General features: G+C 37.0%; 2 protein-coding genes across 7 annotated transcripts; one reads left to right on the top strand and one right to left on the bottom strand.

Annotated features, from left to right (window-relative positions):
- The first annotated feature begins 15,478 nt into the window (after positions 1 to 15,478).
- On the top strand, positions 15,479 to 57,130 carry LOC100259417 (uncharacterized). 6 transcript variants are annotated; one of them, XM_019219061.2, is made up of 9 exons: positions 15,480 to 15,805; positions 18,760 to 18,861; positions 18,991 to 19,150; positions 19,236 to 19,415; positions 22,181 to 22,321; positions 22,584 to 22,666; positions 34,495 to 34,588; positions 34,700 to 34,796; positions 56,802 to 57,130. In XM_019219061.2, exons 1-8 carry the CDS (start codon positions 15,552 to 15,554, stop codon positions 34,787 to 34,789), a joined length of 1,104 nt encoding a protein of 367 aa, XP_019074606.1. In that variant the 5' UTR covers positions 15,480 to 15,551; the 3' UTR covers positions 34,790 to 34,796; positions 56,802 to 57,130. The 6 variants fall into 6 exon arrangements, 5 of the variants coding, with proteins under 5 accessions (XP_019074608.1, XP_019074606.1, XP_019074605.1 ...); XM_019219060.2 differs by lacking the exon at positions 56,802 to 57,130 and adding an exon at positions 41,765 to 41,884; XR_009465403.1 differs by lacking the exons at positions 34,495 to 34,588; positions 34,700 to 34,796 and adding an exon at positions 41,765 to 41,889 and having other exon boundaries at positions 53,986 to 57,130.
- On the bottom strand, positions 54,980 to 63,927 carry LOC100250922 (oligopeptide transporter 4). The gene is made up of 6 exons (XM_002263494.5): positions 63,205 to 63,927; positions 62,502 to 62,599; positions 58,011 to 58,574; positions 56,785 to 57,037; positions 56,199 to 56,381; positions 54,980 to 55,760 (listed from the first exon to the last, which is right to left on the bottom strand). The coding sequence occupies exons 1-6, from the start codon at positions 63,724 to 63,726 to the stop codon at positions 55,146 to 55,148; spliced, it is 2,235 nt and encodes a 744-aa protein (XP_002263530.1). The 5' UTR covers positions 63,727 to 63,927; the 3' UTR covers positions 54,980 to 55,145.
- Positions 63,928 to 72,089: the final 8,162 nt, after the last annotated feature.

Raw genomic sequence — 72,089 nt, 5'->3', positions numbered from 1 at the left:
TAATGAATTCTTCATAATTCTAAAACACAGGATTTGTGAGACTAGTTCATGAACAATAAAATTGGGCTTTGGTGGGGGCTCTATGTTTGATCCCTTGTGATTGTCATCTGTCGTGCTTAATGTATTTTGCTTAAGCTTCGTTTTGCACTCCGATGTGCATGGGCTATATTTTGTATTCATTAATTGTGTACCAATCTCGTTTCTTGATAGCGCATTGTGGCTCGTGGCCCAGGTACGCATACACTTTCATTCTAATAATTCCTTATACATATTCTGATTCCCATACATGCATGATTGATGTGAATATCCGTCGATTTCCTTGTTGATTGCCGCGTCAGCTCCATTTTATTAGTAGAGACCCGACTTTAGGGACTTAGAGGGGTGCTACGGTCCATACCGTACCTTCCTGATAAGTAACCTGACCCCCAAGCCCGATCCGGTTTTTCACAGACCATCTTTTCCAAAACAAGGAGTCACACTTAGGATTTTCTTTCTTATTTTGTTTACCCTTTTAAAATAAAACAAAAATAAGTGGTGGCTCCAAGTCAATTTTTAATGAATAAAAATCAATTTTTCAAAATAAAAATCGAGCTCGGAAACGCATTGAGCCGGAATGTGGGGTCCACAATACATAACAAGGAAACATGGTAGTCTTTATAATCTTGTATGTTGATGACATTCTACTCACTGGCAAAGATGCAAGGTTATCGTCATTAGTCAAAATTTGGTTGTCTACTTAGTTCCAAATGAAAGATTTGTGAGAAGCGTAATATATTCCTAGGATTAAGGTCTTATAAGACTGCAAGAATAGGAAAAAGACATTGTCTAAAGTGACCTATATTGTTGGGATACCCTAGATCATAGGTGCTTGCTCTCTAACAACCTGGAGATATTAGATTTAATCACAACACAAGAAAAATGTGATAAAATAGATCTAGGGCTAAAAAAATTTTAAAAAAAAATTTACCTTTGATCTAGATGTTCCTAAATCAAGTTTCACTTGTTGAAGAAGTTCGCCATCACTTGACAATCTTCCACCTAATCATTCATTCTTTGAACCTTGACATGTGTAAAGTGACTACATAACTTTCTTAAGAAAGAGATAAATGGAGGCTCTCTAGAAGACAATAGTCAAGTGTGTTTAACATTAAACTCTTAAAAGGGTTTATATTAATCAACTTGTGTGCTTAAATTACTTTGACCCAACTTGAGCTTAAGTCACTTAATCTAGCTCATTGAGTTCTAATTAATTAATTAACCTTACTAGGTCTTAATTAATTAAGTAGTCAAATCCAAAAAACAAAAAATAATTGATCATAAAATCATGTGTAACTTTGTGTTTTTAACAAAACACCCTTATGCACATAAATGATTAATTTATCATAAACTTTAAGACTTTGTACCAATAAAGAATATAAGTTCAAGCAAGAACCATGAGGACCCATAAGAACATACTACTCCCTCAAAATCCTTTTTCGAAGTTGACTTATCACTCCACCAAAATGACTCAATTGCACTCCAATATCATATGAAATTACATTAAGATGATTAATTAAATTTATTTTAATCAATTTCTCTATTTTATGACCTACTATCTACTGCATCTAGACTCTCCATGAACTAGTATTCATAATCTAATAAGAAATATGATATCAAACTCTCAAAGTTACTTCTACAATCCTTGAGTCTTATATTATCCTATTTTATAATCAATTGACATGCTCTAGTCCATAAGGACATACATCAAATTCCACTTAAAGAATTATTGTTATAACAAATTACATGATTACAAGTCCTTAGGATCACCCAAGGAGGCACAATGTCTTAATTTGATAAGGTATCATGGTGCTTATCTTGAAAACACCTATTTCTACCCACTTTAATAAATAATCATCAAATCCATAAGGAATATATGATTACCTTAAGGTATCACCCATAGGTCAAAACCATTAAAAACTTTAGCATTAACTCAATGTTCTCTCAAGTTTGAGAGCCCATGCAACATAGTAGCTTAATGAGCCATAACTACCTAATCACTAATGTCATGATTTATCGTAAGTCCTATCCAATGTGTAATAATACACACTAGTACACTCACTATGAAAAACTCATCTTGATGACCAATATAAGCCATTCTCTTAATTCAGAGATGGTGCATTACAATTTGAGATGAATTTTCTAATTTCATGAACTAAATATAAATAATTTATTCTCTTGTAAAAACCCATTACTTAATCTTTTGTGTAATTCCTAAGGCATCTAAGTCATGCACAATACAAGTGATAAATATGTTAATGCTAACAAAATAAATAATGCAATCAAGGGTAAAAAAAAGATAAAAAAAATCATGACATATAAATATATAAATGAAATCTCATTCTATTACATCATGTCATGTTGATTCATGCCCAATTGGTGTATTAGCTGATTTATGTCCAGCTGGTGCTTCTTGATTGAGGGAGTAATCAACAAAATTTATAACTTATTACACCTTGAACTAGGGTAGCAAAGACAAAGCTACTATAGCATAGTGGCTCTAAGGTCGTTCACTGGGAAGGGTTTTCAATTCATAAATGATACTAATTCAAAGATGAATTGGTGCCTTTTCATTTCAAGGTTAGCTTAAGAAATAAAACACAAACTTTGATTGAAAAAGGTTTAGGTTTAAGCTAACGGTAAAGGAAGTAATGGAAATTACTTATGAAGAAAAACATTCCTTGGAGGTTTAGGTTCACAGGGGAGGTTTCTCATGCAAAAACAGAGCTCCGGTCATTTGGTTCATTTCCTCGCATTAGAGAATTAACATATAGTCAATTCTCTAATCGGTGTTGTACAGATGCTTCCCTTTAATGGGTTCAAACACTAAATCCCTCTCACTGATGCATCTTGCAATGGCTCATACCTCTCACCTAGCACTCGCCATTCAAGGTGATCTTTAACCTTGGATTACCCGTCAAAAGCTCGCAAGAGATAACTAATGGATGTCTCCTTAGAGTCCAAAAGCTTATCAAGTGTTGGCTATTCTAGAAAATCCTACCTTCAAACCACCTCTCAAAGGCTCGCAAGAGATAAACTAGTGCATCTCAATGGATGGAGATCACTTGCCTTATCAAGTGTTGGCCCAGGTGATTTAAAGGCGTTTTAAGTTAACTAAAAACATAGAAATCATTAAAGGATCACACTTTCTCTTCATTAATGGCTAAAACCACAAAGCTACTAATTCTTGCACTTGGAACCTTTCTCGGAAACCTTAACTCCAAGGAACTAAAAGTCTAGCCACTCATTCTCTAAGGAAACATCCTCAGAGCTTGTTTGGCTAGTAAGAAAATACAATCAAAATGAGAAGGTAAAAGCAGAGCAAAGCTCTGTATTTTTCTTCCTTTGAAAAACTATACAAAAGTTGCGTCTTCTTGAGAACAGGCTCCCAAGAGATATTTATATGAAAATTACAATAATAATATAAACAAGGTTATTCATCCTTTTTCCAAACTTAATAACTAAGGAATCCTATAATTGGAGGGTTACAAGGAGAGTTTGGGGATTTAGACATCAAATATCTAAAGCAAAATATCCCAAAATATCTCAAAATGTCGGTCGCACACATCTGGAAGCTTTAGGAGAACATAGCGGCACTATGCAAAATGGTTGCGAAACTCTCCGGGTAAGCGCTATTAGAGGATCCGGATATGGTTGACCGAGGAAGTTGAAACGCCCTCCTCTCCCATCCGGTGTCAGGCGCCGGATGCGAATATCCGGATGGAATGGCGGCGGTGAAGATTCCGGATGTGAGACATCCGGGTGGAATGCGCGCGCTCCCCTATCCGGACTCCCTTAGGGAGAAGCACACGGCACTCGCGCCTATCACACTCCGGACGATAGCATATCCTATCCGGATATGTTGTCCGGATGAAAAAGACCCACGTTTCGCCGCCCTCCGATGGTGTGTCTGGACGCCTTGTCCAGACATCTTTTGCAGGGAAGACTGAAGCAGAACTCAATCTCGGATTCCAAAGAACTCTCCTCAATCTCGGATTGCTTTGGTGATCAAAAAGCTATCAAAACACCAAAACTTAACACAATTTGATTAGAATTGATTGCAAGGGTCCTTAATATGTTAATTGGGTTAAAAAGTGATAACTACTACTCAAAAGTATTTAAAAGAGTTAATTACAAGCTATGAAATAACACTTTTTGAGTAGTAATCACATGTCTTTAAGGGCTTTATCCTAACAATATTGTCATTTATTTTTTTTATTTTTTTTTTAAAAAAACATATGAGAGAATGGGAAATGGTGACTATGTTTAAAATTTCTCTAAATATTCTTCAATCTAATTTTATACTAGTTTCAGGTTTTTGGCTTAATTTTACAACATCTATACCTTTTAGGCCCATTATCAAGATTTTCACATCTTAAAACACAATTCTCTCATAATATAATTAATTTTTACATGAGTGTTTTAGAGGGAGCAACTGAAGCCTCAAGGGCGGTGTTGGTTTGTAGTGGAGTCCAATTCCTTTGACATCTCTGTTGAGGAGCTTAAAGGAAGATTGAAAGGGGTCATTGTGGAGTGTGGAAGAGGTTATTCTAGGTGGGTCAAGTTCGGGGAGCTTAGTCTAGGTTGCCTTCTGGCATGAGCAAAAGCTTGTTGTAGAGATATTGGGTTGTCGAGGTAGAGTAAAGGGTGGAAGGAGGGATGAAGGATTTTCAGGCTGGAATGTCGAGAGAATTGGGCCAGAAGGTTCTTATTCTACAAGATGGTCACGACAGAATCAAAAAAAATTTCTCTGGTTTTCCAGAAAGGAAAAGGAAACCATAGGGGTTGGTTCATTTTGGCTGAGAAATTACGGTCGCTTGGGGTTGCTCTTTTTTCTAAGGAAAATGTGGATCATTCGGTTGAGTTTGGGGGCAGTTGGAAAGCTAGAAATGGGAATGTCTTATGTGAGTGTAGTAAGAAAGAATGATGGATTGACGGAAGAGATTATTTGGCTCCAGATTGGAGAAGGAGTTGTGCAAGGTAGAGAGAAGAAGCTTAGGAGGTGCCTGGTTGGGAAGTTTGGTGAAGGACCTTTTTCGGTCTCAAAGATTTAGGCATTGGAAAGGTGGGCTAGGGATACATGGAAACTAAGATTTGGATTGCAAGTGTATGTTTTTGGGAAGTCTTTAATTTTGTTTGAGTTTAAGGATTGTTTGAAGGCAGAAAGGGTGTTGGCTAGAGGACCTAGGAGGTTTAGAGAGAGATTTCTCAGTTTAGAAAGATGGTGACATGAGACTAGGTGTATGGTAAATGAGGGGTCTTACAAGGAGGTGTGGGTGAGAGTGTTGGGTCTTCATTTGCACTTGTGGAGCCGTGAAGTCTTCATTAAAGTTAGGGACTATTGTGGAGGCTTCATCGTAGTGGAATAAGGCTCGATGAACTTGGTTCAATTACAGTGGGCTAGGATCCTAATGAGGTTGAATTGGAGAAGTCTACCCGTTTCATTGCAACTAGTGGTCGGGTCAACGTGTTATTTCATCCAGTTGTGGTGGGAAGTCCCCCTGAAATTTTCCATGGTTGTTCTGAAAAGTTGCAGTAATGGGCCACCAGAGTCGAAGGTTAGGGGTGATGATGATGGTGGTTCACGCGCAAGTACAAGTGTAGAGAAAAACTTTTTTCTGTTACAAGTTGGTAGGGAAGACATGTCAAACTTTGAAGAGAATAGTGTTCATTTTGGCGAAAGATTGAACTATTGTGTTCAAAAAGTAGTTGCAGATGGGGAAGAGTTTGAAAGCTGTGGCAGGAGAAGTCCAATCGCCAAGAAGACCTATTTGGAAGATATAATGGACTCAGAGGGAGTAAGTGGGCCAATGGGAGAAGGCCCAGCTATGTTGCAAAAGGCGCAGGGGGTGAATGGGCTGGTTGTTGGAGAAAGAGATGGGTTGGGCCTAGCCCAATTGCGTGTCCCTTCTCTTTTAAGGGAGAAGGGTAGTGTGGGGTTGGTTAGCCCTTTAGGGCTTCTCGTTGTGGGCGATAGGGCAACTATGATTGTCCCAATGGAGTGGATCAAGTCGCTTTCAGCTTGGATTTCAGGCACCGATAAGGCTCTCCAAGCTAAAGCGACAAAGTACTTCTCTCATATTTTTCCTTTAGTGTTTCGGGGGGTACGGGGTGTCTCTTCCTCTTCTCCTTTTTGTTAGAAAAGAGCGGCGAAAGGGGTCCAATGTCGCGATTGTGGCTTGAGGACAGAGGTGGTTAAAGTGGAAGTGAGCATTCATCCCCTAAATATGGTTTTGGCTGACATGAGTGTTGTGGCGACCTATTTCGAGGAGGAAAGGGCCTTAGTTGTGGTTGGAGAGACAAGCCCCGATGAAAAAAAATCCTTGAGGCAACTTGAGTTTGGAGCAGAGTCAAACAGGAAGTGGAATTCTTCTTGTCTTGCTTAGTTTAGTGACTGTCTGGGCATGCCAACCACGATATTTGAAGAGGAAATTCTAGTTTTGCTCAATAAATGGATTATGAGGAAATACTAGAAGAACCGGAGGTCTGGGGCTAAAAGGGTTAAGGTTGAATCCTCAAGGTCTGAAAGGGAACTTAAAGGTTAGAGTGTTCCGTTAATTTTAAAAGTGTAGGAAATGGAAGAGCTCTCTTCCGAGAAAGTGGGGGTTCAGTCTCTAAGGGTAAATGAAGTTAAGAATTCTCTCACTGAATGTGAGAAGGGCAAATAATAGAGATAAAATAAGGCTCATTAAATCATTAATCAATGCTCAAAAAGCGAATTTGGTCTGTCTACAGGTAACCAATCCAAAGTATGTCGTGTAGTTTGGTTCGGTCATTGGGGGTGGGCAGGTTCTTGGAGTGGGGCACTCTTGATTCTCGAGGTATGGTAAGGGGTGTTAGTTTTTTGGGATAGTAGGGTTTTAGAGCTGATTGAAATGGAAATTGGTGATTTTTCAGTTTCCTGTCGGTTTAAGAATGTGGAAGATGGTTTTTGTTGGGTTTTTATAGGGGTGTATGGCCCTGCTGTTGGAAGGTTTAAGGAAGATTTTTGGGAAGAGTTGGAGACTATCAAGGGTTTGTGGCAAAATCCTTGGTGCATAGGGGGTAATTTTAATGTTATTAGATTTTTTGGTGAGATGAACAGTGTTTCAAGACTGTCTTCAGCAATGAGAAGATTCTCAAACGTCATTGAGGATTTGGAATTAAGGGATCTCCCTTTGCAAGAGAAGTCTTTCATGTGGAGGTGTGGGTTGAATAATCAGGTTTAATCAAGGTTGGATAGATTTATAGTTTTAGAGGATTGGGAGTGTTATTTCAGTGGAGCAGTTTAGAGACCTCTTCCCAAACTTGTTTCTGACCACTGCCCAATTTTGTTGGACTGTGGAGGAACGAGGAAAGGTCCTTCCCCTTTTAGCTTTGAGAATATGTGGCTGAAGGAAGACGACTTTAAGGATTTGTTAAGGAATTGATGGATGGATTTCCAATTCAGAGGGTCTTTCAGTTTCACTCTGTATGAAAAACTGAAAGCGCTTAAGGCATGCTTGAAGATTTGGAACAGAGAAGTGTTTGGAGATGTCACTACTAGAAAAAATTCATCTTTAAAGCATATGGTGTTTTGGGATTCAATAGAAGGAGACAAGGTCTTTTCTGTTGAAGAGCAAAGTCTCAGAAAGCAGGCTTTGGAGGAGTATATGAAGTGGGTGATAATGGAAGAGACATCTTGGAGGCAAAAGTCTAGAGAGTTATGGCTGAGAAAGGGTGACAGAAATACTAGTTATTTCCATAAAATGGCTAATACACATAAAAAGGTCAATTCTCTAGTGAAGATTAAGATAAATGGGTCGTGGATAACAAAAAAATGTGACATTAAAGATGGTGTGGTTCAGGTTTTCCATTCTCTATTGTAAAAAACATATGAGTGGAGGCCCATATGCAATGGGTTGTAGGTTAGGGTCCTGGAAGGGAAAATTGCAACAATGTTAGAGGTTCCTTTTTATGAGGAATAGGTGTTTAGTGCTCTCTCAGACCTCAATGGAGATAAAGCTCCTAGTCCTAATGGTTTCAGAATGACATTTTGGCAATTCAGTTGGAGTTTTCTAAAGGAGGAAGTTATGGGGTTTTTTAAGGACTTTCATGATTAGGGCAAGTTCATCAAGAGCATTAATGCTTCTTTTCTGGTTTTAATTCCTAAGAAAATAGGAGCTGAATATCTCAAGGACTTTAGGCTTATATGCTTGGTGGGAAGTCTTTACAAGTTGTTAACAAAGGTTCTAGCTAATAGGCTTAAAAAGGTGATGGGTAAGATAGTGTCTAAGTCCCAAAATGCATTTGTGGACGGAAGACAAATCTTGGATGCCTCGCTAATTGCGAATGAGGCAATTGATTCGATGCAAAAAAGTGGGGGTGGTGGCATTCTTTGTAAACTGGATATTGAGAAGGCATACGACCATGTAAATTAAAGTTTTCTTATTTGGTTGCTAGAAATGATGGGTTTTGGAGATAAATGGATTAGCTAGATTCAGTGGTGTATTGGTACTGTCAGTTTCTCCGTCCTTATTAATGGAACTCCCTTGGGTTTCTTTCAAAGTTCTAGGGGATTGAGACAGCGGGATCCTTTATCCCCCTACATGTTCATGATTGTCATGGAGGCTCTTAGTTGTTTGTTGAAAAGAGCGAAGGAGATAGGGTTTTTACCAGGATGGCAACTCAGTGGTAGAGGAGGTGCGAGAGTGGAGGTCACTCATTTGTTGTTCGCGGATGACACTTTAGTATTCTGTGAGCCTTCCATTGATCAGGTGTCCTACTTGAGTTGGTTCCTTATGTGGTTCGAAGCCATGTCAAGGTTGAAGGTGAATTTGGACAAAAGTGAGATCATCGCGGTGGGAAAAGCGGAAAATGTAGAGGAGTTGGCCCTTGAGTTTGGTTGCAAGGTTAGCAAGCTCTCATCTTCTTATTTGGGTCTTCCTTTGGGTGCTCATTTCAAGGAAGTGGTAGTTTAAGACGAGGCTGAGGAAAGACTAAGAAAAAGGCGATATATCTCCAAGGGGGGGTAGACTAACTTTGATCCGGAGCACTCCATCCAGTATGTCTATCTATTGTGTGTCCCTATTTCATATACCAAGGAGTGTGAGTTTGAGATTGGAGCAGATCCAAAGGGACTTTCTTTGGGGTAGTGGGGCCTTGGAGAGAAAGCCCCATTTAGTGGATTGGTCTATTGTTTGCTCAAATAAACAAAATTGGATTAGGTGTGAGGAATATGGCATTCCTGAATAAGACCCTCCTATGTAAGTGGAGTTGGCGTTTTGCGGTGGAAAAAGAAGCTTTGTGGAGGCAATTTATTTGTGCAAAGTATGGGAAAGAAAAGGGCGGTTAGAGATCCCACGTTGCGAGACGTAGTTTTGGGGTTGGTTTATGGAAAGCGATTAGGAGAGGTTGGGATGTGATAGGCAACAACTTGGTTTATTCTGTAAAGAATGGTAGAAGGGTTAGATTTTGGAAGGACAAATGTGGAGATGATACTTTGTGTACTTCTTTTCCCTCTTTATTTGCTATATCCTTGGCTAAGGAGGCTTGAGTGGAGGATGTGTGGAGCCATGCTGAAGGGGGAGTGTGGGTTCCTAGGTTCTCTAGGCAACTTAATGATTGGAAAGTGTTCAATGTGGAGCGTTTTCTCTTAAGGTTGCAAGGGAGAAGGGTTTATAGTGATATGGAAGATCAAGTAGTTTGGACAAAGGCAAGGACTAAAGATTTTCTGTTGAGTCTCTTTACAAGGCATTGGAACCGGAAAGACTAAGAGATTTTCCTGCAAGAGTTATTTGGAATTCTTTGATTCCTCTAAGGGTGTGTTTTTTTTTTTTTTTTTGCTCGGGAGGCTACATGGAAAAAGGCCTTAACCTTGGATCGTATTCAGAGGAAAGGGTTCTCCTTGGCTAACAGATGTTATTTGTGTTTGTCAGAGGAAGAGTCTATTGATCACATCCTTTTGCATTGTGTACTGGCCAGAAGTTTATGGAGCTTACTTTTTTCCCTCTTTGGGGTTTCGTGGGTGCTCCCCTCTTCAGTTAGAGAGACGTTATTGGGTTGGCTTCAGCCTTGTGTGGGAAAGGAAAGGAAGAAAGTGTGGTTTTCAGCTCCTTTATGCCTTTTTGGGATTGTCTGGAAGGAAAGAAATAGTACATTTGAAAACGAGGAGCATTCGATTCATGGGTGCAAATTGTTTTTCCTTTGTAATATGTGGGCGTAGACTAAGGGGTTTTTTAGCTTTGGTCCCCCTTCCGTTGTAGATTTTGTAGATTGGTTAGGCCCTAGTTAATTAGTATCCAAAAAATAACATAGTCGTTGTACATCCTTCATTCATTATGGTTGACGTTTAAATTTCAATTTCCATTTTTTTAAGTTGTGGAAATGGAACTTATGAAGAGGATTTTTTTTTTTTTTTTTTTTGCCTTTTGTATGATTTATCTTATTGACAAAAATAATTAATATTTTTACAAGTTTATCTTAAATTATTGTAAAAATTATTTCAATCTCCCTAATTAGTATTATTTTGTAAATATGTCAAAACCTAGTGTAAATTGGAATGATCCTATGATCATGGTTTAAAATATCGATAAACACGGATATATCGGAAATATCAGAGAAATATTGATAAATAATTTGACAAAAATATCAGTAAGGTGAAAATTATTCAAAATTTATAGAAATATTTAGAAAAATTCCAAAAATGATAAAATAAATAACATATACATGTTAAAATTATTTTCTAAGTGTAATTGACATATATATGGTCAAAGAAAAAAATATCGATAAGTAAGGATAAATCAATCTTAATAATTTATTATTTATCTAATCAAATTAATTTTAATTTATAAAATATTAAAACTTCATTATTATTATTTTTTATTTTAGTTTTTTAATAAATTTATATTTTTAATATTTTAAAATAAAAACATTCAAAATTAAATAAATTTAAAATGATAAATAAAAAAAATTAAAAGTGAAGTGATAGTAATTTTTTAGAATAGGATTAATGAGATAAATAATGATACATTTAATATTAAAACTATAATTTATTTAATTCAAATGCATTCAATAATGTAAAATAAATTATGATGCATATATGATTTTTTTAATATTATATTTATTATATTTAATTATCATATAAATGATATTAAAAAATATTTGTTGAAAAAATTATAATGATGGTTTTTATACATTTATTAATTAATGAAATAAAATTTAAATTAAAACAATTTAAATTAATTAATCAATTTTTTAATAATGAACTTTAACAAATTTATTATCAACATATATTATTAAGTGTAAACTTATCCCTGCGGTAATTAGTCATTAACCCAAGCTTTCTGGCATGGGTTTGAATCCCCTGAGCAACATAAACATAAACATTTCAAAACGTGCAGCTGCAACAACACATTTCAAAGTAGCACCGGCAACATCACATTTCAAAAAAGGGAGGGGGCACGGGCATACTAGACAAAACCATAGTGAATCATGATGCAAGGTAATCAATTGTCATAATTTATCAAGTTATTATATTGCATGGATTCTCAACCTTGAGATGATATTAAGTATGTGTTGAAATCAATATGAGGTTTTGACCTATGGGTGAAACCTTAAAGTGGTTATATATCCCTATGGATTGGATCACTATTGATGGAGGTTGGTGGCAACATGTATTCTCAATAGGGGTACCATAATATCTTATGGGATTGAGACAATGTGTCCACTTAGATGATCCAAAAGACATCATCATAAAATCTATGGTCACAGTAATTCCTTTAGAATAGAGAAGAGGTGTGATACCTTAGAACCATTTAGGAAGCACCCTAGAAACAACAAATTAGATGAAGCTACCAAAAAGCTTGATGAAATTATAAGTGCAATGTGTTTTATGGATGAAAAAAGACCTAAGTTGAGAAATGCATGGAGTCTTTGCATTCACTGGTTGAAGAAGATGACCCATTAGCCATTGTTGGTGCATTCGCCTTTGTTGGGAAGGAGAATAGAGAAGTATGGATGTGTATGGAATGTAAAAACACAACACACAGAAATTGGTTTCATTGTCAAAGAAGTATGACTCATAGAAATATTAAGTTTTATCCACCTTGAGGCAATTTTGTGATGTTAGATGGAATGTGTGAGATTTTAATATGACTTTTATTTAAGATATTATATATGATTTAGGTCTCTTGTGAAGTAATATTTTTCAAATGAATTTGGGTAACTACTATCTCTCTTGAAAATTAACTTTGGGTTATTGTGATTAAATGATTTTCAATTGAATGAGTGTTGATGTCAATTGAATGGGTTATATTTTACATTCATGCATGTGTGTAAATAAATTTTCTAGTAATTTGATATGAAAAGCAAACAAAAAAATACATATAAATTCATGATTTGTAAATTTGTATAAGTCTTATATAGTTGTTATTTAATTAAATTTCAAAAATAAAAAATTTCAATTTTTCAAAATAAAAATATTAATAGAGAATAACAATAGTTGCAACTTAATTGAAAAATAAAAATAAAAACAAATAATAATAATAATAATAATAATTAAGATAATAGTTGCAACTTAAAAAAAAATAAAAATAAAAATATATTTACTATTAAATAAATTTTTGAGAATTTTTTATTTATCATTATTTTTAAAATTTTATTTGAAATCTTAATGTATTAATTATCATGAGGACTTAATTGTAAAAATAGAAAAAATAAAAAAAATAAAATAATAAATAATAAATAAATAAATAAAAACCAAAAAACCCTTTTGAGGGTATTTGGCCATTTTCAACTAACAAAATGAGTTTATATCCTTCTACCTCTTTGCATTAGTTATGCAAACTTTATATACTTTAGAGTCATTATCAGTACATCTCCCCATAAAGGATAATTGTCCCTATAAGTTATACATTTGTTCCATGAATTCCTTAATTAGCTCTCTCATTTACATGTACACAAGTTGGTTCATTTTGAAAGCAAATGATTTTTTTTTTTTCGTAAATACATTAATTTGATGTGTCATATTAAACAATCCACTACCACATCCATCCTTTCTAGTGCAAGTTTTATGCAATTATTATTATTTAGCTCGTCTATAACTTGTTTTGAGTTCATGCGTATGGAAAAGAACACATTCATTCTCTTATGCCAATGATTTCGAGAGAATGGTTGGTTATCCGATTGTAGATATTTGGTAGTGGAAGAAAATATGACAATGTTTCTCATAACATTAAGACATAATCTTCGAAATCGATTAATCAAAAATTGGTTTCAACACTCAGGTCATGTAATGCATACATATTTTCATGAAGTTTTAACAACTATGATGAAATTTGCAAAAGACATGATCACACCTTCCATATCCAATAAAAGTCAAAATGAGATTCATTCAAATAATAGATCAAAGAGATAATTTTTTAAGATAAATTATCAACATATATTAATGTTAATTGGTGTTTTTCTTATAAAATGTAAATTATCTTTTTTATTTTATTTTTAATATGTAGGGTGATATTGGTGCAATTGATGAGACTCTCCTTCATGCTCATATCCCAACAAACAAACAAACAAACACCTTATAGGGGTTGTGGATGAGGATAATGTTTTCAAAATGCTTTGGTCATATGTGATTTTAATTTAATTTTTACTTATATGGTGGATGGGAATGAACAACACACAATTCAAGAATTCTAATAGAAACTATTAATGATCCTATCATGGGATTTGATACCTCCTCTTGGTAAACACATGTAAACTTATTTATTTTTAGTCTTTTTATCAATTTCTTTAAAAAAAAAAAATCTGACTTATGATTTTATGTTTTCTTCATATAAATATTATTTAGTTGATGTTGCTTATTCACATACTAAGGATTTAGGTACCATACATACATTATTTTCTAAATGGTGGTTGTGTCAAGGGAAAAGAAGAAAAAATCAATCATGCTTATATGAGGCTTTGACATGTTATTTAGCGAACATTCGACATCTTAAAAATTACATTTTCCAATATTAAAGAGGATGGATGATACGTAATCGATTTCGTACTCAAACTCACATTGTGCTTACTTGTATCGCAATACATAATTTTCTTTGATTAATTGCAATTGGTGATGAATTATTTGTTTGATTTGATAATGAAAATGTTAAGTTAGAAGACATGGGTAGTGATCAATGCCCCTTGCAGTAAAAGAATGATTTATTTGGGTCATCTAATCAATTGTTTATGTTAAGTTTAAGATACCAAATTGCAAATAAAATCAATCAAGGGTATTAACTTTTAGTTTTAATTTTGTTTTGTATGAATAATATATTTTTACATTTTATTAATTGTGAGTAAATTACAAATTTTAGATTATTTTTGTAAGTTGCAAATTAAATATTATTTGATTTTTTAACAGTAATTTTGATTAAATGTGTATTTATTTAGTAGTAAATATATTATTTCATCTTTTATAATAAATATTTTGTAACTATTTTATAAAATTTTAAGTATTTATAATGCTTTAATATGTATGTTTAAAAAAATAAATTTATCTCTTTATATTGGTAAATGCTAGTTATTGACTTATTGTAAATATATTAATTTAATAATTTACAATAAATTTTAAATTAACTTTATTAAATAATCTTAATACCTAAAGTAAGTATTAAGTAATAAGTTTTAAATTGAGAACTTAAAGTATTATTTGTATTTTTAATTTTTTTGCTAAAAGCAACTTAATTTCGGATTTCTTATATATAAATGTATACTTGTTAAATTGTTACTTATTTCTTAACATTTTTTTTACTATATAGGAAAAGTTAGATAAAATATTTGGTTTTTTATAAATGCTAAAAGTGAACCACCATAACTAAAGTGAATCTATGGGTTTTTTTTTTTTTTTTTTTTTAACACTTTGTAATACTTAATAAAAATATAATATTTAAAAAAAAAAATTGGTGTTAGTTATGGAAATTGAAAGATGGAAGGAGCATATTAGATAGAGCGTTGAGAAATATTTGAGTTGATATTATGCTTGATTTTTTTTTTCCATATTTGTATTTTGTCAATCAGGTATTTGTATGGTAACTATTTTTTAAAATAATTTTTTTCTTCAAAAAAAAAATACAAAACAAAAATATGTTTTGCAACTAAATAACTATTTTTGTTTTATGTTTTTAACAATAAAAAATATAGTGTTTTCAGAAAATATTTTTTAGTTGTTTTTACTTGTTTTCTAAAAACTGTTTTGAGAAATAATTATACAACGGTATATAATATAATAATTAAAGATAAAAAATATAAATTATTTTTAAAATATGTTTAGAAAATATTAAAAACAGATTAAAAACATTTACATTCCAAAATAGAATTTTGTTTCACAAAACATATCTGCAGCCCAATTATATACCATTGCTAGGATTTGGGCTTTTTGGCGACATTTATCCAATGGGCCCAGAAGTTGCTAGCCCTAAAAGGACGATTGTCCCTCGACAAAACCCAAGTTTGTTTGCCCAGAAACCGCATGAAAAGCAAAGAAAGCTCGGGATCCATTTTCTTCACTGTCGAGCATGTCCACCGCTATGCCGCTACTTCGAAAATGCGGTGGCATTTGTGCAACTCCATCTCTGAGAGCTCGAAGTTTCCGATCGAATGCAGCGCTAGAAGCCATAGCCAAAGCTTCTGAAGAAAGAATCCCAAATATCGCTTTGTACAACTACCCCTCATTTTCTGGAGCTTTCTCCGCTCTCTTTGCTCACCTCTTCCATTCTCATCTCAACTTCCCTTGCCTCATCTTGCCATTCTCTTCCGTTGAGCCTCTCAGGTTCACTCTCTCTCTGTCTATACATACAAGGCTTGGTTTTGCGGAATTCATAGTTTCTAGTGTTTCGTTAGATTGATGAAAAACTGTGAGAAAATAAAGGAATTTCAAGTGTTGAAATTCAGATTTCATTATCTGGGACTTATTCAAAGTATCTGGCTTTTTGTGTAACTGATAAAATTTTGTGTGCGCGTCTATATAAGGATTGTAAACTTGTGTGTCCTTTCCTTACGTCCTGTTTGGTTCATGAGAAAAAAAAAAAAAAAAAAACGAGAAAACAAAAGCAAGTAAAATTTTGAACAATGACTTTTTATGTTTTTTACAGCTTAACATTAATAAATGCCACTTAGTTAATTCTCATTCAAGTGTTTGGATATTCTGTGAAGTTCATAAATTGTGGGTGGACAGTAAATTTGTAGGACTATCTTTCTTTATGTTCCGTTTGGTTGCTGAGAAAATGTGAGAAAAAAAAGGGAATTTAGAATTTGAACATTCTTGTCTTTTTCATTTTTGGGCCTTAGGACAGTAACAAGTGCCAATTACCTTACCCTCATTCAAGTGTTTTCCTTTTCCTGTCATTCATGTATATGTGCGAAGATTTTAAATTTGTGGCTCCATCTTTCTCCGTGCTCTGTTTGGTTGCGCTTGAAATTTGAGAAAATAAAAGAAATCAAAGCTACACCTAACAATTTAAGTACTTCCAACATATCTCAAGATTCTGGAATATTCCGGAGCTGTCTGAAATCTTTGGATAGTGACAATTTTAGTGAGCGACCTCGTTGTCATCTTCAACCCTAATTGCTTTGTTGTTTCCATTGAGACAAAGTTGTGAATGGCACCAATTTCAATAATGCCGTGATGTTCTTGTTGATAAACACCTCTGGAAAACTATGTCTCAGCAGGGTAATACCTATAAAGGGGTGAATGGGTGAAAATTAAAGATTATAATATAGGCGTTGAAAATTTTAACCCAAAATAACCTACGAGAGAGATCTAAGCCATTCTAAATCAATTTATTAATCTTGTATGAGAATATGAATAATCAATAGCATCACAATCACATAAGAGACAAACACTTTTTACGTGAAAAACCATCGCACTAACTGTCGAGATAAAAAACCACGAGGTTTTTGACCTCTAATCTATTAATCCATTATATGTGAGTAAGATACACAGATTTACCTAACAATTTTACCCTAAAGACATACTCTCCATTACCTATATTGTGATCCGACCTTAGCCTCTAAGGGGATCCAACAACTCAAAATTTGATCGGTGAATTCTTTGAGTTTGGGAATGATAGGGTAAGTTGGGGTTGATTCTCTCAAAGCATCTTGAAAAAATATATTTAGGTAGGGTATATATAGGCCTAAAAAGCCTAGAGGGTTGGAAATGGATTTAAAAAAATATATATATATCAACTTTCCAAAAAATAATTAGGAAAAGAATTTTCTTAAAAAATAAAATATCAACTTTCTAAAACTTATTTAAGAAAATATATATTTTTTTAAATAAAATTTCAAAGTTGCCAAAAATTAATTAAGACATTTTAATTCAATTTTAAAACTTTTGATTCAATCCTACCTAATTAAAAAATCTAACTTGCCTTTAACAAACCTTTTCAGATTTGTGATAATCCAGTTAAATGAACAACAACCTTGAATCTTCAATAGGGAGTAAGTCACTGTCTAAAAAGGTACTTATGTCAGAATGAAAAGAAACAAAATTGCCAATACATAAAAGTGTCCTAACAACCTCCACTAAAATTACCCTCTATTTTGAAGTGCATTAGGCATGACTTTGGTCTTGACTGCCTTCTTGCCTTATCCTTGCTCTCTTTGTCTCCAATGTATTTTTGGAGCCTTCTTTATGGCATTTGGCATTTGCTTTCCTAGCCTACATCACGAACATCCTCAAATATCTTCAACCTTGGAGAGCATGGTTCAAAGTATTGGCCAAGTCTGGTATGACTCGGCCGAGTCGTATCCGCCTTGGCCCTTTCTATGCCGAGTCCGATACTTGATAGCATCTAAGACTCAGACTCAATCAGGAATCGTTTAAACTCGGTTGACTCAATGGAGATTCCGAGTTGACTCAATTGAACTTAACAAAAGAAATCATTTTTTCACTTCCAAATCATAGCAGAGGAACAATAAATGGGATCTAAACCTAAAAATCCTCTGAAAAATCAAAGATTGTCTTAAAAAGGAAAAGCTTTTCAACAACTTGTAAGTCATGATTTCCCTTCCTCCTCTTGGACCACTTTTCCGCTACAAGTCTCCACACACTGTCTGGGAACCTGAACCAACAGAAATGGGTAGTAGCTCTAGAAAAACACAGTTAGTATGCCACAAAACATGCATAAATGAAAAAACATGTGTGAGTATGCATGTATTGTGCTATTAAGGACAAATTTTTGGGTCTGCTGGTACCTTTCCTTTATGTTTCCAAATTGTGATGTGAATTGTTAACCTACTTCAAGCATCAAACATTCTGAAGCTGTATGAAACCTTGGAGATTGTCAAAATTGCATATCAATGTAAATTGGGGGTGGATTGTGATATTTAGAATAGTAACAAATACTAATTAGCTACTTCTCCCTCAAGTATTTGTCTTCGCTTTTTGTGTAATTGATAAGTACAATAACTTTGTTGAATTATCTTTCCAAATGTTCTGTTTGGTTGCTGAGAAAATGGGTGTAAAGAAGTTCAATGTACCCAACTTAATATAGTAAAATGCAGCTATTCAAGTATTTGCTTTTCTGTGTTACCTGCTAAGTTTTTATTCTTGAATGTTATTTTTTTTTTTTAGTTTTTGCATTAAAGCTTGTGAGCTTTAGTTTTATTTTTATTTTTAAGATGTAGGATTTAAATTTATATCTCTCTTTTCTTTTCCTTTGTTATTTTAGGAGCAAAATAAATTCTAACTTTATTTATTTCTTTATCTTTTTGATGCAGGGTTGAGGATTTGAATGTTGAGGGAATAAACAAATGTTATTTTCTTGATTTTCTTGGGCCAAAGGGATTTGCAGTGGATCTTTCCCAAAAATCACCATGCCAGTAAGCTTATTTTAGATTTTCCATTTACCAATCTGTTTTTGAGTTATCTATCTATATGTGACACAGATTATTTTGTTGTTCTTCTTAGAAATGTAAGGTAGCTTATCTGGTAATTATTGATTTCATTAGGGTAATAGGCTTTGATCACCGAAAATCATCAGTTTCCAAGATTCCTTCTCCGGAAGATTGCCCTGAGAACCTCAAATTTCATTTTGATCTTGAGAGGAGTAGCTCAAATGCAGTATATGAATATTTCTCTAATGAACTTGCAGATATGAAATCTCCTAATGTAAGTAGAACTGTGAATATTGTTCAGAGTTTTTTATATGGGGATATCTTAGCAGTTAGATGAATATTCATTATTTGACAAACAGGGGGAGGCTGAGGGTCTATTGAACCCAGAAGACCGTGATCGTATTGAAATGGTTCTAAAGTACATTGAAGATGGAGATCTTTGCCGATGGAAGTTACCAGACATTAAAGCATTTAATATTGGACTTAGTGGATGGCGCTCAAAATTCAACAGCATCACTAATCCATGCATGTATGAGCAGGTTGGGTAGCCTAAATTTTGATTTTACATTCTTCTTCTTCTTCTTCTTTTTCTTTTTCTTTTTCTTTTTCTTTTCCTTTTTCTTTTTCTTTTTGATTGTTTTTAGTATAATTATTGCATTATCGTTTTGTTACAATCCTTATTGTGTTGTGAATGTTAACCATTGCAAAATGGCAGCACAGGGATAGTTTTTGTTTTGGGGCCATGCCTCTCTACATTTGTGTCAGATCTGGTATGGTCATTTACCTGATGAAAATTCTAGGGAAATCCAAGTCAATATGATTTACTGCTATTGTTATTGACATAAGTTTTTCCCAGGTCAATATGATTTACTGCTATTGTTATTGACGTAAGTTTTGTTGTTATTATTGCTAATGTTATGTTACTTTTGTAATTCTATTACTCCAGTGCTTTTTAGATATGATGTTATTTCAAGAAGCTAATCTGTCTTACCACCAGCAAAAATGCAAAATAGTCAGAGCAAAGCTCCTATCAACAGATTTTTTAAATTATTTAATGAATGGAACCTCGAACGGCCTAGTACTTGGGAAAATTTTCACTATACTAATTCTCTGTTTTTTAGTGCATGTAAGTAACTAAAAAAAGGCATTTTATATTCCACTTTTATATATGATAAAGAGCATTATATGCATTGTGAATGTCAATCCTAATAGCTTAAGCTTTTAGGAAAATTAGAACCTCAACATGGTATTTAAGCGTCATTTTGACGGTGGTCATGTATTTGAGTCTCACTGCATATTTATTTTACCAATTTATTAAGCCTAGAAGAGGCTAATTGTGTTTGTTTACCCATGGACCTGTGTATCTCTCTAGGTGTGGGTATGGGGCAGCATGTGAGGAAGGTGCTATTTATGCTAATTTTCTTTTCTTTTCTTTTTTTAAAGTTACAAAATTCCATATTACTCTTTTACTTATGCACAATTTTTATCTTTTTTGGTTTTGGGAGGTTTGAATCTTATAATCGAATTGTAAAATTTTACCAAATAAATTATACATTGGAATCCTAGTTGAGTTGACATAGCTCGGTTAAGCCAGCTAAATTTCTTCTTTTCTATTCCTTGTTTTGTTATAAGAAGGCAAGTTTAATTTCACTAGAGCAAAAGAAAGAATATAATTCTTATAAAACTTGTTTAGAATGAGGAAGATGGCCCTTTTTGTCATCTCTTGGAATAATGTGAGACAAAAACTTAACGACAATTTGGTCTTTTTTTCTCTAAGCTCTGTGGTTCAGTTTTTGGTTGTTGAGATCAAACCATTTTTTTATTGAAAAGCTTGGCTTGCTCCTTTGGAGTTTAAGTTTTAGTTTTGGGTTGGGGGGTGGTATGTGACAGATGGTTTTTTAGTCGTCATTGTTGGTTGGCCTTCTGTTTTTATCCCATTTTTTCTCTTTCTTTCAGTTGGAGGATCTCTTTTTCTGCCTTGTACTTCTTTTCTTTTCATTAAAACATCTGTTTCTGGATTAAAAAAAAAGAAAAAAAAAAGGAAAAAAGCACAAAAGAAACCCAAAAAAAAAAGAAAAAAAAAAAAAGAGAAAAAGCTTGAGTACAATAAAAGTTGAGTTGCTCAAGAACTTTATTTATCTATAGGATTAGTTTCTGCTTTTTGTGGATCCTTGGCTGACTAACTAATATGTTGGCCAATTGAGGTGCTTCAAGGGTAGAGACCTTTTATGGGGGGTTTTTGCCTCCTTGAGAATACTTTCTTGTGGGCTTTTGTTTGTTTTTTTTCCTTAGGTTTTTCCCCTTCTTTGTATTGGTTTTTCCTCTTGATGAATGTGTTATATCCAATAGAAAATGTACAGATGGGAGGAATATAAGTTGGAGATAGAAATTGAAGGTGCTTTGATCAAAGGATGATGATGAGAACAATCTACTGATTGAGCGCAACAAGTAAGATTGGCAATGTGGCTAATTTAAGATAGACATGGTGATTTTAGAGGATTATGTGCTAAATGGATAACAGGATACTCTTCAAATTTTGTAGAAGGAAATTTTACAACTACGGGGCTACTCTATATGGGGTTGAATTCAATGTCTTGTCCTATGTTATGTACAAACCAAGAAAGCATTTAGGAGATAAAGAACATTCATACACAACACAAAATTACGTTGTTTAACAGTGTGCCTATGTCACAGGGGAAATAAAAATAAAATCCACTATAAAAATGAACTTAAGTTTACAATAGCTCTCTGCCTCTCAATTCTTAACTGAAAACCCCAAGAATACGGTGCATACTTTTTAGAACCTATTAAATAACTGAACTCGAGATATATTTCAACAGGTTATGAGGCTATTTCTTGAGCTGTTTTTGTATGAGCTGTGTCACCACCTCAAGCTAGGTCCCTATGGTATTATATTCTTTTCACCATAACTTTTTTAGTGATCTTATGGTATTTCATAAAGGTGATAACTCAAGCCCTCTGTAATTTTATAAATATATTTAAATAGTAACTCTTCTATAAATATATTTTAATGAGTTCTTTTACTTCTTGCTGCTGTAACCCTGTACTGTTATTGTTTCCACCACATCAATATCTCTTTGGTTGCTCAATATGTTTTTACAACTGGCAATCTTCATGTGCCAGGTCATACACAATTAGGATCGCTATGTACCACAAACCTCATTCCAACCCTGCTCACCCTCTCAGTTCTTTTCTTTCCCCTCTAAAAAGCCTTCACCTTTTCTAGTTTTGTGTTTAGGAGTTGAAATACATGTACTTTCTTTTGGACTTTCCATGTTTGCAGTTGCTGGAGATAAGTGCTGTGGATTTAATTTCCAAGGGAAATTCTTATATTTCCTCTTGTCAGCATGCTGCAAGTAATCTGCTGAAATTGAATAAAGTTTTCAAAGTTCGGTTGGGCAGAGGATTTTATGGAGAGTGTCTGGTAAATATAATCACTATATTTCAGCTAATTGTCCTCATGGTATTAGCCCTGCATTATTATCAGCAGTTTAATTTCATGATGGGGGTTTAGACTAATTCTCAAGTGGAACTGACCACCTAACATGACTCTCCCTGTGCCTTTAAATTGGTTCATACCACATTAGATGTTGAAGATGCAGATTTCATTTTTTGCCCTCTAAAATTCCTATTCTCTGTTCTTTTTAATATCTAAACAATTTTGATTCCTTTGTGATGTGCACTAGGGAGTTAGAGCTGATGGTAATTCAAACTTAACTGATGAAATTGGCAAGCAACTTAGTCAAAAGAGTGCTGCAGCTGGTTTAAGGTAAAATGATCTTTGGCAGAAATGTATCTGGGTCCATTCTCTCTTCTAGGCTTTGTTCTTTTGTTATGAAATAATTTTTATTTTTTATATTTTTTATTTTTTTATGGCATATGGATACGCATCCATTCTTGCTATTTGAATGTTGATTTGTTTTCTGGATTGACTATGAAGTAAATTATAAAACTTCCAGACCCTATAATAGACACTATACAAACCGCTAGGTGACCAAACTCTGTCCAAACAAACTTCCTTATTGTTTAGGGCCATCCAACCAATTCCATTTTTTAGTTTCAGAAAATGGCTAACTTATTTTTTATACAAAAATATTCAATACATGCTTTTGGAGCTATTTTCCTCTGCCTACAGGGCAGAGCCCTTGGTGGTGTGATCATTGGTTTCGGAAACAACTGACCCAGGAATATGGAGACGTATTTCTGGTGGTATAATTTGTTGGCTAACTGGATGGCAGAGGAGCTGGCCAACAGATCTCAAGGTTTTTTTAGGAGATTGTTTTCCATAATTAAGAGGATTCTAGAAGGGTTGGTTTTGATGCTGATTGCTTCTCCTTGTTCATTGTGGGAATGGTCTCTTTTCCTTCAATGTGCACTTTTGTACATCTTCTCTACATATTTTTATGGACAATAATGTCATTCTTTCTATTTCTCATCAAACAAAAGTTTTCTCCTATCCATTCTCACTCTCCTTTGAAACAAAAGTTTTCAATTTCCTGTCAGTTTAAAAACTATGAGGATGGTTTCTGTTGGGTCTTTATAGGGGTGTATGGCCCTTTAGAAAGGAGTTCCAGAGAAGCATTCTGGGAGGAATTAGGGGCGGTAAGAGGGTTGTGGTAGGACCTTTGGTGTCTAGGCGGAGACTTTAATATGGTCAGATTTCCAGGTGAGCGGAACAAAGCCTCAAGGTTGTCTTCATTTATGAGAAGGTTCTTGGAGATTATCGAGGAGTTGGAGCTTCGGGACCTGCCGTTGCAGGGTGGCCTTTTCACTAGGAGGGGTGGTTTAAACAATCAGTCGCAGTCAAGATTGGATAGATTCTTAGTCTACAAGGGTTGGGAATGCCACTTCAATGGGGCTATTCAGTGTCTGTTACTTAGACCTGTTTCTGACCATTTTCCAATTGTGCTGGATAGGGGTGGTTTGAGTTGGGGGGTCGTTCCCTTTCAGATTCGAGAATATGTGGTTGAAGGAAGAGGGTTTTAAAGATTTGTTGAAAACTTGGTGGGAGGGCGATAGCGAGGGGGAGGGTGACGACGAGGTGGCGAAGCCAAATCGGAAACGGCAGAGTTTCGGGGTGGAATCGAAAACCTTTGAAGTAGAGGTGGAGAAGAAAAGGGGTAAAACCCTTCTGTTTATTGTGGAAAGCAAAAACGGTGTGTCCTCATGGGTTAAAATGGGGTCGGCAAGTGTTGGGATGTTTTTGGAAGGGATGGATCAGTGCATCAAGGATGGGAAGGACGTTAAATGGGAGAAGGGATGGAAGGAAAAGGGGAGAAGGTTTTCTATGGTGAGAGAAGCGAATAAGGCGGGAAGCTTTATTAGGTTAGGAGTCGTTGACGCGGAGGAGAAGTGGTACAGCATTTGCATCCCGAAAGGGAAAGGGGGAAGAGAGGGATGGACAGCCATGGCGAAAGTGGTGCGGAATTTGTTTACAAGGGTTGAGAGAAGGGAGATAAATAAGGTCGAGCCAAGCCCTAACAGAGTGCCATCTGAAAAGGGGGAGAGATGGGGGAGAAGGAGTAATATTGGGATTAGGATGGAGGTTAAGGAAGAGGAAAGTTGCAGAAATGAGGATCGGTTGGGTCAATGTTTGATTGGAAAATGGGATCCTAAAGCAGCAGGAGGAGGGGACTTAGAGAGAATGGGGTGGTTGTTGGCGAGTGTTTGGGGATTAAAAGGGAAGCTAGGGTTGGCCTGGATGGATGAGGGTCGAGCCCTATTGGAGTTTGAAAAGGCGGCAGAAGCTAGGAAAATCCTCGACGGTGGAGCAAGACTGGTGGGGGGGATTCAAGTGGAGCTGAAGGTGTGGAGCCCGTGCTTTGGGTGTTTGGAAGAAGGGGATCTAGCAGAGGAAGCTTGGGTGAGGGTAAAAGGCCTCCCACTGTCGTTATGGACCCCGAGCATTTTGCGAAGGGTAGGAGATGTGTGCGGGGGCTTTGTAGCCATGGATGGGCCAACGGAGAGAATGGAAGATCTCCGATGGGCGAGGTTGCTGGTGAGGACGAAAAGGGGGGTGTGGCCAAACTCAATAGAAATCGAGGTCGATAAGACCACATATCTTCTTCCGATGTGGTGGGAAGTAAGGCCGCTGTTTAGAAAGAAGGCGGAGGATCGTCGGAGTGCAGAAGGCTGTGAGGAGGGGGACGACGGAGATACACGCGCGGGCCGGCGAGTGGAGGAGTGGAGTAGCGCAGAAATCGAGGCTCAGTTTCGGTCAGGTGATGTGATGGATGGGATGCCGGATGGGAAGGGCAGGGTCTTGTCGGGGGGCCGGATCCGCTTCGGGTCGTTGATCCAAGAGCCAGAGAATGGGGAGGATGAGGGTTTGAACCCGTGTGGGCCTATCCGACCCAATGTAAGACTTGGCATCAGGAGGGGAGGGGGGCTTAGCCCAACTCCAATTTCTGAAGCTAGCAGTGGTGGGCTTGGGCCGACTGGCAGACTTAAAGGGCCAAAAGGTAAGGAGAAAGCCCTAGAGGAGATTCATGGGTCACGAGATGGGTTTTATAAGGACCAAAGATGGTGCAGTGGGCCGTCTTCGAGTGGGCTACAGGAAAAGGGGGCTCAGCGAGGTGGGCCGCCGCGATTAGGCCCGAAGATGAGCAAGTTTAATTCAAGCCCGTTGGGGGTCTCGGTTTAGTCTGGGCCGTTGGTTGATGCCAATATCGAGCTAGAATTCCTAAGGGTAAGGGAGATGGAGACTGTGATTGTTCAGAAGGCCAATTCTCTAGAGGAATGGGCAGATAGTGCTCTCCATAAAGAAGTAACGAGGTATGAGGCCTTATCATCCTTAGGGGGTTTATTGGTTTCCGGGAATTCTTCTTCTTCTTCTATGACTACTTTTGGTCGGACTCCAGAGGGGGAGTTCTTTGATCATTCTGGGAAAGCTAGGGAGATCTGTCAATTTGACAGAGATTCTCAAGGGCAAGAGGCAGAGGGTACCAGGCCGAATGGCAGTGTTTGCTGGGAGTTGGTTGAATTTAAAGGAGCCCTTGCAACGGCAAGGGAGCAGGAGGGGGGGTCTTCTCAAGATGAGGTTCAGGATGAAAGGGGGGAAAAGGACCTGGATTGGCAAGAAAGCAGCCTAGCAAGGTTTAGCCATTTCCTGGGTTTTTCGACTGATGGGATGGAGAAGGAGATTTTAAATTTTCTGTCAAAAATCAGGAAAAGAAGGGAAAAGATTCATAGTAAAGGTTTATTAGAAAAATCGAGGTTTGAAAGGGAGCTAAAGAGGTTGGAATGCTCAGTGAATTATGAGGGGGATAGCAAAAAGAAGGGCTCTATTCAAGGCAAAGGGATGCAGATGATGTGTGTTTAATGAATATTAAGTTGTTAAGCTGGAATGTAAGGGGGGTGAATGAAAGTAGGAAAAGGAAGGTTATTAAGTCGGTTGTTAGAAAGCAGAAGGTTGATCTCTTTTGTATCCAAGAGACAAAAATTCAGTTTATGACTGAGAGGGTGGTGAGAAGCTTAGGGTCGGGTAGATTTTTAGAGTGGAAAGCCCTGAATGCGTGTGGCTCGGCTGGGGGTATGCTGATCTGCTGGGATAAAAGAGTTCTGAAGTTGCTGGAGTGGGAGGTGGGTCAGTTCTCTTTATCCTGCAGATTTAGGACTTTGGAGAATGGGGTGATTTGGGCTTTTACGGGGGTTTATGGGCCGTTTACTAGGCTTGAAAGGGAGTGGCTGTGGGAGGAAGTAGGGGCAATCAGAGGAATTTGGGAGGGGCCCTGGTGTCTAGGTGGTGATTTCAACATCACTTTGGCTCAAGGGGAGAGAAACAGGCAAGGGAGAATTTCTTCAGCTATGAGGAGGTTTGCGGAAGTTGTAGATGATCTTGGCCTTGTGGACCTTCAATTGCAAGGGGGTGCATTCACGTGGACTGGGGGCCTGAATAACATGTCAAAGGCTCGTTTAGATAGATTCTTGGTTTCTCCTTGCTTGCTTGATCAGTTCAGCAGGGTGAGTCAGCGGAGGCTTCCCAGGCCGATTTCGGACCACTTTCCAGTTTTACTTGAGGGGGGTAGTTGGAGGAGAGGGCCTGCCCCCTTCAGATTCGAGAATATGTGGTTCAAAGTCGAGGGGTTTAAGGATTTAATCCGGAATTGGTGGCAAGGAACAGAGGTCAGGGGAAGTGCCAGCTTTAGATTATCGGAGAAATTGAAGAAGGTGAAGCAGAAGCTTAAAGTTTGGAATAGGGAGGAGTTTGGGAATCTGGAAAGTAACAAGGAGGCTGCGATTCAGCAAGTGGAATATTGGGACAGAGTAGAGGATGAAAGGAGCTTGTCAATGGAGGAATCAGCTTGTAAGAAGGAGGCTAAGGAGGTTTATGCCAAGTGGGTTGAACTGGAAGAAACTCACTGGAGGCAGGTGTCTAGGGAACTCTGGTTGAAGGCAGGTGATAGGAATACGAGGTATTTCCACAGGATGGCGTCTGCCCATAGGAGAGTTAACCACATGGACAGAATCAAAATTAATGGGATTACAATGACAGAGGAGAGGGAAATCAGAGAGGGGATAGTTAATGCTTTTAAGCAGCAATTTTCCGAAAGTCCGGAGTGGAAGGCGGACATTGGAAGTCTCTCTTTTAATCAAATTTGTGTGCAAGAGGCTGAGATGCTGGAGGCTCCCTTCTGTGAGGGTGAAGTCCAGACGGCCCTGATGGAAATGAATGGGGATAAAGCCCCAGGTCCTGATGGGTTCTCGGTTTTCTTTTGGCAATGTTGTTGGGATTTCGTCAAGGAGGAAATCCTGGAGTTTTTCAAGGAGTTCCACGACCAGAATACGTTCCTCAAGAGTATCAACAACACATTTCTGGTGCTGATTCCTAAGAAAGGAGGGGCCGAGGAGTTTGGTGATTTCAGGCCAATCAGCCTTTTGGGGGGTCTCTATAAGATGTTGGCAAAGGTGTTGGCCAACAGGCTTAAGAAGGTTATAGACAAGGTTGTGTCCCATGATCAGAATGCGTTTGTTAAGGGTAGGCAGATTCTTGACGCTTCCCTGATAGCAAATGAAGTGATTGGCAACTGGAAAAAAAAGGGGGACACGGGGGTTATCTGCAAGCTTGATATTGAGAAGGCCTATGACAGTATTAATTGGCAATTCCTCTTGAAAGTCATGGAAAAAATGGGATTTGGCGCTAAGTGGCTGAGGTGGATGTGGTGGTGTATCTCCACAGCCAGATTTTCAGTTATGGTGAACGGAACGCCAGCTGGTTTCTTTCCGAGTTCCAAAGGGCTGCGTCAAGGAGATCCCCTGTCCCCTTATCTTTTTGTTATGGGGATGGAGGTGCTAAGTGTCCTAATCAAAAGGGCTATGGAGGGGGGTTTCATCTCAGGGTGCAAAATTCAGCGAAATAGAGGCCGGGCTGTCCACATTGCGCATCTGCTCTTCGCCGATGATACTATAGTCTTTTGCGAGGCAAAGAAGGAGTACTTAACGAATTTAAGCTGGATCTTGGTTTGGTTTGAAGCCGCATCCGGGTTGAAAATTAACTTGGCTAAAAGCGAGGTTATTCCAGTAGGAGAGGTTCAAAGGATTGAGGAGCTGGCTGTGGAGTTAGGTTGTAGGGTGGGGAAGCTTCCGTCCGTTTATTTGGGGCTACCGCTGGGGGTGCCTAATAAGGCGGCTTATGGATGGGATGGTATAGAAGAGAAAATGAGAAGGAGGCTTGCTCTTTGGAAGAGCCAATATATCTCAAAGGGTGGGAGGATCACGCTTATTAAAAGCACTATGGGAAGTATGCCAGTTTACCAGATGTCGTTATTCCGTATGCCCATGTCTGTGGTTAGAAGATTAGAAAAATTGCAAAGAGACTTCTTATGGGGGGGGGGGTCTCATGGAGAGGAAAACTCATCTGGTTAAGTGGGGGGTAGTGTGTGGGGACAAAGAAAATGGGGGGTTGGGAATAAGAAAGCTTACTATCATGAATAAAGCGCTTCTTGGCAAGTGGGCTTGGAGATTTGCTTCGGATAAGGAGGCCCTTTGGAAACATGTGTTGGAAGCAAAGTATGGTCAGGAGGATCATGGTTGGAGGACCAAGAAGGCTGTGGGTGCGTGTGGTGTGGGGGTGTGGAAGGAGATATTAAAGGAAGCTGGTTGGTGCTGGGATAAAATGGGGTTCAAGGTGGGGAAAGGTAATAAAATCAGCTTCTGGATTGATGTGTGGTGCGGGGATTCAGCGCTGTCTCAAAGGTTCCCGCATCTCTATACCTTGGCAGCCAATAGAAATGCAAAGATTGAAGATCTGTGGGACTAGATTGTTGGGGAAGGCGGCTGGAATTTGCGTTTCATAAGGGATTTCAATGATTGGGAGGTGGGGTTGGTAGGTGAGTTGCTCCAAGCGTTGAGAGGGGTTAGGATATCTTGGGAGGATGACTCGGTTTTTTGGAGGGGTGGGGGAAGTGGACAGTTTAGAGTGAAAGATGCGTACAGCTGGTTGGATAGGCCTATGGAGGTCAACTTTCCGAAAAACAGGATTTGGGTGGGTAGAGTCCCAACTAAAATCATGTTCTTCACGTGGGAAGCGACTTGGGGAAAGATCTTGACTCTTGATAGGCTCCAAAAAAGAGGTTGGCAACTCCCGAATAGGTGTTTCTTGTGTGCTTGCGAAGCGGAAAGTGTGGATCACTTACTTATTCATTGTACAGTGGCTAGAGAGCTTTGGGATTTAGTGTTGGGTTTAGTTGGGGTCAAGTGGGTGTTCCCTAAATCTGTAAAGGAGGTGTTATATAGTTGGGGAGGTTCTTTTGTGGGAAAAAAAAAGAAAAAGTTTTGGAGTTCCATTCCATTATTCATTTTTTGGATGGTTTGGAAGGAAAGGAATAGGCTAGCTTTTAGGGGGGGGGGGGGGGGGGGGGGTTTAGCAATTCAGAGGTTCAAATATTCTTTTGTTTGTTATATCTGGGGTTGGGCTAAGTTGTATATGGAGGAGAGGCCGCATTCCCTTTTAAATTTCCTGGAATGGATAGCTTCCAATTGAGGGGTGGTTTGTTTTTTTGGTTTGTTGCTTGTTCTTGGCCTTTGCTGCCTGGTATACGTCCTGTATACGTTGAGGTTTTTTTGCCTCTTTAATGAATTGTGTTTACTTATCAAAAAAAAAAAAACTTGGTGGGAGGGCTTCAATATTAGAGGATCCTACAGTTTCATTTTGATTGAAAAGCTGAAAGCTCTAAAGGCTAATCTAAAGAGGTGGACCAAAAAGGTCTCTGGCAATGTTACAGTGAATAAGGAATTGGCCTTGAATCAAGTGGCTTTTTGGGATGCTGAGGAAGGGACAAGGGTTTTGTCTTTGGAGGAGCAGTTTGCTAGGCTGCACGGCTAAGGAGGGGTATAAGAAGTGGGTTCTAATGGAAGAGACTTCGTGGAGACAAAAATAAGGGAGCTATGATTGAAGGAAGGAGGGGGATAAGAATACTAATTTTTTCTACAAAATGGCTAATGCTCACAGGAGGAGGAATGCCCTAGTGAAGATTAAATTAAATAAGACTTGGGTTTCAGAGGACAGTGAGATTAAGGAGAGGGTGGGTCGGGCTTTTCACTCCCTTTTGACTGAAACAGGAGAGTGGAGACCCTACTGTAAAGGGCTTTGTGTTAAGGCTTTATGGGGGGATAATGAGGCTATGCTGGAAGCACCTTTTTCTGAGGAGGAGGTGCTTTTTGCCCTTTCAGCTCGTAGTGGGGATAAAGCTCCAGACCCTAATGGCTTCTCTATGGCTTTTTGGCAAGCTAGTTGGGACTTTTTGAAGGGAGAGGTGATGGATTTTTTTAGGGGTTTTTCATCAGCATTGAAGATTCATTAATAGTTTGAATGCTACTTTTTTGGTGTGTATTCCTAAGAAAAGGGGGGCTGAAAATCTTAGGGACTTTAAGCCCATAAGCTTGGTGAGTAGCCTTTTCAAGTTGTTAGCTAAAGTGTTAGCCAATGGACTCAAGAAGGTGGTGGGTAAGGTAGTTTCCTTATCCCAAATGCTTTTGTGGAGGGTAGACAAATTCTCGATACTTCTTTGATAGCTAATGAGACCATTGATTCGCTTTTGAAAAGTGATAGTTGTGGGATAATTTGCGAACTTGATTTAGAGAAGACATATGATCATGTCAATTGGAACTCCTTACTCTTGTTGCTAGGAAAGATAGGTTTTTGTGATAGGTGGATTAATTGGACCAAGTGCTGCATCTCTACCATAAGCTTCTCTGTTCTTGTCAACGGTTCTTCTTCGGGCTCTTTTTAGAGTTCTAGATGGTTGAGATAGGGGGACCCTCTTTCTCCTTATTTGTTTGTGATTGTCATGGAGGCCCTTAGTTGTTTGCTAAAGAGGGCCAAAGTGGTGGTTTTCTGCCGGGGTGGTTTGGTGAGAGGAAGAGGGAGAGAGGAGATGGATGTTTCTCATTTACTGTTTTCCAATCGCATATTAGTGTTTTGTGAGCCTTCCCCAAATCAACTAACTCATTTGAGTTGGGTGCTTATATGGTTTGAGGTCATGTTGGGGTTGAGAATTAATCTAGAAAAGAGCGAGCTTCTCCTAGTGGGGAGGGTGGAGAATATAAGGGAGTTGGCTCAAGAGTTTGGATGCAAGGTTGGGGTGTTTCCATCCACTTATCTAGGCCTCCCTTTGGGTGCTCTTTTTAAGTCTATGGTAGTGTGGGACAGTGTGGAGGAGAGGTTTCAAAAGAGATTGGCTCTTTGGAAAGGGTGGTATATTTCTAAGGAGGGCGGGGAGACTTACCCTAATTCGCAACACTCTGTCCAACTTGCCTATTTATTTAATGTCCTCATTTTGTATGCCAAGATCAGTTGGGCGAAGGTTGGAGTAAATTCAAAGAGACTTCCTTTGGAGAGGAGGGGCCCTTTAGAGGAGACCTCACTTGGTTAGTTGGTTTATTGTTTGTTTATACAAAAGTAAGGGTGAATTAGGGGTTAGGAATTTCTTGTTGCCCAATAAATCTCTTTTGTGCAAGTGGAATTGGCGTTTTGCTGAGGGTGGCTTTTTGGAGGCAAGTTATTAGTGGAAAATATGGGGAGGAGGAAGGAGGATGGTGCACTCGGGAGGTGAGGGAAGTGTATGGGGTTGGGTTATGGAAAGCCATTAGGAAGGAGGGGGACATGTTAAGCTGTAGAGTTGCCTTTTTGGTTAGGAATGGTAGAAGGGTGAGGTTTTGGAAGGACAAGTGGTGCGGAGACGAGCCTTTGCGCATCCCTTTTCCCTCCTTATTTGTTGTATCTTCCTCCAATGAGGCATGGGTGGAGGAGTTTTGGAATCATTCTTCTAAGGGATGGTGTTGGGCTCCTCACTTTTCTAGGCGAATCAACAATTAGGAGATGGAAAGCATAGAGCGCTTCCTTCTGAGACTACATGGGAGGAGGGTGTTTGGGGATAAGGATGAAATTTTATGGACTGAGTCTCGGGATGGGGCTTTCTTTGTCAAGACCTTGTACAAGGTTTTGGAGCCAAGAAGACAAAGTGTTTTCCCAACAAGTGTGATTTGAAATTTGTGGGTACCACCGAGGGTGGTTTTTTTGCTTAGGAGGCTACTTGGAGGAAGGTTCTAACTCTGGATTACATTTAGAGGAGATGGTGGCCTTTGGCGAATAGATGCTTCCTTTGCCTCAAGGAGGAAGAAACCGTTGATCACATTCTCTTTCATTGTGTTAGAGCAAGAGTTTTATGCCATTTTTTGTTCTCTCTTTTTGGTGTGTCATGGGTACTCCCCTCCTCGGTTAGAGAGGCTTTGTTAGGATGACATGGTTTTTTTGTGGGTAAGAAAAGGAAAAAGGCATGGCAGACTGCTCCTTTATGCATTTTTTTGGACTGTTTAGAAGGAAAGAAATAGTAGTAGGGCATTTGACAATGAGGGGCGGTTGATTCAAGGGTTGAAATTCTCCTTTGTTTGTAATCTTTGGGCTTGGTGTAAGTTGTAAATAGTTCCTAGTCCTCTTTCCTTTGTAGACTTTGTGGAGTGGTTGGATTCAGGCTAAGGGGTGTCCCTCTTTGTTTTTGTGTTGCCTTGAGGTGTTTCTTTGTATATGTCCTATGTGCTTTGGAACGCTTTTTTTGGCGTTACTTTTTATAAAATGATTCTGATTACCTATCAAAAAAAAAAAAAATTTAGATACAAAATGAACTTTAGCCAACTCGATTCTTTAGTCACCTAACATTTGAATAGCTTGAGCAAGTGTACCATATGTTCGAAATTTGATATGAATGGAGTGCATGACATAGGATGTTGATCTGAGAACCTGTTTTCTTTTTTTTTTTAATTGAAAGTAAATGAAAATATATTAAAGAAAAAAAGGTTGATCTGAGAACCTGTTAGGTACTTGCTGTTTGAATTTGAAAAAATTAATTGATTTGGAAGGTTAATGAAAGTGTTACATTCCTATAACTTAGACATACCTGCAGGTTGAAAGGGTTATATGTGGGGTGGAGTTGAGGTTAGCAGGCTCTCCCATTTGACTAAGTGGCATTTGTGTCGGGGCATAGGGGCTGTACTTTTGTTAATTGGTGTTGCTTATGCAAAAGGATGAGGATGAGGATTTCGTGAACTATATCCTTCTACGTTGTATGGTAGACCAGCCTCTTCAGTCTCTAGGTTTTTTCCTTGTCTTGTGTTTCTTGTGTTCTGCCTTGATCAAATAAAGAGCTCTCTATGGTTTTGGAGAGGAATTTCTGTGGGAAAGAAAAGAAGTAATGTTATTATGTCTCTGTGTGTGTACACAGACACATAAAGAGGGAGCCTTTGGATATCTGCTCCACTTTGTGTTCTTGGTGTATTTGGAAGAAGAACATGTGAACCTTTTTTATGCTCTCCCTGTGCTGAAACTCAGTGATGTGTTACTTAAAGCTTGGTATTTCTGCTCTTCAGATACCCTTGGGGAAGGAAGGGTGTTTTTCATGGATTTCCTGAATTAAGTGCTGTGGGTCAGGTGCCGATGGTGATACTGTTTTCTGCATGCATATTCTTTTTGTGTCCATCTCTTTATTTTTCAGCCCATGTCAGGTGGCTCTTTATGTCTTCTTCTGCAGTAGGGTTCAGCCCTTAGGCTCAGGCTCTTCAATATTTCAAAAGCGGGAAAAAAAAGGAAAAAGGCCCCTGCTTTGACAGGGGCTGCTTGAGCAGGGGATGAAATAATTTTTCTCACATTTTCCTTTTTCTCATTTTAGCATGAACTTAATTCAATTACTAGAAGTAAACTTTGTTTCCTACTTTTCAGTCATATGGTAAAAGCATTGGATGTGAAATACATACACTTCAACATTATAATCTCAACAAATTCACATGTACATCAATAGTTCATTAATTTTTGTATGTCAACTCTTTTTAAAGGTTGGTTCAATCAGTTAAATGTCTAATTGACCTTTGGCATCTCTACTATTAAATAGCTCCTATGCTCGCCTTTTCTGCTGTTTGACCAGCACCCTTTGCTCAGACTTATGATTGCTTCACCACATAGCCCATTGCTAGACAGAGCTTTACATTTACTATGGAAGCCAAATTCCAAACTAAGGATCTTTTCATGGAGATGTCTACATTTTAAAGTCATTGCTAGGTGGAGTAAAATGCTTCATCATCTTAGAGTATCTTCATTGCTGATGTCAGGCCTATAGGAGCTGTTACTTACATGCAAAGGAATAATCTAAAAATGTGCTTGAGGAGCACTGATAGTGCTACTGATACGTCTGAAGTTGCGAAGGTGTGCATCAATATGAAGCAATCATGGTTCTTTTTATTTATTTATTTTTTGTTTAATGTTGGATATCTGGGATTGATTGTAAGCAAGTTTTCTTTGCACATAAATGTGAAGGCATATGGTGGAGGCGGTTCCCCAAGTTCTAGCTCCTTTATAATAAGGATGGATGAGTATAACCAATGGCTTTCAGTGAATTCATCTTGATGTTGAGGTATGAAACACCATCTTCTATAAGATGAAACATCAGGCTTTCCCCAATAATCAGTAGTTGGACTTCATTCTATATTAGCAAAGTGTCTTTCTCAAGTATTACTCTTGATAAGATTGCATATTTAGGCTATTATTAGTATCTCTTTCACACAGTCAAATTTATCGTTGGATCCCGTACTTGCCCACTCTCCCATCTCAAATATTCTTTATGTGCAAAAATACGGCGCTTATATGTTTCTTTCTTGATCACTGACATTATTGATGGCCTTGTGGTCCAACTGTATCCTTGAGACATCTTGTTTAGGGAGGTTGTTGGATAAAATTGAGCCAGGCTGATTAGTCCTAGTCAATAGGATGGCACTCTAGCGATAGTTGTAGAAAGGGTGACATATCTTCTTGTAGTGTCTCTGGTAAGAAATAAATTGGAAAATTTGGAACATTTTGCTCCATTTTGCTTTGCAAATATCACTGTCTGTAAAATTCTTCTTTGAGGTTTTTTTTGGTGCATCATATGTGATGATCACATGCCCCCCTGAAGTTTAGGGATTTTTCCTTAAGGCTGGGAAGCCAAAGGTTTTCCTTTTATAATATACTTGTGTATGTTTTCCTCTTTTGGAGGAACTTTGTCCTTTGTTATCTGTGTCTCTTTATCTAATAGATTCTGACATTCTGATATACGTATGTATATGCATATGCATGTATATGTATGTATATACCTACGTGTACACCATGTATACATCCACATAAGTATAGAAGTTTGTATGTATTTATGTATGCATCAAGTTTATTATGAGTCAAATATATGTTTTAATATAGAAGTCCAAATATATTTTAAATAATAGAAACACACTACATACAATAAAGCAATATTAGTCAAATATATTTACAATTATAAAAACATTATATAGCAGGGGAAATAACTATAGTTAAAGCAAGCTTGTTACATAATGTATCTTTTAAGTTTTACTTAATAAAAGATACATTACATAACAAGCAAGCATTTAGGTTAATAGTCGGTGGTGCATCATCCACGCTATGGACCTCTCCATTCTTGTCCTCCCACCCGCTCCTTGTCATAGTTTTCTGCAGAAAAATGTCTTGACAGCTAGGTAGTGCCAATTTAAGATGTCTATCCAAGGATTGAAGCGACTCCAGCCCCTATTTTGGTTATAATCAGGTCATTTAGAGCCTGAACCCCTGTTAGGAAAGGGTGATGATGGGAGAGGGGGTTGGATTTCACTTTCAGATAGCTTGTAAGGGAATTTAAGTGTTAAAAAGACTGAAGAACTGTTTTAATCACCCAGCAGACAAGGTTAATAATGTTTCCTCAACAGTGCAACCTTATAGTAGTTTTTTTCCTAACTATATGAATAAATTGTCAGAGGAATGATCCTTGATTATTGGTTTTGAACTGATTGTTTGCATGGGAATGTGAATTGCTCATAGGCTGTTGGGGTTAGACTTAATCAGGCATCTTGAGATTTGAAAACCTGGTGAGTGAGGTGCATATTGAGCCATACAAACTTAGTAGGCACTCAATGTCATATGGTTGACTCGACATAGTAGGGGGCCTAATTTTAGTTCTGTAGTAAAGTATTTAGAATTTTGGCAATGCTTGTGGGAGTTTTGTGGCGGTTGATAAAGATACTGCTGGGTCTCGGAATTTAAAATGGGCGAGGATTTTGGTGAGATTAAATGGTGACAGCACACCCAGTAGCTTGCAGGTTGTGGTGCAAGAGCGCTGTTTTTCCATTCCTCTATGGTGGGAGATGTCCCCTAGGGTATCAGTAGTGTAACCAAGCAGAGGTGGCTGGAAGCTGAAGGTTGGGGATGACTTGGAGTGTGATCCACACGCGAGGGCGAGAGTAGAGTTGGTCACTTTCTCAAAGGGAAAAGGTATAGATTGCGTGTCGCAGCTGGAGCAGAGGAGGGGAGCTGGTGATGTGATGCAGCCCGGGTCTTCTGTTTCTGCACCGCAGAGGGATGGCTCTGAGTCTCTGATTGAAGAGACAGAGCTGGGCCTTTCCTTGGGTGGTGAAAAGGCCCAACAGCGAGGGGCTAGTCCAAGGGTGAAGGAGAGGCCTTTAGGGGCTTTTGTCCAGAAGAAGAATTTGGGCCAAGGCATTGGGATGGGCCCAAATCCAGAGTTAAGTTTTGGACTGAGTTGCCTGACTAAAGCCCAAGGGGCCTTAGTGGGCTCTGAGGGCTCATTTAGGAGGTTAGAAGGAGTGGCCCAAACCCTTCCCTCTGTTGAAAGGGTCTCTCAGAGAATGGAAGGCACACCTCGTGAGCTCCAGATCTCTGTGGAAGATGTCAGGCTCGTTCTTGAGCAACGAAATCCTCAGGTTTTTGACGCTTTGGGTGCAATCATCATGAATGACGCGTTGTTGGAGGAGGCCGCTCGCTTTACAGGTCAGATTCCCTCAGTCCTTTCTCTCGGGGGGGTCGGGTTTTTCTCTTCTACTCCTTCTTTGCCCTCCGACGGAAAAGGCTTGGGTCCATTGGTCTGTTGGGAGGACTCGAGAAGCTTTTCGATGGATGGGGATGCCGTGGAGCCAGGGCCTTTGCGTATTGTCCAATTAGATGGCTCAAAGTTACAGTGGTCTTCCCATCTAGGGCGACTCGAAGACAAAGAAAACAAGGAAGGTGCAACCGAAGCCACTTTCTTAGACGAAACTTTTGGAAGATTGCTTTCATTTAGTAGATTCGTGGGGTTGCCGGTGGATGGCTTCGAAAATGAAATCTTGACTATGTTTCGAAGTTTAGAGTGTAGAAAAAGGGGCAAAATTTATGTGCAAGGAGGAAAAAAGAATTCTTTACTCAGATCCATCGAGAGAGAGCTACGAAAGTTAGAGTGTTCCATTAAGTATGGGTTCCCCTCAGATTCAGGAAAAATGAGCGGGAAATTCGTTGGGGAATGTTCAAGAAGTGTTGATGTTAATTAGAATTCTCTCTTGGAATGTTAGGGGAATAAATGATGAGGATAAAAGAAGGGTAGTGAAGGCCTTCTTACGGATTCAAAGGGCAGACCTAGTTTGTTTGCAGGAAACAAAATGCAAACTCATGTCAGATTCGGTAGTGAGAAGTTTGGGTTTTGGTAGATTCGTAAATTGGGGAAGTGTGCACTCTAGAGGGCAAGCAGGGGGCATCTTAGTTTTCTAGGATTGCAGAGTGTTGGAGCTTCTTGAGATGGAAACAAGGCAGTATTCCATATCATGTCGGTTCAAAAATTGTGATGACAATTTCATTTGGATTTTTACCGGTGTTTATGGGCCAGTCCATTATTCTGAGAGAGAATTCCTTTGGTTTGAACTTGGGGATATTAGGGGTTTGTGGAATGATCCTTGGTGTGTTGGTGGTGATTTCAATGTGATTAGGCTTCCCAGTGAAAGGAGAAATTGCCTGAATATGTCTTCGGTAATGAGGCGTTTTTCAAAGGTAATTGATGAGTTGCAGTTGAGGGATCTACCCTTGGTTGGGGGTTCTTACACTTGGTGTGGGGGTTTAAATAACAGATCAGCTTCTAGGCTCAATCGTTTTTTGGTCTCAGAGGAATGGGAGAGCCACTTTTCCAACCTTTCTCAAAGCTTGTTGCCTAAACCCATTTCTGACCATGCTCTCATTTTGTTGGATGGAGGAGGAATTAGAGGCAGAAAAACCCCTTTTCACTTCGAAAATATGTGGTTAAAAGTGGAGAGCTTCAAAGACTTGGTCAGGAAGTGGTGGTCTTGCTACAATTTCAGCGGATCCTACAGTCACATTCTTGCTTGCAAGCTAAAGGCTCTAAAGCAGGATCTAAAAGTGTGGAATAGAGAGGTATTTGGTAATGTCTCTTTGAATAAAAACGTTGCTCTTAGTCAGATTGGTTTTTGGGACGCCAAGGAAAGAGATTGTGGTCTCTCTTTAGAGGATAGTGAGGTTAGAAGAAGGGTAGTGGAAGAGGTCAGCAAGTGGGCAGGCTTGGAAGAGATATCTTGGAGGCAAAAGTCAAGAGAATTGTGGTTGAAAGAAGGTGATAAAAATTCAAAGTTTTTTCACAAGATGGCTAATGCCCAAAGAAGAAAGAATTTTCTTTCTTCTATTACAGTGGATGGTAGGAAGTTAACTGAGGAAACTGAGATAAAGGAGGGGGTGGTTAATGCATTCCAGAATATTTTGTTAGAAAAAGGGGAATGGAGACCAAGTATTTCGGGGTTGTCTTTCTTTTCCTTGGATAGTGTCCAGGCGAGGCTTCTTGAGGATGTCTTTTCGATGGAAGAGGTCCAGGATGTAGTCTTTGGTTTGAATGGGGATAAAGCCCCTGGACCGGATGGGTTTACTCTGGCTTTTTGGCAATTTTGCTGGGATATAGTCAAGCATGAAGTTATGGGCTTTTTTGCTGAATTTCACAGTTCTAGCCGTTTTGAGAGAAGCTTAAATTCCACTTTTATTGTTCTCATTCCTAAGAAAGGGGGTACAGATGATTTGAAGGATTTTCGTCCTATAAGCCTAGTGGGAAGTCTTTACAAGATTTTAGTTAAAGTTCTAGCTAATAGATTGAAAAGAGTGGTGGGAAATGTCATTTCAAACTCCCAATATGCCTTTGTGGAAGGTAGACAAATTTTGAATGCTGTCCTTATAGCAAATGAGGCCTTAGATTTAAGACTAAAAAGTGCAAAGGGTGGAATTATATGCAAGGTGGATATTGAAAAAGTGTACGATCATGTGAATTTGGGCTTTTTATTAGCAATCTTGGATAAGATGGGGTTTGAGACTAATGGGTGAATTGGATGAGGTGGTGTATTTCTTCAATCCGTTTCTCAGTTTTGCTCAATGGTTCTCCAGTAGGCTTTTTCCAAAGTTCTAGAGGCCTAAGACAGGGAGATCCTCTTTCTCCTTTCCTTTTCATTATAGCAATGGAGGCGTTGTCTTCTATATTGAAGAGGGCTCTACAAGGAGGCTATCTTGAGGGTTTCATGGCTGGTGGGAGAGGAGGTGAGGGTGTGGTTGTTTCTCATCTTTTATTTGTTGATGACACACTAGTCTTTTGTGATGCAAGCAAGGAGCATGTGGAGGTCTTAAGTTGGGTTTTTATGTGGTTCGAAGCGATTTCTGGGCTAAAAATCAATCTTCACAAAAGCAAGCTGATTCCAGTGGGGGTGGTTCCTAATTTTGAGGACTTGGCTAGGGTTTTGGGTTGTAAAGTGGGTTCTCTTCCCTCTTGTTATTTAGGGCTGCCTTTGGGAGCTGCTTTCAAATCATCCCGGGTTTGGGATGTAGTGGAGGAGAGATTTCAAAAGCGGATCGCTTTGTGGAAGAGATAGTATTTGTCCAAAGGAGGAAGGTTGACTTTGGTAAAGAGCACTCTCTCTAGCCTTCTAATTTACTTTATGTCCTTATTTATCATTCCCCGCAAGGTGAGCCTAAGGCTGGAAAAGATTCAAAGAGACTTCCTTTGGGGGGGAGGTGTTTCTCAAAGTAAGCCGCATTTGGTAAATTGGTCCATTGTTTGCATGGAGAAAAGGATGGGGGCTTAGATATCAAAAATCTTTCTAGGTTGAGTAAGGCCCTTCTTGGAAAATGGTGTTGGAGATTTGCTTCGGAACAAGATTCTTTATGGAAACAAGTGATTGTAAGGAAATTTGGGGAGGAAGATGGAGGTTGGTGCTCTGGCGATTCAAGGGAGTCATGGAGTGGGGCTTTGGAAGACGATTAGGAAAGGGTGGTTGGAGTTCAACAAAAGGGTGGCTTTTAAGGTGGGGGATGGTAGAAGAGTGCGTTTTTGGAAGGATAGATGGTGTGGAGAAGATTCTTTGGATGTGGCTTTTCCAAGGTTGTACAATCTTGCCTTCTCCAAGGATGTTTGGGTAGCTCAGTTATGGGATCAGTCCAGGAATTTGGGTTGTTGGAACCCTGTTTTCACAAGACTCAACAATGATTGGGAGATGGAAGAGGTGGAAACTTTTTTCAGAAGGTTACATGGCCATGCGCTTAGAAGAGGGATTGAGGATGTCATGTATTGGAGGGTTTCAAAGAAAGATATCTTTACGGTTAAATCTTTCTTCTCTTCCCTAGCTCCTTGCATTGGTAGAGAGTTCCCTTCAAGCTTAGTTTGGAATCCTTAGGTTCCAAAGAGAGTCAGTTTTTTTGCTTGGGAGGCTATTTGGGGAAGAATTCTAACTATGGATCAATTAAAAAGGAGGGGTTGGGCCTTACCAAGTAGGTGTTATTTGTGTAAAGCGGATGAAGAATCAACTAATCATGTGTTTATTCATTGTCCCAAGGCAACTATGATTTGGCACCTTATTTTTGCTCTTTTTGGTGTTCATTGGGTTTTGCCCAATTCTATCAAGGAAACCATTCTTGGTTGGAACGGCACCTTTGTTGGAAAGAAAAGAAAAAAGGCGTGGAATGCAACCCCTCTATGCTTATTTTGGACGTTATGGAATGAAAGAAATAGAAGAATATTTGAAGATTCTGAATCAGCGGATCAAGCTATTTTACGGTCTTTTTTGTACATGTTCTCAGATTGGGTTAAGGTGCATGTAAATTGGCCTTCATGGTCCATTTTCGATTTCATTGATTGGTTGGGTTGTAAGTAAGGGTTTTTTTGTTTTTTCTCTCCCTTTGGCCTAGTTGCCTTGTGTACTTCGTGTATACTGTCAGGTGTACTTCAGACTTTCTTTATACAATTGCTTTTACTTATAAAAAAAAAAAAAAAAATTTAGAATTCTTAATGTTGTTTTTATTTAGAATTCTTAAAGTTCAAAGAAAGGAACTTTGAACTTTAGTCAGTAAGAGTTTGATGCATATATTGGCTTATGATGAATGGCAATATCGGAATTGGGTTATTATTCTGGGTGCATGCTTTAAAATTTTATCCATGAATGACCAAATACGGTTTTTCATTCAAATATTCTTCAAAATTTAGGATGAGTAGTTATATTTCTTTATATGCCTTCATATTTCCTTATGTTGCTTCAATTATAGGTTTCAGAGGATATTGGCTGATATGGCTTGAATCTTGGTGTTATGGTGTCTTATCAACTACACATTGCATGGGAAAGGCCTACAAGTTCTCTTGGAACCAGTGCTCTAATGGTGTTACCAGACAGGTATAGAATTGATAATTTCTATTCAAATATCAAAGTAAGTTCAAAGGAAAAAATACTGTCTGATAATGTCTGGAGACTACTGCATTCTTGGTTTAAAATTTTTGTTAACCAAGAATATTAAAATACCAGTCAACATAACTTAGTTGGCTGGTGATTCCTAATTTATAGAAAATTTGAGAGTTGAAATTACATAAAAAAAACTTCCTGCATAATAGATAACTTTACTATCCATCAGATAAATTTATTGACAGGATCATTAAGATAAAAATGATAAACACCAAAGGATATAACAAAGATAGATAAAAATGTCATCTATATCTTAATACAGGCAAAGCACTCTGCAAGGTAGTTTTTTTTATTTGATAGACAAAGAGAAAAATAAAATAAAACTCCCCAAAATAGGGGGCGCTCCCTACGTACACAGACAGTATACAAAGAAAGCCAAAAACAAAGCAACAAAAGAAAGAAAAAACCTAGAGAGGAAAAAGCTAACCAACAAGCCAATCACCAAAAAAATTCAAAAAAGAGAGATAGTCCAAGTCCAGAAACTGTTGAGACCACTCAAGAAGAGACCGAAAAAAGAGGTTCCTCAAGCAAGTATCCGACATCTCTTCCTCTTGGAACGTTATTTGGTTTCGTTCTCCCCAAATGCACCAAAAAAGACAAATAGGTGCCAATCTCCAAACTGCTCTACTTTTCTTCCCTAGACCCTTAATTTTCCATTCTAGAAGCAGATTTTTCACTGAAGCTGGGAACACCCACACCACCCCAAAAAAAGAAAGCAACAAAGTCCAAAGCCCCTTGTCTTACCACAATGAATTAAGATGTGGTCCGCCGATTCCTCATTCTCTTTACAAAGACTGCACCTATTAACCATAGACCAACCCCTTCTCATTTAACATATCTACAATAGAAATTTTACCCCAAACTGCTTCCTAAGCAAAAAAACAAGTTCTAAAAGGGGCATACGAACCCCAAACCTCTTTGGCTGGAAATAAGGGGCTATTCTAATCTTTTAAAGACCTATAATAAGATTTAACATTAAACTTTCCCCTCCTCTCAATCTTCCAAACTAAAGAATCCTCCCCTTCTTGAACCTTTATTGCAAAAATATGATCCAAAAAACGAGTCACCTCCTCCAATTCCCAATCTTGGAAGGATCTTCTAAAGTGCACCTCCCAACCCCTACCACCACCTCCTTGTCTCTCCTAAAGATCAACCACTACAGCAGAATTATGGGTTGCAATTCTGAACAGCAAAGGGAAAAGATCCTTCAGCTTAGAATCTCCAACCCAAATGTTTCACCAAAATCTTGTGCGTCTACCATTTCCAATACGATTACTAGTTCTAAGAAAGAACTCCTCCCAACCCTTTCTAATGTCTTTCCAAAGGCCCGTCCCATAAGACTCCCTCACCTCTCTAATGGTCCAACCCCCTTCCTCCTCTCCAAATTTACCAGCAATGACTTTCCTCTAAAAACTCTCCCTCTTTAGAGGAAATCTCCAAAGCCATTTTCCAAGCAAAGCATGATTGAAAACCTTCAAATGCTTTAACCCCAACCCTTCATGCCTCTTATCTTTGCAAATAACCGCTCATCTTACCAAATGGATCTTCCTTTCCTCCTCCAAATCTCCCCACAAAAACTCCTTTTGAATTTTCTCCAATCTAAGTCTCACTTTCCTTAGGATTACAAAAAGTGACAAAAAATAGATGGGCAGATTTGAGAGAGTGCTCTTAATGAGGGTAAGACGACCTCCCTTAGAAAGATATTGTTTTTTCCACAACCAATTTTCTCTTGAATCTTTCCTCTACAACATCCCAAACTCTACACGAATTATGAGGGGCTCCAAGAGGTAAACCTAGATAAGTAGTAGGGAGATTCCCTACTTTACACCCAAGAACCGTAGCTACTCTGTCCACACCTCCACGCCCCCAACTAGAATAATTTCACTTTTTTGCATGTTTATTTTTAGGCCTAATACCATTTCAAAACAAATAACAACCCACTTCCAAAAATCCAACTGGTCCCTGTTATCCTCACAAAAAAGAAGAGTGTCATCTGCAAACAACAGATGGGAAACTGAAACCCCTTCTCCACGTCTCCCCATTACCTTGAAGCCCCTAATGAAGCCTTTCTCCTCTGCTCTTGATATTAAACTGCTAAAAGCTTCCATAATTAGCACAAACAGATAAGATGAGAGTGGGTCTCCCTGCCTTAGGCCTTTAAACGTTGAGAAGAATTCTGTGGGAGTGCCATTCACTAAAACTGCCATTCTCACAGTTAAAATGCAGAATAAAATCCAGTTTCGCCACTTGGGTCCAAAACCCATTTTTCCAAAATTGAAAGAAGGAACCTCCAGTTCACGTGATCGTAAGCCTTTTCAATATTCAATTTACACACTAAACCTGCACCGACGCGTCGTTTCCTTGAGTCAATCGCCTCATTAGCTACCAATATTGCATCCAAAATCTGCTTCCCTCCCACAAACACATTCTGACTGTTTGAGGCCACTTTTCCCATCACTCTTTTCAGCCTATTTGCTAGGACTTTGGCACTAATTTTATAGAGACTCCCCACAAGACTGATAGGCCTAAAATTCTGCGCGTCACTAGCCCCCTCTTTCTTCGGGATAAGCACTAAGAAGATTGCATTAAGGCTTCGGAAAACAGCGTTTTGCGAATGGAGCTCCTCAAACACCTACATCACTTCCCCCCCCCCCCTATAGGCCAACAAAACTTCCAGAACGCTAGCGTAAAACCATTCGGCCCTAGCGCCTTATCTCCCCCCAAATTTGAGAGAGCTTTGGAAACCTCCTTCTCCGAAAATTGCCCCTCCAAAGTCTCATTATCCAAGGAATCAAGAGTTTTAAAAAGACCTGACTCTACATCAGGTCTTCTCACTAGAGATTCTTCATGTTGAAAATAATGTATTTTATAATGTACAAGTTTCTTTCCTTTCTTAATATAGGTCACATATGGTAGTTAGTTAAACCTAGCCTTGTATATATATTTCTCTATTGTAAGAAGTTAAGAATATGAATGAGAATTAAGGTTTTTTCTCTCTCTTTCAACATGGTATCAGAGCCAAGGGAGAAAACTTTATTCTTTCTGGTTTACCCGTGTAATTAATTCTGAGAATCTGTCCAATGACCGTGTTTCATTCCGGTCACCTTTTTCATCTCCCAAAGCTTTCCGGTTAGTCATGTCGTGGTCAGAAAACCCTCATCACCGTCAACATTTTTCTGGCGATATTTTCTGACACTGATCACATCATCAGGAGCGCAAAGAGGAGATCTGCAACTTTCCTCAAAGCACCGAAGCCAAAAAACCACCCACGCGCCTCACACGCCACTCTTCTCCGACGGCTTGAATCTCACGCGCTGGCGCGTGAGGGCGTGTGGCCCACTTTCCGGTGTCGAGCTTCTTCTAGCAGGCTCGTCCGGCTCTGTCTTGCATTTCTAAGCCTCTGCCAGTCCTCTTCGAACCCTGCTTCTCCATTTTTTTGGCATTTCAGCCTCCACGAGTCTTCTTTCAGCTTCCTCCGGCCTCCGACGGCAACTCCCTTCCTTGGCCAAGACCTGTGTGTGCCTTGGGAAGGCCTCTTCTTCATCCCCAATCACTTTTCTCCTTTGTTTGGGTCCCGACATACCAGGTTCTTCTTCCACAGCTGTGATCCGACCTCCTTTTAGGGCTCTCTTCGATCCAAACATGATTCAATCTCAGGTGAAGTGGATATGGCGACTAAAAATCCCATTTTTACATCCGTCATCTCTGGATCTCCTCCTATCACATCGGAAAAATTGATTGGTAGTGAGAATTATCTCTCCTGGTCAGCGTCCTTGGAACTCTGGTTTATAGGACAAGGTTATGAGGATCATCTTGTTACACCTGAGGATGCTATACCTGATGTTGACAAAGTGCAATGGAAGAAGATCAATACACAATTATGCAATGTATTATGGCAATCTGTTGATCCCAAAATTTTCCATCATCTTCGTGCCTACAAAACCTGCTTTAAATTTTGGACTCAAACTAAAGGATTATACACGAATGATATTCAACGATTTTATAAGGTGGTTTATGATATTGTTCATGTGAGACAGCAGGACATGGATCTATCTACTTATATTGGCCGGATTGCGTCTCTTAAGGAGGAGTTCTTAACTTTGATGCCCTTCACTAATGGTGCTGAAGCTCAACAAATATAGACTGACAAGTTCTTTATGGTGTTAACCCTCATTGGCCTCCGTCCAGATCTTGAGTCTGTCCGAGATCAGATTCTTGCTAGTCCATCAGTACCATCTTTGGATGATGTGTTCGCTCGACTCTTACGCCTCTCCTCTACTCAGACCTTGTCGACTGATGGTCCTTCAAATTTATCTATGTTAGCCTCTCAGACTAACTCTCGAGGAGGACGTAGTGGCAATCGGGGTCGAGGACAACGTCCTCAGTGCTCCTATTGTAATAAGCTTGGTCACACTCGAGATCGTTGCTATCGGTTACATGGACGGCCTCCTCGCACTGCCCACATTGCTCAGTCATCTGATCCTCTGCTATTTCAACCTAACTCCGCTGCAAGCTCCACATCTCAGAGTATCACCCTTACTAGTAGTGATTATGATGTCTATCTCCAATATCAGGCAACCACATCAGCTTCTGTTGCTTCTGTTGCCCAGACCGGTAATGTCTCAGTTTGCTTTACTCAGTCTCCTTCTCTTGGCCCGTGGATTCTAGATTCTGGAGCATCTGATCATATCTCTGGTAATAAACACCTTTTCTCCTCTATTACTACTACCTCTGCCTTACCTACTGTTACTTTAGTTAATGGTTCCCAAACTATGGCTAAAGGTATTGACTTGGCTCATCCTTTCCCTTCCCTACCTCTCCATTCTGTCCTTTATGCCCCTGAGTGTCCTTTTAATCTTATTTCCATCAGCAAAATAACTCGCACTCTTAACTGTTCTATCACTTTTTCTGATAAATTTGTGATCTTGCAGGACCGGAGTATGGGGAAGACGATTGGCAGAGGGCGTGAGTCTCAAGGCCTCTATCACCTCACATCACCTTCATCTCCTGCAGCTTGCATTTCCACTGATGCTCCTCTTCTCATTCACAGTCGTCTAGGTCATCCTAGTCTCTCCAAGTTCCAGAAGATGGTCCCTCGTTTTTCCACTTTGTCGTCGCTTGCGTGTGAGTCGTGTCAGCTTGGGAAACATACTCGTGTCTCGTTCCCAAAGCGTTTGAATAATCGGGCAAAGTCTCCTTTTGAACATGTCCACACTGATGTTTGGGGTCCATGTCGGACCACGTCTACTTTAAGATTTCAGTATTTTGTCACTTTCATTGATAACTATTCAAGATGTACTTGGTTATTTTTAATGAAAAATCGAGCTAAGTTATTCTCTATTTTTCAGAAATTTTATGTTGAAATCCAAACACAATTCAATGTTTCTATTTGAGTGTTACGCAATGACAATGCTCGGGAATATTTTTCTACACCCTTTACTTCTTTTATGTCCCAACGTGGGATCCTCCATCAGTCATCTTGTGCTCATACTCCTCAACAAAATGGGGTTGTTGAATGTAAAAATCGACATCTAGTTGAGACAGTTCGTACCCTCCTTCTCCATAGTCATGTTCCTTTTTGTTTTTGGGGGGATGTTGTTCTTACAGCCTATTACTTGATTAATCGTATGCCCTCATCTATATTACATGAACAAATCCCTCATTCCCTCTTTTTTCCTACCCAACCTCTTTAATTCATTCCTTCTAGTGTCTTTGGCTATACTTGTTTTGTTCATACTCTCACACCTAGACAGGACAAGCTCTCCGCCAAGGCTACAAAATGCATCTTCTTGGGATACTCTCGACTTCAAAAGGGCTATCGTTGTTATTCCCCTGACACTCATCGTTATTTTCTCTCCGCTAATGTCACCTTCTTTGAGGACTCTCCATTCTTCTTATCCTTTGAATCTCTTCCCATTTCTAAAGTATTGTCACTTCCCTATATATCCCCCTTTTCCGATGCGTTCTCTCGTCCTCTTCAGGTTTATCATCGTCGACATCGTGCTGTTGCTCCTCCTCTCTCTTCCGCTGAGGCACCTGATGACTTATCTCCTGTCCCACCGATTTCTCCTACCCCGACCCTGCCATCTACTGACCATTTGCCTATTGCTCTTTGGAAAGGTAATCGATCTACTCGTAACCCTCATCCTATTTATAATTTTTTGAGCTACCATCGATTATCTTCATCCTATTCTGCCTTTGTCTCTACTTTATCTTCTGTTTCTCTTCCTAAGAGCATGAGTGAGGCACTTTCTCATCCTAGGTGGCGACAGGCAATGGTTGATGAAATGACTGCTCTGCACTCCAATGGCACATGGGATCTTGTTTCTTTACCTCCTGGTAAATCTACAGTTGGATGCCGTTGGGTGTACACTGTTAAAGTTGGTCCTGATGGTCAGGTTGATCGCCTTAAGGCCCGCTTGGTTGCTAAAGGTTATACTTAGATTTATGGTTGTGACTATGGTGACACCTTCTCTCCTGTTGCCAAGATTGCTTCTGTTCGCTTATTTCTCTCCATGGCAGCTATGTGTCATTGGCCTTTTTATCAGTTGGATATTAAGAATGTTTTCCTTCATGGTGAACTTCTCGAGGAAATGTGTATGGAGCAACCACTTGGTTTTGTTGCTCAAGGGGAGTCTGGTTTAGTGTGCAAGTTACGCCGCTCTCTATATGGCTTGAAACAGTCTCATCGGGCATGGTTTGGGTGTTTTAGTTTAGTTGTTCAAGAGTTTGGAATGCTTCGGAGTGAAGCAGATCATTCAGTTTTCTACCATCATAACTCTTCGAGCCAGTGCATCTATTTGGTAGTTTATGTGGATGACATTGTCATTACAGGCAGTGATCAGGAGGGTATCCAAAGACTAAAGCAATACTTTTCAACCACTTTCAAACCAAAGACTTGGGCAAACTCAAGTACTTTCTGGGACTTGAAATAGCTCAATCAGTTTAGGTGTGGTTATGTCACAAAGGAAGTATGCCTTAGACATCTTGGAAGAAACAGGTATGTTAGAATGTAAACCTATTGACACTCCTATGGATCCAAATGTCAAACTTGTACTAGGACAGGGGGAGCCTTTAAGAGATCCTGGGAGATATCAACGACTTGTAGGCAAATTGAACTACCTCACCATCACTCGGCTAGACATCTCTTTTCCTATGAGTGTGGTTAGTCAATTTCTACAATCACCATGTGACAACCATTGGGATGTTGTGATCCGCATTCTTCGATATATTAAAGGAACACCAGGCCAAGGTATGTTGTATGAAGACGAGTTATACCCAAATTGTTGGTTACATAGATGCAGACTGGGCTGGTTCACCCTCAGATAGGCGTTCCACCTCAGGGTATTGTGTTTTTCTTGGAGGCAACTTAATATCCTGGAAGAGTAAAAAATAAGATGTAGTGGTCAGATCAAGCGCCGAAGCTGAGTATCGAGCTATGACTTTGGCAACATGAGAACTCATATGGTTGAGGCAACTCCTTCAGAAATTGAGATTTGCGAAAGATGAACAAATAAAGCTAGTCTGTGACAATCAAGCCGCATTACATATTGCATCCAATCCAGTCTTTAATGAAATGACCAAGCATATTGAAGTTGACTGTCACTTCATTAGAGAGAAGATCGCATTAGGGTGTGTTGCTACAAGTTTTGTTAATTCAAATGATCAACTAGCAGACATCTTCACTAAATCTCTTAGAGGTCCTAGGATTAAATACATTTGTAACAAGCTTGGTGCATATGACATATATGCTCCAGCTTGAGGGGGAGTGTTGAACATAATGTATTTTATAGTGTACAAGTTTCTTTCCTTTCTTAATATAGGTCACATATGGTAGTTAGTTAAACCTAGCCTTGTATATATATTTCTCTATTGTAAGAAGTTAAGAATATGAATGAGAATTAAGGTTTTCTCTCTCTTTCTCTCTTTCAACACTTCAAACAAGGATTTAAAGTAGGATCCAATCCCTTCTTTAAGCTCCTCCTCATTATTTAGCCGAACACCCCTAACTGTCATGCTACTGATAAAATTTCCCCTTCTCCTTGCATTAGCCATACGGTGAAAGAACTTGGTATTGCTATCTCCCTCCTTCAGCCAAAGAGCCCTTGACTTCTACATCCAAGAGATTTCTTCAAGGATGGCACAATGACTAAATTCATCTCTAGCTATCCGCTGACTACTCCTATCTTCCTCAGATAGAGAACCAAACATTTCTAAACTATCCCAATAATTTAACTTCTCCAAGGCAGCGTCCTTCCTAGCTGACACATTGCCAAGGGTCTCTTTATTCCACCTCTTCAAGTAGTATTTCAAAGCCTGTAGCTTCTTCGCAAGCACAAAACTGGGTTTCCCCCTAAAATTGTAAGACTGCCACCAATCTTTAATCTTATCCATAAAACCTTCCACCCTTAGCCACATGTTTTCAAATCTAAACGCGTTTTTACCTATTCTCATCCCACCGCAATCTAACAAAATCTGGCAATGGTCAGAAACAGGTCTTGGAAGAAGAATTTGCATGGCCCCCGACACAAGTTCCTCCTAGTCTCTTGAAAACAGAAAGCGGTCTAACCAAGCCTTCAGGGAACCTCCTTCCCCTCCACTCCAAGTGAATGCTCCACCTCCACTTTGCAAGGTAGTTTTAGAAAGAGCTTTTGTAAAGACATCAACCAACTGATCTAAAGAGCGAACATAAGAAGCAGAAACATCTTGGGTCAGGACTTGTGATGAGGCGAAACAAAATGGTAAGAAACAAAGGAGAAAATAGGATTATATAGACCAAAGTTTCATCTTAGCTGCAAAGTTGAAAGCTATGAAGTCAAACTTGAAAAGATGTGCTTGGCAATGTACCAGTCAAGAAGGAGATGACCTTCCACTAGATAGGGTTTATGGTGAGGGGAGACAAGGGGGTGGAAGTGTCCCATTTGTGCTTTGCTGATGATATTATCATTCTTTGTGAGGGTTCTTAGGATCAAATGATTCATATAAGTTGGTTACTCATGTGGTCTAAAGTCTTATTGAAGTTGAAAATAAACTTAGAAAAGAGTGAGTTGATTCTTATAGGAAGGGTGGTTCATGTGGAGGAAATTACCTGTGAGATTGGTTGCAAGGTGGGAGAGTTGCTATCTATTTATTTGGATCTGCCATTGAGTTCCCATTTTAAATTAGTGGTGGCTGGAGATGGGGTGGAAGAGTGTTTTCATAAAGGGTTGGCGATGTGGTAAAGAAAATATATTTCCAAAAGAGGGAGGCTCACTTTGATAAAGAGTACATTATCCAGCTTGCCTACATACTTTATGTCCTTGTTTAGCATTCCGAAGAAAGTTTGGTTGAGGCTAGAGAATATTAAAAGAGATTTCCTATGGGAGGGGGGCTTTAGAGAAATATATTCATCTTATTTGTCACAAGCCATACAAAGGCCTTCATTTATATATTTTATTTTATGGGACTTTAGATGTCCTAATGAAATTTACAAGAATAAAAGGAATTGAATAAGTCAAAGTAAAGATATCATTAAAGGAGTTCATTGAGAATGATCCTAAGGATGTCAAGGACCAAACTCTCACATCAAGAAAAGCTGAAGACAAATAGGCATAACTAAAGCAAACATTAGATTAGCTAGTTCCTCAATTTCTTGCTCTAAGAGGTTATGGTAAAAATTGAAGTTCCAAGATATAGACAAGGAGGAGGAAACTATCACTAAGGAAATAATAGAGTTTCTCATGCTCACTACATAGATGTTTGCAAACTACTCACTAAGAGACTTATCACCTACCAAAGATTATCTCAAAAACAGATTTTAGTACCGATGACCCATGGAATAATGAGTGAAATGAAAGAAGTTTGAGGTTCTTTGTGTGATAACCTTCCGAGGGCATATATGTGACCACCTAACAATACAATTGGCATCCCATCCATTAGATTTTTGATAGATACTCAAGACAACCTTCTATCGTAAAGCATCATTCTTCCTAGGGAACCTCTACAACCATTTTCGAAGGCAGGTTCTATTTCTTAAGAATGTTCTCCTAATGCCTATCTTTTCCTACTAACATAGTTTAGAATCTTTGGGTACCAATAAAGGTAGGTTTCTTTGCATGGGAAGCAACATAGGGAAGGATTTTGACACTAAATCAATTCCAAAGGAGAGGATGAGCTTTGCCAAATGAATGTTACATGTGCAAGGTGATGAAGGATCAATAGATCATTTACTCTTTTATTGTTCCAAAGCAAGAATGTTGTGGCAGACAATTTGTTCTCTATTTGGTGTGGTATGGGTGACACACTATAGTTAGAGGAAACCTCTTGAGTTGGCATGACTTATTTATGGGGAAGAAGCAAAAGAAAACTTGGAGGGTTACTTCCTTATGCTTGTTTTGAACCTTATGGAAGACAAGAAATAGGAGGTTGTTTAATGACATTAAATAATTAGACCGAGAATCAAATCTAATTTTATGTCTATTTTTTTTAATGGGTTAGAATGTACATAGAGGGTCATCCTGTGTCTATGATAGGTTTTGTAGATTGGCTAAGCTTCAAGAAAGGAGAGAGGTTTGTTTTTTGTTCGCTTCTTTCCTTGGTTAGCCTTTTGGGGCGCATTGTGTACATCATGCGTACCTTTGTATGTCTCATCTTAGGCATTTTTAGTATATTTTCTTTCATTGAAAAAATTGCTACTTAACCTGGTGAAGATGAATTTCTTGTTTGTGATAAAGAAGATATAAACAAGGTGAAGATCTCATTTTCTTGAGATAATATTCTTTTATTAATTTATTTTCTGTAAATAAAATGTTATGTTACATAATATTATGTTGTTTTATTTATTTTAAGACATTTTTTTTATTCTTAGTACTTTGATCATTTTTTTTATATCATGGTCATAGTTTTTCTACCTATATCACAATTTTCATAATTTAGTACCTTTGTCACATTCTTAATTATATTTTTTGTACCCTAGTTACTTTTTTCATACCCCTTTTGTATCCTAATCACATTTTTCATACTCTGATCATACTCTACATATTTTTCTTATCTTATCATCTCAATCACATTTGTTGTACCTTGATAACATTCTTCATACCTTAGTCACATTTTCCATATGTTGATTACACTTTTTATACCCTAGCAATATTTTTCATATCTTAGTCACATTCTTCATAATAAATCACAAAATTTTGAACCTTAGTACCTTTGTGATATTTTTTTATACTTTTCTCACATTTTTTATAGCTTGATCATATTCGTAGTACCTTAGATTTTGTTTGTTTGTTTTTTTTTTTTTCTGTTACTTTTATTTTTCATTTTTATACTTTTTGTATTATTACTTTTTTAGAAGGAAGAAATTCTGTATTAAATTTGCATTTGGTGGATCAATGAATTATAATTGTATTATTACAAATAATTCAACCTATTAATGTAATACTTTATTTGCTAATTAGGTGATTATGTATTAATAGATAGAATCTTAAAGGTGGATCAATTTATCATATTGCAAAATAGTTTCTATCTAAATTTTATTCAAAATTGCAAAACTTCAAAAGTAGACATGTTATTTCATAAAGTACAAAGGCAAAGGTACTAGGTACCAAGAATATGATTAGGGTACAAAAATGTAATTAATGTTAAGATACAAATTATGTGATTAAAGATAGGCAGAATGTGACTAATTTATGAAATATGTGATTAAGATATTAAGATACGAAAATTATAACCCAAGTACAACGAATATGACCAAGGCATGAAAAATATTACTAAAATACCCAGAACGTGACTAAAAAATGTGAACAAGGTACGAAAAATGGGACTAAATATAAAGGTAAAGACGAAGAATATAGTACAAAGAATGTGAACATGGTTCAAAAAATGTGACTAGTGTACAAAGAATGTGGCAAAAACATGAAAAATATGTTATTTAAGATTTTATTTTAATTTTTATGAGATGCTTTTGTACTATCTAAGTTTTTTATTAGAAATTTGGGTGTTTCTTCATTATTAGTTTATAATTTTAATTTCATTGCAATTATTTTTTTCAAGATGAAAATGGAGTGAGAGGAAGAGAATGAAAAAGGTGGAGACTGAGACAGACTCTTCCCTTCACTGGTCTCCTCTATTTTTATCAATTGATGGCTTATATTGGATATTAAAATCCAATGGTTGGCATTGGAAATTGATATAGTACCAAGAGGTGCTCTAGAATTTTCTACGTCATTATGCATGCTCAATAAAAGTTAAAAACCATTATTCAAAGGGCAGAGTAGTAGGAATTTTTTAGGGTACCAAGAGCTCTCATCAGGCCTTAAAAATCTTTAGATGTGAGCAAAATTTCTTTTTCTCGAGTTTATTGATTGTTTGGAAAGTGCTTAATTCCTATGTATTCTGTGTCCCCTTTTTTTGTATGGAGTCTCTTAACACATATTTCTTATTGCCTAAAAATATTTTGTTTTTGGAAGTTTGAATTCTGATAAGTCTTATTGCCTTAAAAAATCTGGTTTGTGTAGTAGTTTTTTCCATTTCCCTGATTACAAATGATTGATATAATGTACTTTTCTTCTATCAGAAGAAAATTAGCAAAAATTACAGATCACTGAATTGGTACACATTCACTTGAAATAGGACTTGTATGCCATGAATGTCATTGGATGTATTAGATTTCAAATTGAAATCATAAATTATCTTTACTTTCATGTATCTGTCTCTGCTATTAATGGAAAACCCTGGGTTTTGCCACATGCACATTCTTTCCACACATTCTTCTTTTCCTAATAATATTCCACGATAAAGTTTCCTTGCTTGCTCACCACTTCCACACTTGCTAATGCTCTAGCACCTCCAGTACCATGGATGATGACGACATAGTTCTCATGCATTACATGTGCCACCCCATAGTATGATCTTGGAATGTGAATGGTAGAAGTTCTCCACAAATGCATTCAAATTTGAGAGTAGTTTTTGTACAACTAAAATTTGAATTGAATCTGGTTGTCACTTTTGGAGCAGAATATTAAGTGCAACGTTCAACACCAATGCATGGAAATGCAAGATAATTTCGTATAAGATGTTAAAATACATATGGCAAACGTAGTGTCTTCCATGGGTGCAGTTTGATATTAAACACAACCATTGCAATACCTGCTAATTCTATCCGTGCTACTTTCCAAAATGAAAACATGTATAGAAGAAAATACAACTAAATGTTAGTTCACTGGACAGCCATCAACCACAATGCCTTTGGCTGTAGGACAAGTTGCCAGCTTACAGTGTTCACCATCTGTACCCCACCAAGTGAGACCTTTCTCCTCAATGCCCAGTGAGAAGTACAATAGCACTGCCATGAAAGCAACCCCCGCATCCATAGCAGCTGAAAGGATATAATTGTACCTCTGCCACCACTGCTTTCGATAACGGAAGACAAAAAAGTTGAAAATTGTTCCAACAAGAATCCAAGAATTGTAATTTAGTGAGGTTGCCGGTGGCATCATACTTGTTGCTCCCAAAAGGACTGGAAGGTTAATTAGGGGAATCCAAGATTGCTTTGGGAATGCCTTATGAAATACCCAAACCACAACCGGTCCCAATGCACCTCCAAGAAAGAACCAATTCATGGAAGGATAGTTTCCAAGACTTCCAAAGATTCGTTTAGGTCCTACCAAACCCCATATAACAGATGCATCAAAGAAGACCCGGTCACCAGGGCATGTCCAAGGACTGTCAGGAGGAAGGAGTTCATCCTGGCATATGTTCTTAATAGTAGTCAGCAACCACCATGCCACTGCAATGTTGATTGTTCCTGCCAGGATCGTTCCTATAAACTGGCAAGTGGGCATATGCAATGTAGAATGCATCAACAATTGTACCATAGTAGAAGTCTAAAAGAATAATGATACAAAAGTAGGATCAGCTGATTTAAAATTAAGGCCACAAAACTTTGTTGACAGCCACCCTTTGGGCATTTCTGATGCTTTGTATGTTTACAATATGAATTTCTAATACCATAATGCATGATAATTCGCCACAATTAGTTCATATGAAAAGCATTGTATCTAAGCCTGCACAGCTTTATACTTCCTACCATGACAACAGCTACTTTCTAATTCTTAAAGTTGTAATTTTAGGTTGATCATTGCATATTTATTGTTATTTAATTTCTAAATTGTATAAAAAATATTAGATGCAAGCATGTTGTGAGCTTTAGTTTTGGTTTGTTTCTGTTGCTTGTTAGATGGTAGATAAGAGAAAAGAAAATGCACCTGAACTAAGAACATCGATCTTGGAGGGATCTTCATGTAGTGTCCTAGCTTGAAATCATTCAGGAAGGAGACAGCCTGAGCCATGCTCATATAACCATAGGTTTTGAAGCACACATTGGCTATCGGTCTTCCTGGTAATATGACACCCATGACGTACTCTGTGATTATATTCAGTCCTGGTGTCTGTATATAGTTCATCAAAGTATTAGTAGGGAATAATAACAGATTTTACATAGATGATGATGACAGTGAAAAAGGTTGCAGATGCTTCTTGTATACTTATATTAGAAAACATCATAATAGTGCCTAGCTTCATATCATGAAGTCAGGAAATGTGATTAAAAGGATGCATTTAGATTGCATTTCTTTAAAACTTCCCTTACAAGAATTGCCAAACTATTTGAGATCATATGCCATTGAGGGGTTTTTAGTTGAACACTTGAAATAGGTAAATCTGGCGTAGTGTGCTTGATTTTCAAATTGGTAGTACATTATGAATGCAGAGAAGTAAATTAATTCCAATGGTTACATCTCATGCTGCAAAATATGAGAAGGAAAAAGAGGAGCAATGGGTCAATTCATATACCTGGTTTGTTGTAGCAGTTATAATGCTGATTGGAAGGGTAAAAATAAATGCCATGGCAGCAGCAAAGATGAGTCCCCACCATGGCATCTGAACCTCATCATTCAAGAAGATGCAGAGTGCAAGGGAGACTGCGATTGTCACTACAAGTAACAAATAGAACCACCAGGAAGGTATGTCTGCATATCTCCTCATCAATCTTGTATGGATATCCTCCTTGCCCTTGTAAGAAGCACGATACCGCTGGCAAATTTCGCTGTTAATTATCATCGTATGTTAAACGTTGCAGTTTCCACAATAAATTTCAAAATAATAAGAAAGTGGATGAGAAAGAAGATGCTTTCAATTACTGATTTTGTTTAAATGCATCATTCATGCATGTCTTCTTCATCTCTAGATAGTGAATATTTATGTATCTTCTAAAAAGCATGCTACATCATATCAGGGAAGGACAACTGAAATAACCTGGAGCTAAGAAAAATTATGTGTCAAAATTGGCTAAACATCTGAAAGCTCTTTTTGGGGCAAAAAAAAAAAAAAAAAAAATTCTCTTTGAAAACCTTCTCGTTTTTGTTTGGGAAGCATAAATTTTGTGATGAAAAGTAAATCTAATAGAATGGTAGACAGTTTCAAGTGTTAAGTGGTTCCTTGTCATTTTAGTGATAAACATAATTGGAAAACTGAATACACAAAATGCATGCACCAGCACACCCACACACGCTGGGAGGATTGGAAACCAAAGATGTCGATCATGGAAGACAATATTCAAGGAAACTATTGTTAGAAATTTCCAAGATTATCTTTAGTCTTACTATCATTGAAAGAAAATTGACAGAAATCAAATGAACTCAGGACCACAATTCTGACTCAGTTTATTTGTTAGAAAATTTGGTTTGTTGTCACATTATGTAAAGTTCTATCCAATCCAAATAATTGTTAGAGAAAATATCATAATCAAAAGAATCTGCGGAAATGTTCTGCTTCCTTAAGGTGCAAATTCAAAGGCTTGTTACCATCATGAATTGTTTGTTATTTTGTTTTGTGTTTTTTTTGGTTTTCCCTCTTTATTATACTCTTGTGCTTACTTTTTTTCTTCCTTGGTGTTTTTCCCTAAAAGATTTTTTGTATATTTTCTTTTAATCTCCTATAATGCAAGTATAGTTTTTCATAAAAATAAATGAATAAATACAGGAAGAAAAGGCATCTGAGAATCATAAGTTATACATTACCTTCCATAGAAGAGAGCGACATGAGTAAGGGTGGATGCTATAGTTGCAAAACCAAAGCCATAACTGAGAGCAAAAAATATGCTTAGATTAATTCGTCCCTGCTCCTCATACTTCTGTCGATTTATCTCAAACTTGTCATTTACAATAGCTCCTATGTCATATAGCTGACCTTGCGATGTGAACAAGTGAGAGGAGAATATGGGAAATCTATGTGCATTGTACATATCAAATCCCCAGTAAGCCAAGGGAATGACAGCATATACTAACAAGACATAGCCCACAAAGATATTGAGAATGGCAAAGAAAGGGGAAACGAGGGGGCTGAATAAGAAAGAGGCCACAACAGTCCAGTCGAGGGTTAGGGCTCCAAGTCCAAGGCCCCTCATGCCTGAGCCTAATTGCTGGGCTGTAACTGACTTGGGGAATGCCCAGCAGACCCATGATATACTTGTGAGTGTTGAGAAGAGGTATCCTGGGATCAGGTACCAGGAAAAACTGCAAATTAGTGCAATCACGAAGAACTTTGCTCTTGTCATGCGTTGCTCCTCTTTCTCATGTAATGCCCTGCACAGTTTAGATCAAACAGTTCTCTTAACATTGGTTTAATGATGAACATAAGTTTATAAACAATCCATGAGGCTGACTCACTCCATGCCAGGGTTTGGTGCAGAGATGGAGGTTCCAGGTTTAATTCTATGTATCATAGACAACATTAATTCATCAACAGTTTCTAGACATCACTTGTAGTGGATGAAAACCCAATATTAGTGTGCTTGGAGATGATGATTAAAGGAAAAGGGGGGAAAATTCCACAAATTGATAACATGAAAATGAGCAGGTTATAATAAGCAAATGCATTTTATGATGTTAGAGGCACTAGTGGTAGTATCGATTGAGGCCAAAATTAAAGATAGTCGTTATAGATGATCTGGTTGTCTGATGAAGGCTGGTGGGTGAGTATGTTTTTTAAGTTGAAATAACCATGAAGGACAGCGTGAAGCCTAGAAGGTTATTTGGTTGGGGAGAAAGGACATGATGCCTTGGTGATTTAACAGAGAAAATGATGAATGTCTGATGATCAGAAAATAATGTAATTGACAACTTTCCAAAATGCTGATGGAAAATAGATCATCAAAATGTTGAAGTTTAATGAGAACAATAAAGTGAGTAAATTTTAGGTTGAAACAGGTAAAGATGTAATATGGTGATCTTGATATGCATGCACAAATGGGTAAATTAATGTCTTTTGAGGAATATTACATTTGAAAGAAGCCTGTTTTTTATAAAATGAAGCTTTTATATAAAATGGGGGGAAGAAGAGATTATATCCTTGATAACCAAAACAGAGTGTGACTCTATTACAATTCCTAGAAAGAGTCACCAATAAGTAAAGATTGAGTTTTCAGGTTTCTGGAAAGGGTGAACTTATGCTTCCCAAGCGCATGTTTAAATGAAGTCTTTTCAGAATATCAAACAGTTCAGACTCCTTTTCATTATTTCAGTAGTATGTGTTCATGTTATTTCCAAACTTCTTCATAGTCAACCTGAATAAGATTACTGCAATTGTGCAATCCCTTATATTGGCAGCTAAAATTTACAAATGACTGAACATCTATGATAAACCTATCCTACCTATTTGGAACTTCATGATGCTAACATATGCACACATTCTTTTATATGTACAAATAGCCACCAGAAAAAAATATTTTTGGGTGATGTTGCAATCACCCTTCCATAATTTAGATTATAAAACTAGCTGCCAAAAAGTTCCATCATATTCCATCCTACCAGCAACCAGTAGTACTAATATTATTATTATTGTTGTTCACTTGTTCCATCCTACCAGCAACAAGTTGTGTTGATATTAATTTTTTTCATGTTGTTGTTGTATGCATGACACTTATGTGAGGTTGCACATATTGTGGAGTCTCAACCAAAATAAGGCCATGAAATTATTCCCTCTTTATGATTTTCTCTGAACTATTTTCTACTGTATAGAAAGGACATTTTTGTTCTTCTTACATACTTCCATGCAGGAAACGATTCAACACTCTCATGGTTTTTCTTTAAATATTTTAGTTTGATAATTTCATCAAAACTGCTAATTGAAGAGGTGGCTATATTGAAATAAGAAGTTGGTGCCTCAGTGGAACTAACCTGTAGACCTAGCACAGTCAGTGTCTTGACTGCCTTGCATGACCATGTGTTCTTGCATTCAGAAAAAAGATCCTATTATTTTCTGCTTTGTGATCCTGCAGATAGTCCTTACAACTTGGATTCACAAGCCTTATAAGCCTAGAAGGGCATAGATTGTTGTCCCTTCTTTTTATACAGGAAAACAAGAGAGTTGAATGGATTGTGTGAAACAAGGACTCTTCTGAATTGTAGTTTGTAGAGTTATTAGGGGATCCCCTACAAGTGCAAGCCTCCACTTAACCCACACCAATTATCAGTTCTAAAGATGCATCAAAATTCATTATTCATAAGTTCTTTCTTCACTGTAGTTCCTGTTCTCCTACTTCTGCCTGTTGTCTAATTGGTTTTCAGATCGTCTAAACAATTCTATGTGAAGATTGGTCAAACAGGTTGGTTGTCACATGTAGGTAAGATAGGCCCAAATACATGATACGAAATAATAGCGCACTAGCACACACAGCACGCCTAGCACTGCCTATCAAACATGCACATCTGGGCTTTATTGTTAAGCATCGTCATCATAGTTATCATTATCATGGTCATTGTTTATTGATTGTTGGTATATACATTACTATCCCCTTCTTGATTACATAGACAGCAGATGGTCCACCATGTGGGTGAATTATCATCTTGTAAGGAAGAGTCAGAATTTGTCATTACTACTAATAATGACTCTAATTCCACTATCAGCTTAGTTGATGAATTATTATCAGCCTGGCTGAGGCCATTTACTGACCAGAGGCTGCCAACTTGGTCATTGATAATGGTGGCAAAACATTTCTCCTTTTTCAATTATGGACTTATAGTGATGGGTGGCGGGGGCATTTAACCTTAAAATTGATTGACACCTCTTGATTGTGTGTTTTCTGAGAAGGACCTTCACCGGTGGGACAAAGACTTCTCGTCTTTGTTCTTCCATGGTTGTCTGTGTGGCTGTAGATTTTTGTGAAAAATATAATTTTTCAGTTTTGCTCAGTTTGGAGTTTTTTGGGTTGGGTCTTCCCCATAAAATTTCTGCTTAGGCGGCTAGGTCAACTAAAAGGCTTCAAACTTGGGAAAGGTAGATCTCCCTTTATTGCGGCTTGTGGCCCAACATGGTGGTGGGGTGTTGACATATAGGTTAAAGCAAAGGAAAAAAGGCAAGTGGGAACTGAGGAAGTAGAGGTAGAACGGATAACATCCAGCAACTGAGTTGCTGTAGATCTTCAAGGTTGAGAAAAGGGGGTCAAACTTGAATGGGTTCTGATTGGATTGAGCTGCTCATATGATATGAATCCGAATTCATTTGGAACTGAAAAAGTTAGGATTTTAGTTGAAAGTCTTCATCCCTAAGAGTGGCCACAAAGGGCACAAGCCGACAAGGCCAGTGCTGGTAGTCGAAATATTGGACTGGAGATCTATCCCATTCGGACATGGCAAGATTTGAGCTCTACCAAGGAGAAATGGTGGGTGGATTGGAATAAATTGGCAACTAGTCCTTCTATTCTAAAGTATCAATTCCATATCTATCTTAATTATTATACCCAATTTTGAATCCAAATCTACATGTGATTGAATCTAGACTATTACGCAAAATTAAAAACAAATGAGTTGGTTCTAATAAATAGGACTGAAGTAGGGAAAATTGGGATGAGATTTAAAGAAGTGAAATTTATTTATTTTGATGGTGTGGTCAGTTTTAGTTTTGGTGGCAATATTTCGACATGATGGTATGCAAAAACCTTTATGATTGTTATGATTAGAATTACTTTGACTTTTGAAATTTTGAATTTCATGGTGATTTATTTTTCTTCTTTCTCAAAATAGGAAGCTGCATTCAGTTACCCGAAAAAATAAACAAAATTTGAAAATAGAATCAGAATCTGAAGTCTTTTAAGTCAGCTGGGTTGAAACTAAAGACAATTGAATGCAAAGTTGGATTTTTGAGGCTTAAGAAAAGGAGAAAAGGACAGGTTTTCTGACTTTATACCTATAAAAGCCAACAAGAAAGGAGGGGGGGACAGCACGTCAAGGTATGAACGCTAGCTGTAAAATACTAAAACACATTATGTGCCCATGTGACTCTCTCTCTCTCTCTCTCTCTGTGGTCCATCCTTTTCATCACAAATATCTTTTATTACAATTACTATACATACGTATATATGTACGGTATTGGGATTTATAGGAATTCCTAAAAAATTGGATATCTTGTATTTTTTTTATTAATTTTTTGCTGGTAAAATAAAAACATTAAACAAAAAATTGGAAAAATATACGCAAATTTGGAGAGATTCTGTGGGAACGGGGGTGACATACCGGAAAAGAGAGACTTGAACCAAGGAGCTGGGCCACCACATATGGGCCGGCTCCACCACATACTTCCTCAGCAGCCCAGCCCATCCATATCCCAATACCTGTCCACATACAACTTCATACTTTTAGCGATAATTTTGCTTTCAAGACAAGGAATCTAAAAACCCACTTGCTGCCATCTTTTTACCAAATTGACGGACCCAAGTCAACCAAAATTTTTTCTATCATAATTTAAGAAAAATACCCCTGAAAACATGCAGCACCCATGATGCATAAAAGCAACTTCTGCTTTTCGAAACTAAGAAAATGCTTCCATATTTTTTTACTATGGTATAGAACATCAATTAACACCCAATGGATCCCATAATCATAACACATTTTTACTTTCAAAATGAGATGATTCTATTTACCAACCACCCTGTGGAATTTAGAAGCAAAAACCAAAGCAATTTTCCACTTCCAAAGAGCAAGAAAAACAGAGTCAAAAAGCCACCCAAATACAAACAAATTATCCAAGAAGTGATGACAGTGGGGTAGATTTTTAATTTTTATTTTAATGGAAGATGCTATTAATTATTATAATAAAGAAACTTCACCAACAAAAATGTCTCACGCGCTAATCAATATTTGAAACCACTTGTGCTGCTTCCCAAAGCAAGAAAAACACTTTGTAAAAAACAAGAAATTCGTAAAACAATTTCCTCACCTGAGTAGTGATTATGAGAAGCCAACCAGACAAAAACGAGATCTTTCGTTGATAAAAGGCTTTGATTATGGTGACTATACCAACAGCATAAGCAGAGCCACTTCCAAAAGCACTTCCGGCGTTAGCAAAGATGGAAATGAGGACATGTTCCTTCATGTTAAACGGACCAGGGTTGAGCGAAAATGATCGTGACCCGAACCCTGGAATCCGGAACCTGGTGGTGGGTAGCACCGCCGCCATGAAGTGGCCAATGGGGAGGGTGGCAACTTGGACGGTGATCTGAGTTATGATGAGCGGCTCAGTCCTGTACGCGAAGAATTGGTCGAGAAATGAGAGGAGTGCGCATGAGAACAAGCCCATGAACCACATTCTAAAGGTCCACACGGGGAGGCTGGGGTCGTCGGTGTTGGTCACGGTTAGCCGGACTTCCTCGATGGGCGAGAGCTCGTCTTCATCGCCGTCGGTGGCACTGATGGATCTTTCAGCGGTGGAGTAGGGTGTTTGTGCTTCTAAGGTCCCCATGTTGAGAGGCAGAAGCTGGAGCTAGAGGGTGTGTGGCTTGTGGAATGTGGTAGGAGAGGGAGAGGGCCTTTGTCCCTTTTTATTTCATCTTGGGTGAGTGGATTGAAGACGTGGGACTGTTGTTTTCCTTGAATTTATTTACTTTTTCTTTCTCCAAAATTTATATTTTTGAAAATAAAAAATAAAAAATTCTGAGATTCTATTGCATTGTGTGATCTAAAAATAATTTTAGAGGTGGAAATATCCTCCTCGTATTGAACCAAATTTAGGCATGTGGGATTTTCTATAATAGTACGATAGTTTTTAAAAATAATTTCTAAATTATTATAGTAGGAAAAGTAATTTCAAATCTATTATAGTTATGTCCAATTATGAGGGAAAAAAATAATTGTAAATGAGAAATCGTCTCTTGAATAAATGAATTTTTAAAAAAAAAAAAAAGAAGTGAGAAAACGATTTCAAAAAATACAAAATGAGAATTAAATGAAAAATAAACGATTTTCATAAAATAAAAAAATTTTAAATTTTCACTTAAAATTTTTTTTTTATAAAAAAACACTTAAATGGGAAATCGTATCTTAAATAGATAATTTCCACAAAAAAAAAATCTCACTTAAAAAAAATTAATTAAATTCTCACTTGAAAAAAAAAAAAAAACAACCATATGAGAAGTCACCAGCCCCCACAAAAAGCCAAAAGTAAGAAATTCTCACTTAAAAAAAAAAAACCAAAAAACAAAACCTTTAAAAACCCATTTTTTCATTCTTTATTCTATTTATACAATAATACAATTATTATAAATATGTATTATAAAATTAATTAATTTTATTTACTAAATTTAATTGATAAATAATATATTAAATTTAATATAAGATAAATAATATTTATATATTATTTTTTTCTTTCACTTTGAAATTAAAAAAAAATTATTATCAATTTTATGTGAAAATTGAGTTTAGAAAAATTGTTATTAATTTATTAAATAAAAAATAAAAAAACAAAAACATCATAAACGATTTTTTAAGTTTTTGTTTTTTTGAAAATCACGTTTTTGTTTTTTATTTTTTATTTAATAAATTAATAACAATTTTTTAAAACTCAATTTTCACATAAACTTGATAATAATTTTTTTTAATTCCAAAGTGAAAGAAAAGAACAATACATAAATATTATTTATCTTATATAAAATTTAGTATATTATTTATAAATTAAATTTAATAAATAAAATTAATTAATTTTATAATACATATTTATAATAATTGTATTATTATATAAATAGACTAAAAAATAAAAATAAAAATTGGATTTTTAAAGGTTTTGTTTTTTTTTTTAAAGTGAGAATTTCTCACTTTTGGCTTTTTGTGGGGGGTGGTGACTTTGTGCGGAAGTTGGCTTTTTTTTTTTTTTTTTTTTTGGTGGAAACCATCTCTTAACTTAGGTGTTTTTTTTTTTTTTTAAGTGAGAATTTATTTTTTATTTTTATTTTTTTTACTCTTAACCGGACAAAACTACATAAATTTGAAATTATTTTTCTTACTACTATAATTTAAAAATTATTTTTAAAAACTATCCTTCTCTTATCAAAAATCTCATCAATGTTTCCCCACCCAACTTCAATACTTGTAAGTGGATCTCTCATTTGAAAACAATGTCCTCGTATATGGACAAAACGTGATGGCATCATTTCTTTGCATCACATATAAATAATAAATATTATGTCTTTATATTTATTTTTAAATAATTATATTTTATTAATATTTTTTTAAAATAACATTCTTTTAAATAATTTTTCTATATGGAGGAGAAAAGTGAAGAAAATCATGATTGTTGAGCGTATAGAAGAAGTGAGAAAATGAAGAAAGGTAGATTCAAAGATCCAGAATCCGTGGAGATTCCAACCTTATCATGTGAGAGTGGGCCCTACTTGTTTTCTCAACCGCCCCCTCTCCACCTTCACTTTTACCTGCAACTTCCTCTAAATTAAAATATGGGTTTCTTTTTTTCTCTTTTTGCATTTTTAACCCCAAATTTATTCGAATATTTCCCCACAAGGGCTGAAATTCAAATTCAAAGTGGAGACGCTTAGAGTCTAGTTTTTCTTTAAAATATTTGATAGGTCTGTGTGTGGATGATGAGTCTGATGTGATAGTGTGGAATATTTCCTCTTCCACCATAGACTTTTGAGAAAATCATGATGCAGTAAGTAGAGATTAGAAGATGAGGGTGTCATGGCTGGCTTTCGAGTAAGATCCAAAACAAAGATTTCTGTGCCCTTTCTCCAAGGATCACGTTAATTTGAAAATATTTTTAAATTTTAAATTATATTAAAATTAATTTTTGAAATTTTAATTTTAAGATGAATTTAAAATATTTTTGAGTTGTTTTTCTAGATAATTTCATGATTTTAAAATGGAACTATCTTCTTATTTAATTATATTTATGAATATATTTTTAATGCTCATATTTAAATATATATATATATATTTTTAAAAAATAATTTATTATTTTTTTGGTCTTTCGAAAATCGGTGTGGGCGTGAACAATCTTATAAAGTCAAGTCTGGACGCCTCTCCAATCGGCGCCTTCATTAATTTCAAGCTTATCACCTCTACCTGAATTTCCTCAAATTTTCCACAATTCTTTAATCAACGTCATGTCATAGATACTTCACAGATTTTGACATGCTACCAGCCTTTGTTTTATTATTATTATTATTTTCAAAAAAAAAATCACTTGCTTTTAATATTATCTAACATTTCAAAAAAAAAAATCTTATTTAGAAATAATTTATTCCTATACAATTTTACCCATAACTTAAAAATTTAATATCATTTTCTCATTATTTCCATTAGAGGAAAATTCTATTAGAGTGTGATATTATCGCTGTTAATTTTGGGGATAGATGACCTAAATGATGACTCTTAAAATAAACTTGTACAATGTTATTTTGAATGTCATAAAATATTTGACATATTTTCGTTGAACATTAAATGATTTTCAAATAAAATTATTAAAACCTGATCATAGATTGAGCGTCATATTAGGAAAAGATTTATTAAGATGCAATATCACTGCTCTTATGTTTTAAGATAAATCATTTAAATAATGGTAGGGCCCTGAAGGTGTGAACCTTTTAGGTATGATGTTTTGGATTTAGATTTTACATAATAAATAATAAAAATTTAAAAATATTTTTTTGTCTTGTACTACTTTTGTCATACTTGATCCAATGTTTTGATTTGAAAGAAGAAAATGAATATAAAAACATCCTAATATAATAAAAAAAATTAAATTTGAATCTTAATTTTTTACTATGCATATATATATATATATATAGTTGAAGAAACATACATATCCATGGGAAAATGACAGAATATCACAAAATAGTGATAACTTGAAACAAGAGCTTAAGCATGTAATAACGTCACCGAATAATTGTAAGGAGCTTCTAGAAGGTGAAAAGCATATTCATATTTGAAATAATCAAATAGATGAGATAAATGCTTGTCTTAGCTTGACTTTTATTACTTTCATTGTTTTTTTATTTATTTTTTAGCTACCTTGACTTACAAGATGATTGACATTTCTAGAATGTAGAATAGATAAAAACAAATGAGTGATTGAAGAAAAAGTGTACATGATTGAAGAAATATGTGTACATGATATTTTATTTGTATATTTTATGTTATGGAATTACAAAAATAAAATAAAATAAAATAATGTAAAGTATAATTAATGGAGTGATTAAATTATAATAAAAGGTGAACATATATGTAGACCCCTTTTTTAAAACAAAGTTTTTTTTTCTTTCTTCTTTTTTTATTTTTTCACCACCTGGGAGGAGTTGGAGAGCATTTCATTTGAAGTGGGGGATAGCTTCCATGAAGCTCCATGCATAGATTTGTGGCAGGGACCACCACCTTGCCATGGTGGTGGTTGAGAGAAGGACATCTCTGGAACGAGGGGAATGATGGCTGGGACATAGAGCTTCATAGGATGACGGTTGAAGCAGGAGAGCTGGTGGTGACGTCTTGGCTAAACCGTGAGCAAGGGAGCCAGTAGAAGCTTGCATGAAAAGGGTAGGTCTGGGCAAGACACATGGAGGGGAAGCATATTTTTTGGGGTTACAAAGGAGAGCTAGGGGAATAAAAATATTTTGAGTTAAGGAAAGAGATGAGTATTTTTTTTTTTTAGGGAATGACAGTTTTTCTAGGAAAAAAAACTGAGACATGAAAGAGAGAGGAGGGTAGGTGAGGTTGTGGAAAGTTTGGGAGCAAAAAGAAAGGGGGGAGGTTTGAAAAAAAAAATTGGTGACAGCTTGGGGATTTGAGAGAGCTTGGGGAGAGGGGGTCTGGGGAGATTATGGAGAAAGCCAAAAACAAAGCTTGAAGACAAGTAAATCTAGTTCGAGGAGACACTCCAAGTATGTTCACTGTGAACCATGTATTTTCTCATTTTGGATACTATTCTGCTGGATATCTCTATAGATTTCAACGTTGTTCATATACCTGTGTTGTTGGTTTTTCCTTTGTTTCCTTGATTTGGCTTGAAAAACGGGTGAGGTTCTTTATCATTTTTACTATGGGTCATCTAAGAATTGGCTACATTGTTGCTTTGAATCTGTTCGTGATTTTCTTTTCCAACAGCATGAGCACATAGCCATTTCTTTTTCCTATTTTTCAGTTTGCCGCTAAGCTCTCTCTACATTCGAGTTGTCGTCCCTTTCCTGTTTGCCTCATCATAGGTCTTCAAACACCACCTAGCTTTCGTCAACATGCTACCTATTTTCACCACCTTCCCACCTTTATAATCTACCATACCCATCATCACTGCCCAAGACAACCTTGGTATACCCATAGCCACAGTCCAACTGGTAGATGCGTCCATGCATGGTGCTACTTCCACTCAGCATGAAAAGGAGTCCTATGGTTTGGTGCATCAAGTCACCACACGTTTTGATAAAATAAAAAATCAGATATTGCTCACCTTGTTATAGAAGTTGAGGATTTAATATTGGAACATGAATTCTGGGGACAACACATCAAGATGATGATCGGAGAATTGCGCCATCCAAATCCGACAGTCCTGGTTCCTCATTGGCCTCTCTTTGACGATCCTACTGCTGATATGTCTTTCCCGTATCCGGTAAGTGGTGTCTCCGGTAACTCTAATGCTAATGCTAACGATCTTCAGGACGGTGACCACTCCCCATTTCTTCTTGAGGAGGCGTTGACGGCGTTGCAACATTGCCTCCCGTCCAATGACGTTGATGTAGATTCGGACTCCAATATTTCCGGTCGTGAGGCCGACATTCTGGTTGACGCATTCTCATGCAATTAGTTTCATATGTTTGAGTTCAAAGAGCGGAGGTGCGCACGTGGGAGGTCACATGATTGGACAGAGTGTCCATACGCGCATCCCGGGGAAAAGGCTCACCAGAGAGACCTCGGAAGTTTCACTATACTGAGGGGGGGGGCGGAGCCGATTGACTCGGTTCCAGATGTGGTGAGAAAGGAAGCTGTGTTCTATGAGATTCTGATATGATCCTTGAGTAGGTATAGAATGGGTTTATTTGGATCCTAGCTGTAGAGGTGTGAAGATTGAAAAATGTTGAGAAAATGCAGGTGGATTGAGAAAAAGTATGGTCGGCTTTTTTTTTTCTTTCTGGAATCCAAATCTTTGCATGGGATTATTGGAAAATCCAAGAGAAGGCTTTCCCTAGGTGAATATAGGCGAGCAGTTTCATGGTCCAAGTATTTGGGTCATCTAGTGCTGAGATGAGAGAAAAGGGAACCAAGGTGGCAACCTCTACAACATTTTCAATCAATATGCACTCCACAAGATATTCGAAGTCCAGTGCACATGTAGCATGCCTTTACTTTTATTGTCAAAAGTTTTATTTCTTTATTCATTTTGTTTATTCTTTTTTTTTTTTATTATTCTCAAATAACTCTTTAAAATCTCCTAAAATTCCAAAGTTCCAAATTTATTTATTTATTGATTTTTTTTAAATACCATTTTCGAAATAATATTCTAAAATCTGATTTTAAATTTAGTTTACAAAACTTTAATTCCCGAAATTCAATTTTCCAAAACTCCAATTTTTAAATTTAATTCTTCAAAGTTCAATTCTCAAAATAATTTTCTAAGGTTCTAATTTTAAATCTAATTTTCGAAGATTCAAAATCTTTAAATTTAATTTTCCAAAAATTCCAACATTCCAAATTTAATTTTTCAAAATGTCACCTTCAAATAAATTCTCGAAACTCCAATTTATTTCAAATCTAATTTTCAAAAAATTATATTCTCAAATAATTTTTCAAAATTCCCTTTTCTTAAATTTAATTTTCAAATTTTCATTTTCAAATAAATTTTCAAAATTCCAATCCTAAAATTTAAATTTTTTTTTAAATTCTCATTCTCAAATAAGTTCTTCAAAATTCTTATTTCCAAATTTAATTTTTAATTTCCAAAATTCCAATTTTCACATTTATTTATTCAATCATTATTATTTTTGTTATTATTATTTTATTATTTATTTTTTAAAATTTCATCTTTAAATAATTCTTTAAAATTATGATTTCCAATTTGATTCCCAATTTCCAAAATTCCAATTTTCACAATTATTTATTTAATCATTATTATTTTTGTTATTATTATTTTATTTATTTATTCTATTTATTTATTTATTTTTAAAATTCCATCTTTAAATAATTCTTCAAAATTCTGATTTCCAAATTTGATTTCCAATTTCTAAAATTCAAATTTTCACATTTATTTATTTAATCATTATTATTTTCGTTATTATTATTATTCTATTTATTTATTTATTTTTAAAATTTCATCTTTAAATAATTATTCAAAATTCCAATTTCCTAATTTAATTTTCAATTTCCCAAAATTCCAATTTTCACATTTATTTATTTGATCATTATTATTTTCGTTATTATTATTATTTTATTTATTTATTTTTAAATTTTCATCTTTAAATAATTCTTTAAAATTCTGATTTCCAAATTTGATTCCCAATTTCCAAAATTCCAATTTTCACATTTATTTATTTAATCATTATTATTTTTGTTATTATTATTATTCTATTTATTTATTTTAAAAATTCCATCTTTAAATAATTCTTCAAAATTCCAATTTCCTAATTTAATTTCCAATTTCCAAAATTCCAATTTTCACATTTGTTTATTATTGTTATTATTATTTTATTTATTTATTTATTTTTAAATACCATCTTCAAATAATTTCCTAAACTCCAATTCATGATTTAATTCTCAAAACTCCAATTCTCAAATAAGTTTCAAAATTCCAATTTCTTTCAAATTTAATTTCCAAAATTCTAATTCTTAAACTTAATCTTCAAAACTCCAATTCTCAAATAATTTTCAAAATTCCAATTTCTTTCAAATTTAATTTCTAAAATTCTAATTCATAAACTTAATCTTCAAAACTCCAATTCTCAAATAATTTCCAAAATTCTAATTTCTTTCAAATTTAATTCCCAAAATTCCAATTCTTAAATTTAATCTTCAAAACGCTAATTTTCAAATAATTTTTGAGCTTTCAATTTTTGAATAAATTTCAAAACTTTAGTTTTCTTTCAAATAATTTTGATTTCACTCTAGTTTTCAAATATTTCTTTAATTCTACCACTTTTCATCTTTCTTTAAGGTTCAAGGTCACCAAAAATCTCGTTTTTAATAAACTTGTTGCCTTTTTCTTTCAAGCAAGCACCTTCATAATTTTTTTTTTGATTTTAAAATAATTTTTTATGTATCTGTTGATTTTTAAATAAGCAAGAATGAATTCTTCATAATTCCAAAATAATGGAATTTGTGAGACTAATTCATGCAAGATAAATTGGGCTTTGGTGGGGACCCTACACATGAGTTTTCTCTTTTGATTTTGAGTTGTTATGCTTAATGAATATTGTTTGATCTTTGTATTGATCTTTGATATGCATGTGATGATTTATACTTGAACTAACCTTGTTTCCATAATAGCGCACTATTAATTGTTGCTAAGATACGATCTCATTCCCACTTCACTTATTCTGATGCATGATTCACTTTATTATTTTATTATTTCACTAGTATCCATTGATTTCATCATCAATTGCCACATTTGCCTCACCTTATTTAGTAAAGACCCGTTTTTAAGGACTTAGAGGGGTGTTACGGTCTTTATAGTACCTTCCCGATAAGTAACCTAACCCCCAAACCCATATTTGGTTTCTCACAGACTGTCTTTTCCAAATAAGGAGTCACACTTAGAGTTTTCTTTTTTATTTTATTTACCCTTTAAAAATAAAACAAAACTAAGTGGCGACTCTAAGTCATTTTCTAAACAATAAA

The sequence above is a fragment of the Vitis vinifera genome, chromosome 3 (genome assembly GCF_030704535.1).
Source record: "Vitis vinifera cultivar Pinot Noir 40024 chromosome 3, ASM3070453v1".
NCBI lineage: Eukaryota > Viridiplantae > Streptophyta > Magnoliopsida > Vitales > Vitaceae > Vitis > Vitis vinifera.
This window is presented reverse-complemented; position numbering and strand designations above follow the sequence as displayed.

Bases quoted from the DNA above. Each gene is read 5' to 3' on its own strand.
- LOC100259417 (XM_019219061.2), top strand. From the start codon at position 15,552: ATGTCCACCGCTATGCCGCTACTTCGAAAATGCGGTGGCATTTGTGCA. The intron at 19,151-19,235 runs GTAAGTAGAACT...TTTGACAAACAG, and splicing joins CAGATATGAAATCTCCTAAT to GGGGAGGCTGAGGGTCTATT. The intron at 22,667-34,494 runs GTAAAATGATCT...TGCTGATGTCAG, and splicing joins AGTGCTGCAGCTGGTTTAAG to GCCTATAGGAGCTGTTACTT.
- LOC100250922 (XM_002263494.5), bottom strand. From the start codon at position 63,726: ATGGGGACCTTAGAAGCACAAACACCCTACTCCACCGCTGAAAGATCC. The intron at 58,575-62,501 runs GTATGTCACCCC...TAAACTGTGCAG, and splicing joins GTTCAAGTCTCTCTTTTCCG to GGCATTACATGAGAAAGAGG. The intron at 55,761-56,198 runs GTGCATTTTCTT...CCCACTTGCCAG, and splicing joins GATCGATGTTCTTAGTTCAG to TTTATAGGAACGATCCTGGC.